The sequence below is a fragment of the Clarias gariepinus genome, chromosome 25 (assembly GCF_024256425.1).
Source record: "Clarias gariepinus isolate MV-2021 ecotype Netherlands chromosome 25, CGAR_prim_01v2, whole genome shotgun sequence".
Taxonomy (NCBI): Eukaryota; Metazoa; Chordata; class Actinopteri; order Siluriformes; family Clariidae; genus Clarias; species Clarias gariepinus.
The window spans coordinates 1,119,797-1,191,885 of NC_071124.1; the positions used below are offsets into that span (position 1 = coordinate 1,119,797).

At 39.2% G+C, this 72,089-nt stretch overlaps 1 protein-coding gene across 1 annotated transcript; it reads right to left on the reverse strand.

The window, feature by feature from the left end:
- Positions 1-21,238: 21,238 nt before the first annotated feature.
- Positions 21,239-34,093, reverse strand: LOC128513415 (macrophage mannose receptor 1-like). The gene is made up of 4 exons (XM_053487168.1): positions 33,731-34,093; positions 28,569-28,910; positions 21,736-22,101; positions 21,239-21,591 (listed from the first exon to the last, which is right to left on the reverse strand). The coding sequence occupies exons 1-4, from the start codon at positions 34,038-34,040 to the stop codon at positions 21,239-21,241; spliced, it is 1,371 nt and encodes a 456-aa protein (XP_053343143.1). The 5' UTR covers positions 34,041-34,093.
- Positions 34,094-72,089: the final 37,996 nt, after the last annotated feature.

Here is a 72,089-nt window from a genome sequence, read left to right on the forward strand (position 1 = left end):
CAGTACAGGAAAATGTAAAATAGGCTGCGATTATACAGTAAAGTATTATTATTATTTAAGTATTTTTAAATGATCTGTGTTTTACAATTGTATGTCATTTAAACATAAAAAAGGTAAAGTTAAAATAAAGGACGGATTTATTATTAATGCATTATTTATTATCGTCAAAAAACTGGATTACATTTTATTAATATACAACAGAATGTTATTTGATTATTAATCAACATTAGCAGAAATTTAATAATGAATTAAAAAGGCTTTTTTTTGGTTAAACTGAACAAAAAAAAAAAACATTGTATATAACAGTATAATGATATTTTGCAAAATCATACAACAAAATCTACCCCAACAAATGTAGAGAAATAATGTAAACTAATTAAAAGTGAATAAAGCACATGAGCAGAGAATGTGTGTTTGTGTATTTTACTCTTTTATCTAAACTGATCTCTTAAAGTTCTTTAAACAGAGAAGCTGAAAGCGTTAATCAGATGTTGTGGATGTTGATGTGAATGTGAATTGATGTGTGAAGCTCTGAGTGTGTGAACAGTTCCTGCACACTTTAGGCTTTTTCCTGCTCTATGACCCCTGACTGACCTCATCACCTAGTGAAGAAGTGCATAATGAAGGGTTCAGGTGAGTTAGTGCTGGAAAACACTAAACTGTGCAGTGCTCTGTTCTTCCACATGGAGAGAAGCGCCTTTTATTTCAGTTTACACACGACTCGAAGTTTATCAGAGTCCATCACATAATCAGGTGCTGCTTCTGCAGTGTGTGTGTCAGCAGGGCAGTGAGACGGCCCAGGTCCTGTCTGTATTTTGGAGAGACGGTTCGGTCCAAGCCCCACCCACAGAGACCCCGGGGGGACACGCCTCCTCCTGAGCTCAGACTCCACCTCTTCCTGTTCAGCTTCAGAATCGATGTTGAGAATTCCAGCCCTGTTCCCTTCATTACAGTAACCCAGCGCTTCCTGCCAGCTCAGAGCCTCAGCACTCACATGGATGGAGCCTGAGAGAGACAGAAAAACCCAAAAGGAGGAGGATGGTTTAGAGTGAGATCAGAGAAAGAGACTCACACCAGCTGTGTTTTAGTCATCATACAGAAGAGCGATGAGACAGATTTACTGTTTATAGAGACGTCACTTACTGGTGTAACACAGAAGGGGGTGAGTATGATCACAAGGATGTGATTCCCAATTCCCTCCATTCAGTACTACACAGTTGTATGGTGAAGCCCAAGGATGATAACTCGCCCAGTTCCTGTAAGCAGAGTTTCCTCCATCAGTCCACTGCCAGTCATCACGCAGCAGGCCGATCCAGAAGGACGTGCTGCTGTTTAACCTTTTAATCTTCACCTCTTCATTTTGCTGCTGATCTCTGATGTTGACCAGGTCAGTGTAGCGCCCCCTGCAGTAACGCTGAGCACCAAACCAGGTCTTATTCTCAAGGATTAGATGATAATTAGGTTTGTCACCTGTAGATAAACTCATAATTTATCAAAAAATTGTAAAAGTACAAATTCATTTTATATTTAAACCTGTGATAGTTACCTTGCTCATAGCACATAAAGTATCTTGACCCGGTGCACTGAAGACTTTCCCATGAACCATCAGGCTTCATAGCAGCACAGCAGCTCGATATCCCACAATTCCATGTCAACTTATTGAATGTTACAGGATCACCATTAGACCATTTCTCACTGAACTGACCGCGATAGAGACCGAGCCATATGTAATCGATACCAGGCGTCATCATCAGGTTATACAGTTTAGTGTTGTCTTCATCAGAGTACAGAGTGGCGAGGTCGGTGTAATTTCCTCTGCAAGCTGCCCGAGCATCAGTCTGAATCCTGCCCGACCAAATGACATGGAAGGTAGTGAGGCTGCAGTGAACTGGAGGAGAAAAGGCTGTGGAAGAGATTTCTTCTGTTAATGTAGCAGGACAGAGATAAAGGAGGAAAATGTGATGTAGTCACTTAGTGTGTATTGAACTGTTAACAGGTGAATCTTCCAGTCTGTATACGTTTGTATCTGTTTCACTCACTCACTCACTCACTTACTCATCGTCTATACCAGTGTATCCTGTATACAGGGGGGTTGCAGGGGTGAAGCCTATCCCAGGAGACTTAGGGCACGAGGCAGGGTACACCCTGGACAGGGTAACAATCCATCACAAGGCACACACACACACACACACTACAGGCAGTTTGGGAAGCCAATTATCCTAATCTACATATCATAGAATTGAACCTGGACGGGACCCTGGCCCTGGAGGTGCAAAGTGACAGTGCTAACCACAAAGCCATCGTGCCGCCGGGTTTCACATTTGATAAAATAAAAAAGTATTTAAATAGATATGTTTTTTTTTTTTCATAACTAGAACCTCTAGTGAAATGTTTATTGAGTCGTGGCTAATTTTAGTGAGTTTAAGACAAATAAAGGAGAGAAACAGACTTGGCAAGATAAAGTATGTGCACCTTTTGGAATTTCATGGTTTTCTGCATTAATTTGTCATAAAATGTGGTCTGATGTTCATCTAAGTCAAGAGTATTGACAAATAAAATGTGGCTAAAATACAAATCTAATCAAATCTGATCTTTCATGTCTTTATTGAGAACAAACCATGAAAACATCAACAAAACCCAAACAAAAAACAGTGCTAGTGGAAAAAACTGTGTGAATCCTTGAGTTAATGACCCCAAAAAAGTCTAATAGGAGTCAGGTGTTAGCAAAACATTTTGTTAAGAAAATGAGTTTGGAAGTGTGGACTAGAGCTACTCTGACTAATTAAAAACCACCCCAATGTTTTGAGTTTGCTCCATACAAGAAGAATAGACTAATGTGAGCCACGCCTCGCCAACAAGAGCTCTCAGAGGATGAAGAATTGTTGATTTACATAAAGCTGGAAAGGGTTACAAAGTGATTTCAAAGACTTTAGAAGTTCTCCAGTCTACAGTTAGACAAACGAAGACACTTTGGAACTGTGACTACTCTACCAAAAAGTGGGCGTCCAGTCACAATGACTCGAAGAGCACAACAAAGACTCATTACTGAGGTAAAGAAACAACCCCGAGTGACCCCATGTACGATAAAAAAAACATTGAACAAGTAGAGTGTCCATGGCAGCACACCACATGGAAGTCACTGTTTACTAAAAAGAACATTGCTGCAAGTCTGAAGTTTATGAAAGAGACACTGACACTCTACAGCGGTGTTGGAAAAGTGTTTTGTGCACTAATTAAACTAAGATTGAACTATTAGGAAAGAAGAAGCAGCACTACATGTGACGTATAACTGGTACGGCGTATCATCATGAAAACATCATCCCAACTGTAAAGTATGGTGGAGGAAACATCATGATCTGCACCTGCTTTGCTGCATCAGGGCGTGGCCAGCTTGCAGTTATAGAGGGAAAGAGGAATTCCCAAGTGTATAAAAACATTCTTCACAATAATGGAAGAAAGTCTGTACATCAGCTGAAAAACTAGTACAGACTCAATGAGCCCCGTCTGGCCGTAGAGACGGGGCGACACAGACAGTCTGGCTGCCCTGAGAGGAGAGACTGTGCCAGCGGTGCTCAATAAGACAGAGCTGAACCTCCTCACTAAATACCTAAACATCACCACATGCACATCACACCTCTCCGACCCCAACACACACACACACACACACACACACACACACACACACACACACACACACACACGGCTGCTTTAAATTCTGCATTCATGTGATTTTAGATTTATGTTCTAATCTTATGTTCTAATAAATATTTTAATAAAGTTTATTAATAAGAAATTAAAGTTTACCTGAGAGCAGGAGGAGCAGGACCGATAGAGTTACCATGGTGTGTTAAGAATGCAACATCAGCTAGAAAGGATAAAAAAAGCAGCTATAAAACAACAAATAATGATGACGATGATGATGATGATGATGATGATGATGAAGCTGCCTTTTGTCCAGAAGAAGACCTTTGTGTGTGAGAGCAGCTGGCTGTGTGGTGTGAAGTGTAAATGATAAAAGCAGTGTGTGAATTTGCCAATAACTAATCAGTGCTATGAGAAAGTGATGAGGTGAACAGATCCAGGTAAAGTGCTGCAGTCTTACCTGATGAGGTGCTCGCTGCTGAATGGAGTCTTAATGTTCACATCAAACCCCTTTAACACACACATGATCACGTGACACTGACATGTAAATAGATTAATAAAATAATCCCTGTACATCTTCACTACAGCAGTGTTTAATCAAAATGTTTTTATAATCAAATACTGAAATCAAAACCTAAATTCAGAATGTATTATTACTTCATTCTTATTATTTAACATTAACATGTTTAACATTTGGGTGAAATAATATCAACATTAAAGGACAATGTGTGTGGCAGGAAGAGATCGTGTTCATTATATGTAAACATCGCTCCAGGGAAAACACAGATACTGACTTAATTTGCATAAGGGACGTCAGTGTGATACAGTGAGATATAAAACATGTTCTCTGTGTGTATCACGTGATTACATTAATAACAGAAAATGCATCTTTTAATGAGTTTAGTGTTCATGACAGTTTTAATATGCAGAAATGTAATACAAGCATTGTTTAAAAAGCAGACGTGGTGAAGTAAGAGGGAAGTGTGTTACTAAGGAATTCGTACCCGGATGTTGCTGTGGACAAAAATAAAGCAGAAAGTAAAAGAAAGAAAGAAACAAACACCTTCCACAGAAGCAGCATTATGCAAATGACAACAAAATCAGCAGAAATGAAACAGTGTTTAATAAGGACAAGGACATTCCTCAAAACATCCAGAGAATAAATTTTATAATAAAAATTAATGTAATAAAGTAATGACATAAATAATTTCTTTAATAATTTAACTTGTCAGGTCACTATAACAGACTTTGTGCTTCATAGTTTTCAGGATTTAAAAAAATAAGTGCTTTAATTTGCAGACACTCATGAATTCTGTTCTTTATCTCATGACTAAATATGGGGGGGGAGGGGGGTTCTGTCAGTGTTATACAGTAAGTGATTACATTACACTGAGATAACAGAGTTTATATTAAACAGAAGCAGTACAGCAGTGATGTGTTCTTACTGTAACAATAATTATTTAAAGAAAAATGTTATTTTCTAGAAAAAGAAGTTTATCTGTAGGAGTCTATCTGTAAACTCCTTTGTAACAACAACAAAAAAAGTTTTGTTAACTCAAATTATTAAGGCAAAGTGATGTAAGAGATGTTCCAATTCTGCACTCGCTGCACCGACCGCAACAGAGAAAAACAGTCCATTGCTTGGGTGGCTGAGGTCCTTCACAAACTTCCTGATCTTGGTCCAGCACCGCTTGTTCTAGATGTGCAGGTCAGGGAGCTCGGTGCGGAAGATGTGCTCAGATGATTTCACCACCCTTTGTAGGGCTCATTTGTCCTGCATGGTGCTGTTCTCGAACCAGGGTGTGATGTTTCCGGTGAGGATGCTCTCTGTGGAGGAGTAAAAGTTCCTAAGCACCTTAGAGGCCAGGCTGAAGTCTCTCAAGCATCTGAGGTAATAGAGACGATGTTGGGCCTTTTTCTTCATGGTGTTAATGTGACAGGACCATGACAGATCCACTGTGGATGGACCATAAAGTCCACTGGTGGATGAGGACTGATGGAATAGGCTCATCCCATCACAAAGTTTGTCTACATAACTTCTGTAAGAGTACTTTAGCAGGAAGAACGAGTGGAGCACTCCACTGAAGACCTAAAGCTCTCTCAACCGGCAACTTATCTAAATCCAGATCCAGCTGCTGTATTTCCTTGGCTCGATTTTCTTCAGAGACTTTTGCTATATAAAGATGACAGGCTCATGACTTGTAAGACATGAGAAATGCAACTGCAAATGGACTTAGCTTTTTCATTTAAAATCTGGCAGTCAGTGTTCATTGCTGAAGGCGAAAAAGTAAACGGTAATGCAAAATATGTAACTGAATTTGAATTATGTCACACTTTATGCGTCTACATATAAGATTTGCAATTCCTTTTGAAAAATGTCTGGGAGATCATATTTCTCCATATGGGCAGTAGATACCTTAAATTTATTACCAAAATGTTCTTACAGTAAACTTTTGGCCAGTGCATAGCCTCTGTCTGCAGCCATATGTTGGCAACTACGGACAAGGTCTTTAGGCTGACCCTTTGTAAACTGCTCGAGGAAATACAAGTGATCCCTATTATTTGTAGTTTTCTGCTCGATGCCATGTTCAAATGCTTTGATGAATTGAATATATTGCAATAGGTCACCATCAAATCCTGGAATCTCCCTTTTTGATAAAGCACGAGGATTTACTTGCTGTTTAACGAAATAAGTTGTCAACTCGTCTTACCTTTTTAAGACTTCAAGAAGGGGATCAACTAAAGGTGAAAATGTATTGAATGATGAATTTCCAAGTTATCATTGCATTTAAACAGAACAAGGGAGATTAGATTGACCAGATGCTTGGGGTATTTATTGATCATTCCATCTATTCCTCTGATTCTGAGTTACATCATTTGTTACAGAGACACCCGCTGCTCCAGCTGCATTCACTGGCATTGACTTCACAGGCACATATTCATCTGCATGAGGATTTAGACATCTTGTCTTTGAACTGGGTTCATCAATTTCGTTGACCACACTTCTTTCACGCTTCTTTGATCTTGAACTTATATTGCGGAAACATTTGTTTTTATTATTAAACCTTTGCAACACAGTTATCTCTGCTGTTGAAGCCGCTATTTGAGCATCTAATTCCAACTGCTCCTTCTTCCGTCTCAATTATTCCTCCCCTTTAATTTCATGTTTAGCCTTTAATGCAGCAGCTTGTGGCATAAGTACAGCCTTCTCTGCCTCTGCTTGAATACATGCAGATGATATGGACGAACTACTACTACTGCTGCGTGAACTGCGTTTACTATGTTTGGAGGCAGGATGAGATGCATTTGAGACACTGTCTTCAGGAGCTACATCACTCTTTACAATGCCCGCTTCAGATATTTTCAGATTTTCTGGCTTATCTGATAACCATTTATTCACACGTTTAATTAACTCATCGTTTGGTATCATCTTTGCTTTAAACCATATTTTATGTTTTTCAACCACCTCAACTTGTAAAATAACCAACAGTGACTCATGAGTGTCTTTAGCTACTGAACACAACCTCTTAAAATCTTCAAAAGCTAAACGTACCTCAGGTTCATATTCTTTACCATCATCATATATTAACCTATTAATTGACTTTATTAGTTTCTGAGCCTTATTTTACTTTGCCTTTCTTAACCTTTGCAAAGTATCAAGTTTTTCTACCAGAGCTTTGGCTGTTAATTTAGCTGCTTTTTTTTCTCATTTTCAACGCTAGGCAAACTTTGTTTTCAAATTCAAATTCACAGTCATACACAGTACGATATGCAGTGAAATGCTTGTATGACCGCCAATGACCTTAAAAAGAAAATAAAAATTATATATAAGGAATAAATAATAATAGAAAGAAATTAAGTACAAAAGAAAATTATTGTAACTAGTAAAATAAACAAACTGTACAAATAAGGGCATAATAAAAATATTACAAAATATAGAAATATAGGAATATGGGGGGGTATATATATAAAATTTTTTAAATGTTTTAAAGTGGCAAAGTGGCAAAGTGTCTTGTGCAATGGCAGATATATATCAACATGTATTGTATAAAGTGACTTATGAAAGTTCAATTCAATTAAATTCAATTCAATTTTATTTGTATAGCGCTTTTAACGATTTACATCATCACAAAGCAGCTTTACACAATCAAAAGAATTAAGTTTGTATGAAATGTGAATCTGTATGAATCAAAATTATATGATTGTCTCTGATGAGCAAGCCTAGGACGACGGCGACAGTGGCAAGGAAAAACTCCCTGAGATGGTAATAGGAAGAAACCTTGAGAGAAACCAAACTCAACAGGGAACCCATCCGCATCTGGGTGAAACAGAAAGCAGGGATTGATGTGCATAATAATATGTGAGACTGGAAGTTCAGTATAAGAGGAGATGTGTAAGATTAAATTCCAGTTTGTTCCTGGAGGCTCAGGTAGACTGTGAGAAATTCCAGTCCTGAACTATTGAGCGACTGAAGTCACAGGTCCTCAGATAACAGCTGTCTGCATCAGTCGAGGACAGAACCACCTTCATGGAAAAGTGGAACCAACCCCAGTCACCACACGCATTCCAGGCAGACCACACGGGGCATCCATGTGATGAGATCTCCAACCAGAAGCAGGACTCCAGGATGAGTTAGAGAGGTCCAGCGGGCAGAGGGGGTCTGGATCACTGGCAGCTCAGGAGCGACATGTATAGCTCGACAGAGAGATAGGTAGAGGAAAAAGGAGAAAGGGAGAGAGAGAGGATAGAGCAGAAAAGGAGAGAGCAAAAGAGATGGAGAAATAACAGTTAGGTATGGTCACAGTTGAACAATGTATAAGGTAAATGTATATTTAGTGCAGATCGCAAGTAGGGACTCCAGCAGGACTAACTATGACATCATAACTGAAAGGGAGAGCCAGAAGGAAACACAGACATGGGGGCTTCCAGAGATGTAAAGCAACCAATCACCTCACCGTCAACAAACCTGAGTGATCAATGAGAGTGAGGAAGACAGCATCCAAACATACCAGTTCACCTAATACTCTACGTCCATGAGTCCCCCAGATCTGCTCCTTTACCTATGGCAAATCTATTTATAAAAATGCTTGATTAAATAAATAGGTTTTTAGCCTGGACTTAAACACTGAGACTGTGTCTGAGTCCCGAACACTATTTGGAAGACTATTCCATAACTTTGGGGCTTTGTAAGAAAAAGCTCTGCCCCCAGCTGTAGTTTTATTAATACGCGGTACTGACAAGCAGCCTGCATCCTTTGACCGAAGTAGGCGTGGCGGATCGTAAGACACTAGCAGTTCGCTCAGGTTCTGCAGTGCGAGACCATTTAATGCTTTATATGTCAAGAGTAGTATTTTAAAATCGATGCAAAATTTCACAGGAAGCCAATGCAATGTGGATAAGATAGGGGTGATGTGCTCATATCTTCTGGTTAGAGTGAGGACTCTCGCTAAAAAGACCACACCGAGGTCTTTTACTGTTGCACTTGATGGAACAGAAAGGCCATTTAAAATCACAGTGTGATCAGAAAGCTTACTTCTAGCTGCTTGTGGTCCTATGACTAGAACTTCTGTCTTATCCGGATTAAGCAGAAGGAAGTTAATTAGCATCCAATTTCTTATGTCCTGCACACATTGCTCAATTTTAGTAAGCTGTTTTTTTCTCATCAGGTTTTGCTGAGACATATAACTGTGTATCGTCAGCATAACAATGAAAACTAATACCATGCTTACGGATTATGTTGCCCAGAGGAAACATGTAAAGGAAAAAAGCAGTGGGCCTAAAACTGAACCCTGCGGAACGTCAAACTCCACTAGAGAACATGCAGAATAATCACCATTTAAGTCTACATACTGATAACGATGGGTCAGACAGGATCTGAGCTAGGAGAGGGCTGTACCCTTAATTCCTACTACATTTTCTAATCTGTGAAGAAGAATAGTGTGATCAATGGTGTCCAAAGCTGCACTGAGGTCGAGTAATACAAGCATAGTTACACAACCCAGATCAGAGGCCAATAGGATGTCATTTACTACTTTATAAATGCTGTCTCTGTGCTGTGATGAGGCCTAAATCCTGACTGATACAGTTCATGTATGCCATTTCTATGTAGATATGAGCATAGCTGCTCCGCTACTATCTTTTCCAGAATCTAAGAGATAAAGGGGAGGTTTGATATTGGCCTGTAACTGGACAGCTGACAGGGGTCGAGGTCAGGTTTCTTAATTATTGGTTTGATAACTGCTAATTTTTTTCCCCTTTTTACACCATTCTTTGTAAACCCTAAAAATGGTTGTGCGTGAAAATCCCAGTAACTGAGCAGATTGTGAAATACTCAGACCGGCCCGTCTGGCACCAACAACCATGCCACGCTCAAAATTGCTTAAATCACCTTACTTTCCAATTCTGACATTCAGTTTGGAGATTGTTCTGACACTGAGTTCAGGAGATTGTCTTGACCAGGACCACACCCCTAAATGCATTGAAGCAACTGCCGTGTGATTGGTTGATTAGATAATTGCATTAATGAGAAATTGAACAGGTGTTCTTAATAATCCTTTAGGTGAGTGTATATCTAGGTCAAAGTAAGGAAAATACTAAAAAAGCAGAGGGGAGTGACAGAAAATACCAATCTCTACCTCTTTTTACAGTTTCCACTTTTTGTGTGTACAGGGTTAGGGTTAGTTAGTAACCCTAACCCTAGTTGTATCTTTTTATTTAGGAAGATATTTCATTTCATATTATTTCCTATTTCATTTTAAACAAGTAAGTGGATATAGTAAGTAAGATATTTCAGACATTATTCCGATACAAAGCAGGAGATACTGAAATTATAATTAGTATCTATGCATGCATTTGTGATTTCGTTTGACTTTCCCATTTCTCACAATTTTAATTTGTTTACACTGCAGATGAGGAGACTGCTTCTCAACCTTAAAAGAGAGCTTGTTTGGGGACTGACCTGAGAGACAGCGAAAGATGGCACAGTGTGGCGTGAAGAACAGGTGGGGACCCGTCTCCCTTTCACCCCAATAGAAGCGTATGCCGCAGATGGAGAGCCAACGGCTAAGGCCAGGAAAAGTATCTCGAGTCGCCTTCAGAGCATCCTGTGTTTCATCACTCTTGACATGCTTCATTCAACATGCACAGCAAACGGAGCATGTTCATTGGTTTATGGACCTCTTTGAACTAATGGCATTTATTGCAATTGTCATCTTGTGGGGGCTTACCAAGGTTCCATCACTACGTGATTGGAATTATGCCACGAAACCGCTTCCAAGACATTATGCGACACCTACACTTTGATGACAGGTCCACCCGCAGTGATCGAGCAAAGACTGATAAGTTCGCTGCAATTTCCAATGTGTTGGGATCATTTCTCACCAACTCTATCACGTCCTACAACCCTGGTCTACATCTCACCATTGATGAACAGCTTTTCCCGTCAAAGACTCGCTGCTGTTTCCTGCAGTATATTGCAACTAAACCTGACAACTTTGGGATCAAGTTTTGGGTGGCTTGCGACCTAAAATCCAAGTACATTTGCAATGTCCTCCCATATCTTAGCAAGGACTTCAATCGTCCCAGTGGGGAGAGACTGTCCGAAAATGTAGTGATGAGGCTGATGGAACCATTCCTAGACAAGGGCAGAAATGTTACCACGGACAATTTCCTCACATCGCTGTAACTTGCGCAAAAACTTCTTAGACGGAAAACCATCCTCGGCACAGTCAACAAGATTCGCCGGGAAATTCCTTAATCTGCTAGAGACACAGATCACAATGAATTCACCACTCTGGTATGTTGCAGGTCTTTTGTGGTTCTATGTTTATGTGTTTCAAATTTTTAGAATCAACACCTCCAAATGTGTCTCATTGTGTAAAAGTTCTATGAAAATAACTATTTTTCTTATTTCTTAGGTGTTTTCAACCACTGCTGCCATGCTGATGGCGTATGCGCCCAAACGGAAGAAGACCGTCTATATTCTTAGCAGCATGCACACCGTGGTTCAGACTGATAATACCAACAAAAGGAAGCCAAACACTGTCAGCCTTTACAACACCACAAAGTGTGGCGTGGATGTGATGGACCAGATGGTGCGGGAGTACACTGTCCGCACAGGAACACAGCGCTGGTCAGTTGCAGTGTTACATAACATGAGCAGCAATGAATGCACATGTGCTGTATCAAGCATGCACCGGGACAGGTAGAAAAGCCAAATGGCTGCTCTCTGGGACTTCTAGTGTTAAAGGACAATGAGCTAGTCCAATAAAATCTCAGGCCACGCCCTGCCTCCCTCCTGGGCAGCCCTCATCTCCCCTAGACAAAATCTGCTATTTAGAGTTCGACCGGAGTTTGAGATGAGTCCGTATATAACAATGGATAAACCAGAAAAGGGAGAAGAGAGCAAGGGGGGTGCAGAAAAGCTGCGGGAGAAAAGATGCAAAAGCCTACAAGTGGAAGCAGCAAAATGTGCGAAAATCATTTTATGTGCGGAATTTTTTTTTTTTACCAAGGTAATTCGCTTCCATGCAGGTTACTGTGGTTTAATTTTTGAAACAAAACAGTGAGCGCATATATCCTTTGATGTTTCAGCATATTGTTTAAATAATCACGGTGGGCCATCATGGCCAAAAATGCCAGGGCCGTTTTTTGGTCCCAGTCCAGCCCCGCCCCTAAACCTTTCAAGTTGGCAGTTATTAAGCCTCTTCTTAAAAAAATCTCATTTAAACCCGAATGAAATAACAAATTACAGACCGATTTTAAACCTTCCGTTTATATCAAAAATATTCGAAAATATCAGCTCAAATATGCACATTCTTGCAGGAAAACAACATCCTCGAAGAATTTCAGTCAGGTTTCAGGCCCCATCATAGTACAGAAACTGCACTAGTTACAATTGCAAGGCTGCATCTCAATACTAGTCTTACTTGATCTTAGTGCTGCATTCGACACTATAGATCATAATATTCTCATAGATCGCCTACAAAATTACATAGGTATTCAGGGACAGGCATTAAAATGGTTTAGATCATACCTGTCTGATCAATACCATTGTGTAGATCTAAATGGAGAACCGTCTGGTGTAATGCCAGTGAAATATGGGGAGTTTCCATTGATATGCTGATGATACCCAGCAAACGCTTTTTATAACCAGCTGAAAGTCTTTCAGTTCTTGTACTGGGGATTTTCTCCCATTCTTTCTTGCAATTTTACTTATTGGTTCAATAATCTGGCATACTCATCCCATAACCTCATTACTTCATTATATCTAAACGCACTCTTATTTATTGCTGCTAATATAATAAACAGCAACTATGCTAATTCTCTCTATCTGTTCTTTATTTTTCTACCCATCCCGAGGCATCTGAAGATTGTGCCAGCTCCAGTAGACAAAGGCCAACCCTGCGAGGATACTGCGGCCTCCAGAGAAGGACCAGCTCCAGCTGGATTTTGCTTCATGATGGTTGGAGCTACACATGGTGCTCCTGTGCTCCCAGTGATCCAGACCCCATCTGCCCTCTGCACCTAATGACTCGTCCTGGTACCAAACTGGACTCCATATGAACTTAGACTTATCTTCTGTTACACAATCTGATCATTCTGATTCACACATATTCACATTGACAATTGTTATACAAATAAAACTGAATTGAATTGAAATCCGTAACAATAAATGAATTCAGAACACCTGGTCATGCTTCGTACAGAACATGGAGACATTTTCCTTTTTAAGATTGTATCTGTTTATTTGATTAATAAATTAATGCTGTGGAAGCAGGGGGTGTGGCCAAGAGCCAGAGAAAGTCGGATTTGTTCGTAAGTCAGACAATGTGAGTCTTATACGCCTTTGACACAAATATACAATATAACACATACCAACCCACTCGACTAAATCTTTGGCCCCTTTCCCCACACTGCCATCATGTGGCCAAAAACCATAACTGCATCTAAACAAATGACTCTCACAGTGAAATAAAAATTTTATTTGTCACATACACACTCATACACAGTACAATATGCAGTGAAGTGTTTATACGACCTCCCGAGACCTTAAAAATAAAAGAATATAGATAATAAATAAATAAAAATAAAAATAAATTCAATAGAAAATACATTTAACTAGGATAAAAATTAAAATATTCTGTACAAATAAGGACATTATGAACAATATAGCAAAATATAGAAAAAAATTGAAATTTAGTGTAAATAAAAAAAAATGAAGTAAAAATGACTGAGGGGTGTGCAAATATACATAAAAAGTGTCTTATTTAAATGTCTTGTGCAATGATCCAGAAATTAAAATGTAAATATTTAAGTGTGTGTGTGCATGAATGTCAGGTCAATTTTGGATGTTAAAATAAGGTATTAGTCCTGCGTGGTGTTGTGGTTGAGAGACCTTATTGCCTGCGGGAAGAAGCTCCTCCTCAGTCTCTCTGTGAATCTCACAGTGAAATGTTGTCTCTGCGCCTATTTTGCTTTGAGGAATTTTGGCACTATTATACTTCCATACTCAGAGAACAGCTGTCTGCATCAGTCGACGACAGGACCGTCTTCGTGGAAAAGTGGAACCAACCCCAGTCACCACACGCATTCCAGGCAGACCACACGGGGGCATCCATGTGATGAGATCTCCAACCAGAAGCAGGACTCCAGGATGAGTTAGACAGCTCCAGCGGGCAGAGGAGGTCTGGATCACTGGCAGCTCAGGAGCGACATGTATAGCTCGACAGAGAGATAGGTAGAGGAAAAAGGAGAGAGAAAGAGAGAGAGAGAGAGAGGAGAGAGCAAAAGAGATGGAGAGATGGCAGTTAGGTATGGTCACAGTCCAACAATGTATAATGTGAATGTATATTTAGTCTTCTTCTTTGTCTTTCGGCTGTTCCCTTTCAGGGGTCGCCACAGCGAATCATCTGCCTCCATCTAACCCTATCCTCTGCATCCTTTTCTCTCACACCAACTAACTTCATGTCCTCTCTCACTGCATCCATAAATCTCCTCTTTGGTCTTTCTCTAGACCTCCTGCCTGGCAGTTCCAACCTCAGCATCCTTCTACCAATATATTCACAATCTCTCCTCTGAACATGTCCAAACCACCTCAATCTGGCCTCTCTGACCTTATCTCCAAAACATCTAACGTGGGTTGTCCCTCTGATAAACTCATTCTTAATCCTATCCATCCTTGTCACTCCCAAGGAGAACCTCAACATCTTCAGCTCTGCTACCTCCAACTCTGCCTCCTGTCTTTTCTTCAGCGCCACTGTCTCTAAGCCGTAAAGCATCGGTGGTCTCACCACTGTCCTGTACACCTTTCCTTTCATTCTCGCTGATACTCTTTTATCGCACAACACACCTGACACTTTTCTCCACCCATTCCAACCTGCCTGTACCCGCCTCTTCACCTCCTTTCCACACTCTCCGTTGCTCTGGACCGTTGACCCCAAGTACTTAAAATCCTGCACCTTCTTTACCTCTGCTCCCTGTAGCCTCACCGATCCTCCTGGGTCCCTCTCATTTACACACATGTATTCCGTCTTGCTGCGGCTAACCTTCATTCCTCTGCTTTCCAAAGCATACCTCCACCTCTCCAAATTTTCCTCCACCTGTTCCCTGCTCTCGCTACAGAGCACAATGTCATCTGCAAACATCATAGTCCATGGGGACTCCTGTCTTACCTTATCTGTCATCCTGTCCATCAACAGAGCAAACAAAAAGGGGCTTAGAGCCGATCCTTGATGCAGACCCACCTCCACCTTAAACTCTTCTGTCACACCTACAGCACATCTTACCACTGTCTTACAGCTCTCATACATGTCCTGCACCACTCTAACATACTTCTCTGCCACTCCAGACTTCCTCATACAATACCACAGCTCCTCTCTTGGCACCCTGTCATACGCTTTCTCTAAATCTAAAAAGACACAATGCAACTCCCTGTTACCTTCTCTGTACTTCTCCGCCAGCATCCTCAAAGCAAATACTGCATCTGATGTACTCTTTCTAGGCATAAAACCATATTGCTGCTCACAAATGCTCACCTCTGCCCTTAACCTAGCTTCCACTACTCTTTCCCACAGCTTCATTGTCTGGCTCATTAGCTTTATACCTCTATAATTGCCACAGCTTTGCACATCTCCCTTGTTCTTAAAAATTGGCACCAATACACTTCTCCTCAATTCCTCTGGAATCCTCTTACTCTCCACGATCTTGTTAAACAAACTTGTCAGAAACTCTACTGCCACCTCTCCTAAGCACTTCCATACCTCCACAGGTATGTCATCAGGACCAACAGCCTTTCCACTCTTCATCCTCTTCAACGCCCTTTTCACCTCACTTCTACCAATATTTGCTACTTCCTGTTCCACAACAGTCACCTCTTCTACTCTTTGTTCTCTTTCGTTTTCCTCATTCATCAACTCCTTAAAGTACTCCTTCCATCTTCCCATCACCCTCCTGGCATCTGTCAGTACATTTCCATCTCTATCTTTAATCACTCTAACCTGCTGCACATCCTTCCCATCTCTATCTCTCTGCCTTGCCAACCTGTACAGATCCCCCTCTCCCTCCTTACTGTCTAGCCTAGCATACAAGTCCTCATATGCTCTTTGTTTGGCCTTTGCCACCTCTACCTTCACCTTACTCTGCATCTCCCTGTACTCCTGTCTACTCTCTTCAGTCCTCTCATTGTCCCACTTCTTCTTAGCTAGCCTCTTTCCCTGTATACACTCCTGGACTTCCTCATTCCACCACCAAGTCTCCTTGTCCACTTTCCCCTTACCTGATGATACACCCAGTACCCTCCTACCTGTCTCCCTGATCACATTGGCTGTAGTTGTCCAGTCAACTGAAAGCACCTCCTGACCACCCATAGCCTGTCTCAACTCCTCCCTAAAGACTTCACAACATTCTTCCTTTCTCAGCTTCCACCACTTTGTCCTCTGCTCTGCCTTTGTCCTCTTTGCCTTCCTCACCACCAGAGTTATTTTACACACCACCATTCTGTGATCTCTTTCAGGTTACAATGACGACACAAGATGTAGTCGACCTGAGTGCTTCTGCCTCCACTCTTATATGTCACCCTATGTTCCTGCCTCTTCTGGAAGTAAGTGTTTACTACTGCCATTTCCATCCTCTTTGCAAAGTCCACCACCATCTGTCCTTCTACATTCCTGTCCTGAAGACCAAACCTGCCCATCACATTTTCATCACCTCTGTTCCCTTTCCCAACATGTCCATTGAAGTCTGCACCAATCACCACTCTTTCACCTCTGGGGATGCTCTGCATCACTTCATCTACCTCACTCCAGAATTTCTCCTTCTCTTTTAACTCACAAATGTATGTATGAATGTATATTTAGAGCAGAGTGCAAATTACAAAGTAGCTCACATGTATTCTACAAAAATAGACACTGAAGTGAGACACACCAGATACTCACTCACTCACTCACTTTATCCTGTATTCAGGGTCACGGGGACCTGGAGACTAACCAAGACCTAGGGCACGAGGAGGGGTACACCCTGGACAGGGTGCCAATCCATTACAGGGCACACACACACACACAATTTCTCATACTATGGGTAATCTGCACGTCTGTGGACTGTGGGAGGAAACAGAAGAACCTGGAGGAAACCCACCAACCACACAGAGACTAGAATCGAACCCGGACCCTGTATGGAAGTATAATAGTGCCAAAATTCCTCAAAGCAAAATAGCAGGTTGAATTACATGAACTGAAAAAAACGTGTTGCAATAAATATGTTTGAATTTTTCTGCATTGCAATTTGATCTGAATTGAAAAAAAAAATCCTTAGAGCATTTACAATGTTTGAAATTTTTGCCACTGCAATTTATTGTGGTTGTATATTTCAAGTGAAAATGTAATTCAAGCATTTAAAATTCAATGCAAAAAGATTCAGGTTACTAAATTGCAGTTCAAAAATATTTTCAAGTGTTAAAAACACAATCTTCATTATTTTTCAATCTTACAAATTCAGGTAACAAAATTCAGGTAACAAAATTCAGGTCTTTACATCCGGGATATCACAGGAAGAGCAGTGGAGAGCCGATTGCTGCTGTCCGTGCCGCAGTGTACTTTAAAGTGTGCTTCCTGCTCCCTGTGCAGTCTACTTCTCACAAACTACTTACTGATCGGAACACAGCCCTCTTAACTAACAGGCCGGGTTGCCAGTTGCACAATAAAGGGTGTATGTGTTAAAATTACTCCTCTGCTGTAAACACTATATTCAAAGCAAAGCCAGCGCTCTTTCATTCACACGCGCGAGCGATGGGTTTCCCGCCCCTGAGCTCGGTGATGTTACAGTCACATTCAGTAACCAGAGGGGATTAATTTCCTCAGCAGCAACAACAACATACATGATGTTTACACTTTGTTAAATTTATATTGCTTATAAATAAAGGTAAACACAAAAACTTTGTAATTAAGAAAAACGTAAAGTGTGGATAGTACGGTTTAATGTCAGTCTGATTAAAATATAATATAAATAAATTATATAAATTATTTTATGCAACGCAATTACAACATTTCAGTTTCAGTTTAATATTAAGTATGAAGTCATAAGTCTTCATGTAGTTATTTGAACAGTTAGTAGTATATACTGTATGTGTGTGTGTCATGTCAAAGCAGTAACTAAATCAGCATACTATCATCTCAAAAACATTGCAAGAATTAGATGTTTTGTCTCAAATCAAGACTTGGAGAAACTAGTCCATGCCTTTATCACCAGCAGGGTGGATTATTGTGATGGTCTCCTCACCGGCCTTCCCAAGAAGACCATTAGACAGCTGCAGCTCATCCAGAACGCTGCTGCCAGGATTCTGACTAGAACCAGAAAATCTGATCACATCACACCAGTCCTCAGGTCCTTACACTGGCTTCCTGTAACATTTAGGATAGATTTTAAAGTACTTTTACTTGTTTATAAATCACTTAATGGCCTAGGACCTAAATACATTACAGATATGCTCACTGAATATAAACCTAACAGACCACTCAGATCGTTAGGATCGAGTCAGTTAAAAATACCAAGGGTTCACACAAAACAAGGGGAATCCGCCTTTAGCCATTATGCTGCCCGCAGTTGGAACCAGCTTCCAGAAGAGATCAGATGTGCTAAAACATTAGTCACATTTAAATCTAGACTCAAAACTCATCTGTTCAGCTGTGCATTTATTCAATGAGCACTGTGCTACGTCCGAACTGACTGTACTATCTTATGTTTATCTAATTTCTTAAACTGTTTTATTTTTATTTGAAATTATGTTTTTATTAGTTTTACTTAGTCTTTTATTTTTATTTTTATTAAATTTTAATTAGTTTAAAGTTTTGTTGCAAACTGCATTTATTTTTATTTTAAATGAAATTTAAAAGTTTTTGTTAAAATGTCTTATTGCTATTATCTTTTATTTCATTTCATGTTTATTTTCTTCTTCTATGTAAAGCACTTTGAATTACCATTGTGTATGAAATGTGCTATACAAATAAACTTGCCTTGCCTTGCCTTGCCTTGTCTGGAATTGTCCCTATCAGTTTATTTGCACAGAGTCAGACTTCTGCAGTTACTCTGGTGTCACGCGCTGAACTCATGCTGTTTCACTGCTTCCTAAATGTGTTTCTGCTGCTGTACTGAATGTTTCCACAGACTGTAACATCACCGAGCTCAGGGGCGGGAAACCCATCGCTCGCGCGTGTGAATGAAAGAGCGCTGGCTTTGCTTTGAATATAGTGTTTACGGCAGAGGGGTCATTTTAACACATACATACTTTATTGTGCAACTGGCAACCCGGCCTGTTAGTTAAGAGGGCTGTGTTCCGATCAGTAAGTAGTTTGTGAGAAGTAGACTACACAGGGAGCAGGAAGCACACTTTAAAGTACACTGCGGCACGGACAGCAGCAATCGGCTCTCCACTGCTCTTCCTGTGATATCCCGGATGTAAAGACCTGCATTTTAGCGACTTGAATTTTATTACCTGAATTTTATTACCTGAATTTGTAAGATTGAAAAATAATGAAGATTGTATTTTTAACACTACATTATTTATTTTTGAACTGCAATTTAGTAACTTGAATATTTTTGCATTGAATTTTAAATGCTTGGATTACATTTTCACTTGAAATATACAACCACAATAAATTGCAGTGGCAAAAATTTCAAACATTGTAAATGCTCTAAGGATTTTTTTCAATTCAGATCAAATTGCAATGCAGAAAAATTCAAACATATTTATTGCAACACGTTTTTTTCAGTTCATGTAATTCAACCTGCTATTTTGCTTTGAGGAATTTTGGCACTATTATACTTCCATATCTGAGGACCTGTGACTTCAGTCGCTCAAAAGTTCAGGACTGGAATTTCTCACAGTCTACCTGAGCCTCCAGGAACAAACTTGACTTTAATTTTACACATCTCCTCTTATACTGAACTTCCAGTCTCACACAGTATGAGTGCAGATCAATCCCTGCTATCCGTTATCACCCAGATGAGGATGGGTTCCCTGTTGAGTCTGGTTCCTCTCGAAGTTTCTTTCGATTACCATCTCAGGAAGTTTTTCCCTCAGCACCGCCACCCTCAGCTTGCTCATCAGGGACAATCATATAATTTTGATTCATACACATTCACATTTCATACAAACTTAATACTTTTGATTGTGTAAAGCTGCTTTGCGACAATGTTAATTGTTAAAAGCGCTATACAAATAAAATTGAATTAAATTGAATTTGTTTGCAGAATCGAACATTAGATATGAACCCCAGTTAGTTCGTTTCTGCAGAAATTTGTAACTTCAATGGAGGGACTATCTGTACAGGAAAATGTAAAATAGGCTGTGATTATACAGTAAAGTATTATTATTTTATTATTTTAAAATGACGTGTTTTACAAGATGTCATATGTTTATGTCATTTAAACATAAAAAAGATCAGGTTAAGTTAAAATAAAAGACAGATTTATTATCATTGCATTATTTATTATCATCAAAACACCAAATGACATTTTATTAATATACAACAAAATGTTATTTGATTATTAATCAGCATTAGCAGAAATGTAATAATGATTTAATAAGCCTTATTTTTGGTTTAACTGAACAAAAAAACAAAACATCATATGACAGTATAATGATATTTTGCAAAATCATACAACAAAATTCACCCCAACAAATGTAGAGAAATAAAGGAAACTAATTAAAAGTGAATAAAGCACATGAGCAGAGAATGTGTGTTTGTGTATTTTACTCTTTTATCTAAACTGATCTCTTAAAGTTCTTTAAACAGAGAAGCTGAAAGCGTTAATCAGATGTTGTGGATGTTGATGTGAATGTGAATTGATGTGTGAAGCTCTGAGTGTGTGAACAGTTCCTGCACACTTTAGGCTTTTTCCTGCTCTATGACCCCTGATTGACCTCATCACCTAGTGAAGAAGTGCATAATGAAGGGTTCAGGTGAGTTAGTGCTGGAAAACACTAAACTGTGCAGTGCTCTGTTCTTCCACATGGAGAGAAGCGCCTTTTATTTCAGGTTATTAATTTATGGTTTAGAGTGAGATCAGAGACAGAAACTTACACACAAGTGATGAGACACTTTTACTTACTGCTGGAGCACAGAGAGAGGTAATAATAATTACTGCATGGCGCTGAGTACCATTTCCCTAAGTGCATTTCTACACAGTCGTATGGTGATGGCCGAGGTTCTCCTCTCCACCAGTCCCAGTTCCTGTAAGCAGAGTTTCCTCCATCAGTCCACTGCCAGTCATCACGCAGCAGGCCGATCCAGAAGGACGTGCTGCTGTTTAACCCTTTAATCTTCACCAGTTCATTTTGCTGCTGATCTCTGATGCTGACCAGGTCAGTGTAGCGCCCCCTGCAGTAACGCTGAGCACCATACCAGGTCTTATTCTCAAGGATCAGATGATAATTAGGAGTCTGTGAAGAAGCATCTGTGGAGGTTAAAAATAAAGACTCTTATTTGCATGTTTTCACTGATAATAAATATTAAACATAATATATTAAAAATATATTTAAAAAAACATTACAATATATGTACATATACATTCAAATATGCATTTTAAGTTAGAAGTTACCTTCTTCATAGCACATGAAGTATCTTGTCCCTGTGCACTGAAGACTTTCCCATGAACCATCAGGCTTCATAGCAGCACAACAGCTCGATGTCCCACAATCCCCTGCCAGATTACTGAATGTTACAGGATCACCATTAGACCATTTCTCACTGAACTGACCGCGATAGAGACCGATCCATCCAGGCCATCTCCCTCCCCCACCAGCCCCTATCGTCAGGTTATACAGTTTAGTGTTGTCTTCATCAGAGTACAGAGTGACGAGGTCGATGTAATTTCCTCTGCAAGCTGTCCGAGCATCAGTCTGAATCTTGTACCCCTGAATGTACTGGAAGGTAGTGAGGATGCTGTTGACTGGACGAGAAAAGGCTGTGGAAGAAAGTTCTCCTGTTAATGTAGCAGGACAGAGATAAAGGAGGGAAATGTGATGTGGATGAACAGCTGTTAGTGGTGTGACTAAAAAAAGTAAAAATACTGAGATGTGAACAGACGGAGCTTTAAACAAATGTTAAACACAGAATGTCTTAATGATGTAAAGACCGACACATAATCACAGGATTGAGTCAGTGATCACAAGTCAGTGATCGTAGGTGTATTGAGAGTGATGACTGTAATCTGTTATGACCTAACCTTTTTGCATGTGGATAATAAAGAGTTAAAACAAAAATCTACCCTGAGCGATTTGCATTGATGGAAGGTTAAACTTTAAAATAAATCTAAAGATCATCATTTATGATTAAAACTACTTCTGTTTTGAGATATTGAAAAAGAAAATAGATCCCTAATTGTTTCATGGCTCTTGTTTGACAAGGTGATGTCATCACTACAGCGGGCCAATCCTGAAATTACTCTCCACTGTGAAATTACAGACTGTTTTTAACAGCGTGCTCATCCTATAGCGCCATCTCCTGGTCATAGTTTACAAGTTCTGAATCTGTCTCTGTTAGACGTCAAATGTGTCAGTCATATTCTTTAAGAAATCACGTCTGTAACACACTCTCAGATATTATTAAGAGCGTAAAGAAGTTAAAAGGTTTTAAAAAGAGGAGGTAATATTGAACCTTTTACTTGATTTTACAGCAATACTTGATGGGAATCTGTACGTTATGGAGCTTAACTGTGTTACACATATGCTACATTTAAGTGCCACTTTCATGCTCTAGGATTGACTGGCATTGGACGGCCTGCAGTCATTTAATCAATCGTAAATGAGACAGAATTAGTGTAACCAATAATAACACAGAGGGCTGGATTTATCATGAAAAGATTATTTTCACATCTTCCTGCTTTTATTAATACTAGAAAGAGCTTTCACTCTTGTTGTCACTTGTACTTTGAAATGCTGAAATATTTTCAATGTAATTTAAAAATGACTTGCCCCGCTGTTCACTCTTAATATTATACTTTAGGTTATTTTTATTGTTTGATCATGGCTTTACTACCGTGGAGAAAAAGACTATCAGAATGTTTCCCAACCAGAAGCCGTGGGTGGATAAAACCCGCTGCGACGCTCTGAGAGCTCGCACCGCTGTCTACAACACGGGACTTGCGTCGGGGGACATGGAATCGTACAAGGCTGCATCATACAACGTCCGGAAGGCGGTAAAAGAGGCGAAGCTGCGCTACGGGAGAAAACTAGAGTCACAACTCCAACAGAGTGACTCTAGGAGCCTGTGGCAGGGACTAAGGACAATAACGGATTCTAAAGCAACAACAACCGGTATGACGAACGCGGACGTGAGCTGAAAACCTTCTATGCTCGCTTCGAGGCTGCAGCTAAAGACGCTAGCGATGCTAATGCTAGCAGCGCTAGCGGCTGCAGACAGGAAGACGCTCCCAGCACCGGAAGTGCGTTCATCATCACCAAGCATGATGTGAGGAGAGTCTTCAGGAAAGTGAACACCAGGAAAGCAGCAGGACCAGACGGCATCTCAGGCCGTATCCTCAGAGCCTGCGCAGACCAGCTAGCACCTGTGTTCACTGAGATATTCAACATCTCTTTATCTCAGTCGGTGATCCCCACATGCTTTAAAGAGTCCATCATTGTTCCCGTTCCGAAGAAACTTCATCCTGCTTCCCTCAACGATTATCGTCTGTAGCCCTCACCTCAGAGGTGATGAAGTGCTTTGAACGCCTGGTCAGAGACTTCATCATTTCTTCACTACCAGACACACTGGACCCACTACAGTTCGCTTACCGTCCAAACCGCTCTACGGATGACGCAATTTCTCATCTCCTTCATACATCTCTCACTCACCTCGACACCCGGAGGGAGAATTATGTGAAAATGCTCTTCATCGACTACAGCTCTGCATTTAATACCATAATTCCCTCCACACCCACCACCAAGCTTGAACACCTGGGACTCAGCTCATCCATGTGTCAGTGGATCTCCAATTTTCTGACTGGCAGACCACAGGCAGTAAGGATGGGCGGACATGTCTCAGCCTCCCTCACTCTCAGCACTGGAGCCCCCCAGGGTTGTGTTCTGAGCCCCCTGCTGTACTCTCTGTACACCTACGACTGCGTGGCCACTACCAACTCCACCACCGTCATCAAGTTTGCTGAAGACACTGTCGTGGTGGGCCTGATCACGAACAACGATAAGTCGGCCTACCTAGAGGAGATTGGAAATCTGGAGAACTGATGCCAGAGGAACAATCTCCTCCTGAACGTCAGCAAGACAAAGGAGCTGATAGTGGACTTTTGTACAAAGCAGGAGAGGAACTACCAGATCCCCATCATCAACAGGAGCCCAGTGGAGAGAGTGGACAGCTTTCGATACCTCGGTGTACACATCACGCAGGACCTATCATGGTCCTGTCACATCAACACCATGGTGAAAAAGGCCCGGCAGCGTCTCTACCACCTAAGACGCTTGAGAGACTTCAGACTGCCCTCTAAGGTGCTTAGGAATTTTTACTCCACCATAGAGAGCATCCTGACGGGAAACATCACAACCTGGTTTGGAAACAGCACCATGCAGGACAGACGAGCTCTACAGAGGGTGGTGCGATCAGCTGAGCGCATCATCCGCACCAAGCTCTCTGACCTGCACTCAATCTACAGCAAGCGGTGCTGGACCAAGGCCAGGAAGATAGTAAAGGACCTCAGCCATCCCAACAATGGACTGTTCTCTCTGTTGCGGTCTGGAAACCGCTTCCGCTCCCTGAAGGCCAACACAGAGATACTAAGGAGGAGCTTTTTCCCGCAGGCGATAAGGTCTCTCAACCACAACACAACACAGGACTTATAACATCTTTTTGCAACATCCAACACTGACTGGGCATCCATGGCCACTCTGGACACATTCATGCACACTTTGCACTACATATTTATATTTTCATTTATATTTTCATATTTTATATTTTCATCTATGGACCACTGCACGAATTACTTTAAATAAGACACTTACAAAGTCACTTTTTATGCATATTTGCACACCAGAGCCATTTCAAACTTCTATACTTCTAAATTTCTGTTTTGACAAATTTCTATTTCTATATTTCTATATCTGTTATATTGATATTTTGTTCTCATTTCACTAGTTAATCTTATTTTCTAACATATTTATTTTACTATATTTTTTTGTACAGCATATTTTACTAGTTAAATTTTGTTCTTAACGTATTTCTTTTATTCATATTTATTATCTTATGTATAAGCTTTAATTTTTTTAAGGTCACTGGCAGTCGTTTAAGCATTTCACTGCATATCGTACTGTGTATGACTGTGTATGTGACAAATAAAACTTGAATTTGAATTTTGAAAGCATTTACTGGATAAGGAGTGGATAAGGTCAATCTCATCTATTTATACTTATATGGATGACAATAACAACAACCACAACCTTAACCCTAACCCCAAACCTAAATCCTGACCCTAAACCCTGAGCATAAGCCCTAAATCCTAACTCTAAACCATAATATTAAAGCCTAATTTATGCTTCTGCATTAAGTCTACACCATAGGTCTCATGTAAGTACTGTGTATCCATGTACACTGTTATTGGTCAACCTGGTATAGCACATTTCCAGCTTCTTTTTCTATGATTTTTTTTTTTAATTAGTTGAAGTTAAATAAACATGGAATAAATCGATTTCTTCAGTGAAAATTTTTTACACTTTATTGTATTACAAATATATTCCAATCTTCCAGTGTGTCTGCTTTTGGGTCCTATCAGCCTGCCTGACCTCCTCTGCCTCGCATGACAGCGAGAGGTTACAGCATCACCCGGCAATATCATAAAGCAACACTTGCACAAACTGCAGCAGCGTTATAACCCTGCAACTATTCCAGCCAACCAGGGTCGTGCACAGACATTTTGAGGGGCAGGGGCTCAAGTGAAATAAAGAGCACTTCTCATAATTACGTTTTTTTTTTCTTTTTTTAAACAAAAAAGTTTACTTATTTCTACTCAGTTTTATTGATCAATGTACCAGATGCAGTTACTCAGATTTACTACATTTTTAGAGTGTATCTATCCTCCATCTGTTTGCATCTGTAGATTTCTTCTAAATTCACCAATTTATGCTATGATATATGCTAATTAGTAACTTTATTAAGCTTATTTAGTAAGCTTATTACTAACTTATTTTATTACATGATGGCTTGGTTGAATTCCAATGTAGAATGCGGTCTGTTATTTCTTGATAAAAGCCTGCTGTGCGGAGTAGAACAGAACATGAAGAACAGAGCATTGCTATGGACTCACAGGATTCTAACCGTAGAGACGGAGTGTATTATTTTTTTAGCGGAAGCAATACAATCGGGCTTAAATCAATAAACTCCCTTTTAATATTTTGTGTCAAAATAATTATTTATTTGGTAGGTAGCGATGTAATAAGCGGGAATATATATAGCGATTATCCCTTACACATTAGCTAGTCTAGTAGCTCATGAGGCATGCATGCTAGCAAAACACAGGTTAACTATATATTTGTCTTTGGCTAATCAGCAGTAAATTCGAGCCTTATTCGAGGCACTGGTAGTTTAATCTTTTGTTCATCACCAGCTCCACTCAGCTCAGCACAAGCCAAGAAAAACACTGCTGGGAGGGGCTGCTGCTGCCTGCAGGTGTGTGTGTATATGATCTGCGCCGATGTGCACCGCTGCGCAGGGGTGTGTGTGTGTGGGGGGGGTGTTTGCTTCAGAACTCCTGACCTGATATTTAGATATACTGTTCTTCAATATGAATGAATTCTTCATTCATATTTATTATAAATATATTTGTTTGACAGGGAAGCTGTGCGCAAACAGGAATATATATTATTAAAAAAAAAAAAAAAAGCACCCCAGAAAAAAAGGGCACTTTCTCTCCAGGAATAAAAAGGGCAGGTGCTCAAGTCCCCTTTGATCTCTACGTGTGCACGTGCCTGCAGCCAACGAAAGACTAGAGTTGGGGCAACACCAGCCAATCAGAAACTAGGATGGGCACATATGGACTGTCCGTTTTCTGATTGGCTCCCCAGTCCTTTGCTTCTACAGTTGAACCTTGGATTACAAGCATAATTCGTTGAGGAAGCGGGCTCGTATTCCAAAACACTCATAAACCAAATTAAATTTTCCCATAAGAAATAATGGAAACTCAAATGATTTGTTCCACAGCCCAAAAAAATAAATACATAAAAATAATTAAAACAAAATATAAAGTAAAAATAAAACAAATTAACCTGCACTTTTCCTTTAAATAAATCCTGACAGATAATTGTTTCCGTTTGTGCGTGCAGGCACTGTGTGTATGCGTGTGTGTGTGTGTATGTGTGTGAATCTAAAGTAAGCTCCTCTCTCCCCCTTCTCGTCTTACACAGTTACCCTTCTTCCACTCTTTTTACACACACGCGCGCACACAACGCAAACACTGTTTTATCAGACAAATAAACAAGAAATCTCTGTAATGACACTTGATTGAGCGACACACTAACGGAATCACTGCTGTAAAGTAAAAATAAAACAAATTAACCTGCACTTTACCTTTGAAAAGAATCGCGACAGAACAGTGTTTCTGTGTAGAGCAGAGAGAAAGAGTGTGTGTGTGTGTGTTTGTCTGTGGGTGTGAGTGTGTCTGTGTGTAAAAAGTACATGCGTGATACATGATCCTCGGTACTCGTAAACCAAGACTTGCTCGTTATCCCAAGTCAAAATTTATTAAAAATCTTTGCTCGTCTTACTACATGTAGAATAAAATATTGTAAATCTTTTGTTTTAATAGCATGTTTACTTGGATCACTTGGCCTACATACACATGCAAAAGTCTCTGATCCAATAATATGCAGGAAAACTAATATATTTAAGATCAGATTTCAGATTTTTACACAATGTGACAATTTAAACAATTAATTTTGCCTTGCTGTCCTTGTTTATGTGAGTGAGGCGGCACTTTCTGTTTTAGAAACATAAGAGTGTCTCAGTCAGAGGACTGGTTGGTTGATGAAGCAGGGATCACTGGTGGTGGATTATATCTTTACACAATGCACACTGGGTGTAAAACTTTCACTACATCAAGGTGTGAAAAGCTTAATGACTGACTTTCAAACATGTGAAAGGCCCAAAGTGCTGGAAACCCTGAGAGTGATGTTTTAAGTTAAAATTAAACATTATTTAGGGGCTTTTTGGATTAGTACCTACGTGTCTATTTAAAAACAGCTAGAAGGGAAACTTAAAAGTATATTCTGAAAATTTTGCTTCCTGCCAGCTCAGAGCCTCAGCACTCACATGGATGGAGCCTGAGAGAGACAGAAAAACCCAAAAGGAGGAAGATGGTTTAGAGTGAGATCAGAGACAGAGACTCACACTTCTAGTCATCATACAGAAGAGTAATAAGACAGGATTACTTACTGCTGTAGCACAGAGGGTAGTGAGAATCACTGCATGGCACTGAGTACCAATTCAATGTCCTTTGCCACATTACAACACAGTCATAGGGTGATGACTGAGGATGACCACTCGCCCAGTTCCTGTAAGCAGAGTTTCCTCCATCAGTCCACTGCCAGTCATCACGCAGCAGGCCGGTCCAGAAGGACGTGCTGCTGTTTAACCCTTTAATCTTCACCTCTTCATTTTGCTGCTGATCTCTGATGCTGACCAGGTCAGTGTAGCGCCCCCTGCAGTAACGCTGAGCTTCATACCAGGTCTTACTCTCAAGGATTAGATGATAATTAGGAGTTTGTGAAGAAGCATCTGTGGAAGTAAAAAAAATGTAAAAAACTGAACTTTTAATTGTATGTTTGCAATGACGACACATTTAAAACATAATATATTTAGGGAAAATGTCTCGGGTTACTTTGCTGTAACCCTGTTCCCTGAAAAGGCGGGAACGAGATGCTGCGTGAAAATGCTATGGGAACATCTTTTCGTGTTGCCGGTTGTGAAGCATGTGTGTATCAAACACGCCAAATTTTGGCTTATATAACCTCTGTCAGGTGACGTCATCTGATGAGACGCACCTGCAGGTTATAAATAGGAGTAAACTGGAAACATTCCTCAGATCGATTTTGTCTGGCGATCTCTCTGGTTGAATGAGCCCTAATTCCTAAAGCCGAAGTGAGCCCACTAAATAGCACACTTAAAATAATAGTGAAACACCCAAATGGACTATGTGATCACTGCAATGTTGAAGAAACAATAACTCATGTATTTCTTGTTTGTAGGAAGTATGAGCAAGAAAGAGAAACAATGATAAAGGAAATGGGCCAGGGGTAGCTCAGTGGATAAGGCATTGGACTATGGTTTGGAAGATCCCAGGTTTAAACCCCACAACCACCAAGTTGCCACTGTTGGGCCCTTGAGCGCGGCCCTTAACCCTCAACTGCTCAGATGTGTAATAAGATAAAAATGTAAGTCGCTCTGGATAAGAACGTCTGCCAAATGCCTAAATGAAATAAGAAAAAACATAAATCAGGAGGTGGACTTTAAGGTTTTAATAAAATGGGCGAGTGAAGTAAATAGTAAAATCTTCAATTTTATTAAAGAAACGGGTCTGATAAATAGAATGTGAGACTCTGTTCCACACTCCGGAGCAGAAGGTGGCGGTAATGCACCTATTAAATTTGTCAGCCGCCGATAAAAACCAACAAGAAGAAGAAGAAGAAGATCGTTCCCTTGGGTCTCTGGCTACTAGTCTGTTTAGCAACTGGTATGTTTAGCTAACGCCTAGTTTAGCATCTAGTAGGCCTAGCCAAGTCTGTCTTGTGTGTTTAGTCCCTTGCATGTATAGTCCCATGTGTTTCATCCTCAAGTCTGTTTAGTGTGTCTTGTCTCGTCTGGTTTGTAACCCTTGTCTGTATTGTATATTACTTTGTGTAATTACTAGTCTGTGTGTTGAGTATTTTATCTTCTGTTCATAGCACCCCCCAAAAGAAAGCCAACATCCTTTTGCTCATGTTTTGTTATCATTAAAAAGACTTTATTTAACATCATCCCCTCTGCGTCTATGCCTTGCCATTATCAAGCCCACAGTCCGACATCTAACAAACGTCACAACGTAATAAAAACATAAAAAAATTGTTTAACAATAATTATTATTAATTAAATAATTCTACAGCCAATCAAATTTTATCTGATATTTTCAGTTAATTATATTTATTTTTAACCATTACAACTGCTGCATGTCCATATTTTTAACTACAAAACATAGGACAGTACAGACAATAGTGTTTTGAAACTTCATATTTTTATGACTTTACACACTTGGACTGTTGTTGGGATTCTGTAGCTCCTCTGGGTGACAATTATTTGCTAACCTATTAGCTTAATGGGTTTGGTGAAGGTTTAACTATACAATAAAATAGATCACATATAATTGTTACACTTAAGAATGAGATGGTGCTCGTCCTTGGGCAACACATTTATTTCTGTTAAATAGTTATATTTAAACTATGTAACTGCTAGCTTAAAAAAATAATAAGGGCAATAGTTTACTCTCTTTTTAGCTGTACATAACCTTACAGGGCTGCATAATAAAACATATTCACCACAAAGAGGCTGTAAAACTGGGTGATTATCATGGGATGCCTTGATGTGTCTTTTCAGGTTTGTGGTATTTTTCCCAGCGATTGTGTTCCCCCACTGATATTATGACACATCAGCTTTTTTTCTCTTTGGTTGAATATGAAGAAAATTAGCCCATATCAAATATCGTCTCTTCGTAATACTATGATGATGAAAAGTTAAAGATGCCTGAGTTTGTAACGTCCCATCACTGCACGCGCAAACTAGTCCCGCATGCCGTGGCCTGGCAAATACTGCTGCTCACGTCATAATACCCCTATCTCACCCACGCAGAGTCAGCACAATTTCATGCGGTGGCCGTAAGTATGTAGGGTTTATTGCAATTCACCGCAAGTTTGGCCGTAGTGACTACATTTCCAATCTTTCTGCACAAAAAGGAGATTAAGGAGTTTAAAAAAATTTGACAGGAAACCTGAAGTCCATCTTTTTTCCACCTGCGCTCGGCCCTCCTACAATCTCACTTTCTGAGAGTGAGAGTGAATGCATTTAACCAGGGTTGAGGACTAAGCTTAAGTTTTTTGCGCTTAAGTGGAGTGACTATATTTAAAGCATAACAACAGGCAGAGTTTAACTTTTCAACCAATAATTCAGTATCCATACAAGATGACAGACAGGCATTCAAATTTGAAATAAACTTGAAGACTCACAGAATTCAACAGTAGTATTAGCATGAAAAACACGAAAGTAATGTACAGACTGAGAAAGAATAGGCCGGACATATAAAATAGCAGGCTAATGATTAGAAATGCCAGCATCAGATATTTCTGAGATATGCACAGAGAAACCATGAGTCAAGACTAGATCCAGCGTATGGCCTCCATTATGTGTAGGACTTAAGACAGACTGTACAAAATTGAGTAAATCCATAAGGCTAATAAAGTGTTTAACCAGAGATTTAGAAGGACAACAAACATGAATGGTAAAGTCCCCTAACACCAATATTCTGTCACAACGAGACACCTGAGTAGACAGAAACTCCAAAAACTCATGAATAAATGTCGAACAGACTTTAGGTGGTCTGTAAACTAACACACAAAGCAAAGGTCCATTTAGATCCATTTTTAGAAGTTGCACCTCAAAACTGAGAAAGGCATCAACAGGCAGAAGTCTACATTTGAATGAGTTTCTAAAAACAGTGGCCACGCCACCACCATGTCCACTTGGTCTGGGAGTGCTGTAGAATGAACAGTCAGAGGGGGACAGCTCACCAAAAGATGACATGTCACCATTTTTTTACCCTCATTTTCAGTCATAAACAAAAAGTCCCAGGTATGAGAAATAAAAAAATCTAATTAGATTAAAAATAAATACTCAAAGAAGTTAAGCAAATATAATAATAATAATAATAATAATAATAATAATAGTTAATGGAGAGAGTACAGTCAAATATGAATTATTATTGATAGAAAAGTATAAAGCTTTTGCGTGTGACTGATGTCTTTACACAGCTGTAAATAAATGTTAATTTCAACTAGATTACACAAATATCATTTATCAAATATCAAATATAATTGTCATTTGTTTTTAAATGTCTTAATTCATGACACTGTCTTTTTCATCTAATTTTGTTTTAATCTTCTCTTACTACTTTATGTTATCTTTGTTATCGATGTTATCTTGTTTTTATGGTTTAATTTATTCTTGTTTTATGAGGAAGGCGTCATTGGGTGATCAGAAAAGCGCCTATATAAATAAAATGCATTATTATTATTATTATTATTCACTTGGAGAGAACAAAGTGGAGCATTAGAGGAATGGGACATACTGTAACTGGCCAGCCTGCAGTCTCTCACATACCTGTCCCATTCCTCTAATGTCTAAAGGTCAGAGTTTATCTGTTAACAGGGCGATACTGTATGTTGTCATTTTTATATTGCTAACACCTCAGTTGCTTAGCAATAGTTTAATTACGCTTTATGTCGGTAGAGATGATATGGTTTCATTATCATAATTTAAGGCTTAGTATAGGGCTCACCATTGAAACCTTATCATGTCGATATCACTTTATTGCCTTGTGTCAAAATGCTCTGTAGAGTCATTTTCATGTTCTGATAAATTAATTTAAATTGTTAAATGTGGGGTCGCTATGCTTGAAAAAGTGGGGACCGCAACAAGCAATTTTTAATCGGGGGGACATTGAGAGAGGTCGGAGGTAAATTCAGTTCAGTGAAATGGGATAAGATAAAAGCCTGAAAGAGGGAGGGTGTTCAGGGGGGAATGTTAGCGCATATCACCAGGCTTTCAGTTTGGATATTTTACACGCCCTCACCTCGGGCTGCTGCAGATATGTATGTTCTAAAGATCCGTGTTTTATCTCATAGTGGCACTTCACAGCATATGCAACAAACTGGTTTTACTTTGTCATAGTCTACTTTCCTTTTTTTTAAGTAAGCCATGCTGTGTTGCGCTTTTGTTTTAATTTATTGCGGATTTTGACATTTCTGTGTGTTCCGCATACTCTATGTACACAGTAAACTATTGTGTTGATTGGCCCTGTTGAGTATAGCCACGCCCACCTCAAGGGCAAAAGGAACTAAATTAGGAAAAAAGAGCTAGATGTTGTGACACAGTCTGGCACAAAACTGCTTATAACTTCTCTTCTACACAAGACTTAGGTTTTACTTATGGTGCAGGTTTAACTTCAGGCAGATACCTAAAGATTGCCAAAGTTTCATTAAATGACAGAAAGACTGACAGAAGATTTTCTGACACTAGTTTTTAATCCTCCAATGTATGAAACATAAAAATATCATTGAAAGAGTGAATTCTGACCAACGTACAGACAAAACTTTTATTTTATTTACATAGATGCATGACTGTGTCCATTTACTATACATAACAGTATATGGACACAGTCATGCATCTATATGGCTTGCGGGGGGATTTCTACAGTATGTGTTCACCCTGTTGGGGAAGGTTGTTTGGGCTAGTGGCTTCGGCCATGTTTGTGTGTGTTAAGTGTGTGTGACCTGTTGAAAGTGAGAACTTACCTTGCTCATAGCACATGAAATATTTTGTCATGTTGCACTGAAGACTTTCCCATGAACCATCAGGCTTCATAGCAGCACAGCAGCTCGATGTCCCACAATCCCCTGCCAGATTACTGAATGTTACAGGATCACCATTAGACCATTTCTCACTGAACTGACCACGATAGAGACCGATCAACCCATAATTGATCCGACCCATAGGGGTTGTACTCATCGCGTAATCCAGTTCAGTGTTGTCTTTATCAGAGTACACAGTGACGAGGTCGATGTAATTTTCTCTGCAAGCTGCTCGAGCATCAGTCTGATTCATGTCCTTCCAAATGATATGGAAGGTAGTGAGGCTGCAGTGAACTGGAGGAGAAAAGGCTGTGGAAGAGATTTCTTTTGTTAATGTGGCAGGACATTGTCTATCTGCATTGTGTAACTCGCTCTAATAAGTTTTGAAACATTTGTCTGAATATAAACTTCTGAATTCTGAGCAACTTAAAATGTCACATGATTTTATTGTAAATAGACAGAACTTAGTGCTGGTGTAAATGGGTTCCAAAGATTTTTAGAGACACGTTATGATCTGATCACTTAAACCACTTTTGGAGGTGCACAGGGATGGATATGACTCCATAACATCTGTAATGTGAATGCAAAAGCATTACGGTGCATTTTAGACAGAATGCAGAAGTTAGCTTAATTTAAGGTATGATTTATCGAACAAAAACATGGACACAAATTTAATGCATTTGAAGTTCTCTACAGTAAGTCAGCTCAGTCGATTCCACTTATTATAATTTACAGACCTCCAGGGCCGTACTCTAAGTTTCTCTGTAAATTTGCAGATTTCCTCTCAAACCTAGTCATTTCTGTAGACAAGGCGTAATTGCTGGAGATTTTAATATTCATTTTGAGAATCCAGAAGACCCTGTACGTTAAGCATTTATATCCATACTGGACTCAGTAGGAGTAAATCAGTGTGTAGTAGGACCCACTCATAAAGCAGGTCACACTTTAGATTTAATAATATTCTTCGGATTAAGCATAAGAAATTTATTCACATTTTAATTGTCTGAAGTTATATCAGATCTTGTCTCAATTAAAGTGTGTCATAGTGATAATGTACGTACAACACCACGCTACTGTATTAAACGTACATTCACATCAACTACCACACAGAGTTTTATCAATAATCTCCCAGAGTTAAAAACTTTGATTGGATCACCGTCTGACCCCATAGAACTCGATATTTAGAGTCGCGTTCCGTTATACCTTAGATAATGTAGCTCCAGTTAAAAGAAAAATTATTACAGATCAGATAAGAAACTCGCTCCCTGGTATAACGATCACATGCGCTCTTTAAAACAGACCGCTCGAAAATTAGAATGTAAATGGTGTCAAACTAAATTGTTAGTATTTCAAATAGCATGGAAGGAGAGCATCCTGAACTATAGAAAAGCTCTTAGTGTAGCTAGATCAACATATCTCTCCACTCTTATAGAAAATAACAAAAATAATCCTAGATTCTTATTTAATGCTGTAGCCAAATTAACCAGAAATAAGACCACTGCAGAAATCTCCACAACAACATCATGCAATAGTGAGGACTTCATGAACTTTTTTAATAATAAAATTGTAAATATTAGGCATAAAATTGAGGTTTTGAAACCGAACAATGTAATTGATGCAGATGTTAATCTAGCCATGTCAGATCAGAACCTAGAATACTTTACTCCCCTTGAAGAGAATGAACTAATTTCACTCATCTTTTCTGCAAATTCATCAACCTGTATATTAGATCCTGTACCGACACATTTTCTTAAACAGATAGTACCAGCAATAACAGAACCCCTGTTGAGAATAATTAATTCTTCACTCAGCATTGGGTATGTTCCAAAATCTTTTAAATTAGCAGTTATTAAACCAATAATTAAGAAACCTGACCTCGACCCCTGTCAGCTGTCCAGTTACAGACCAATATCAAACCTCCCCTTTATCTCTAAGATTCTGGAAAAGATAGTAGCATAGAAATGGCATACATGAACTGTATCAGTCAGGATTTAGGCCTCATCACAGCACAGAGACAGCGCTCGTTAAAGTAGTAAATGACCTCCTATTGGCCTCTGATCAGGGTTGCGTCACTATGCTTGTGTCACTCGACCTCAGTGCAGCTTTTGACACTATTGATTCACGGAACGTCAGCCAGTTAAACCGCATAGGTAAGATAGAGCTATAATAAATGAACACCGTATCGAAGCAAATTGTGACAAAAATGTAATGTTCACGAAAATAAAGACAGATGTTTTATTAGTTTAGGCAGGGTACACCCTGGACAGGGTGCCAATCCATTGCAGGGCACACACACTCACACACTTATTCACACACTACGGGAAATTTGGGAAGGCCATTTAGCCTAACCTGCATATCTTTGGACTGTGGGAGGAAACTGGAGTACCTGGAGGAAACCCACCAAGCACGGAAAGAACGTGCTCAATGCACAAAGAGACGGGAATCGAGCCTGAGATGCGGAGTCGACCCCGGACCCTGGAGGTGCAAGGTGACAGTGCTACACCACTGTGCCGCCCGAAAGGGTAATCCATGAAAATTTATTTATTATTTATTTATTCATTATTTCTATTGACAAAATTAACACTCGTACTGGCAAAGCTCGGAATCAAGTTACAAAAAAACAACATAAATAAATAGATTAAATATAAATACATAAAGAATTAAAGCAAAAAGCATACTACTACTACTACTACTAATAATAATAATAGCAATAATAATTAACGGAGAGAGAACAGTCAAAATAGAATAAGGAAAATTAGAAAATAGGAGAGAAGAAAAAAATAACTTATCCCGAATATACAGTGGGATTCTTGACGCATGTATGATTGTAATTCTCTCTCACATTTCCATTTTCTCACATATCATACACATTTCCCTAATATTCTTTTGATTCTGTAAAGCTGCTTTACGACAATACTGTTGTTAAAAGCTCTATACAAATTTAATTAAATTTAATTAAACTAGCTTTTGAGTGTCTTATGAAACACTAAATTATTAAACTTAAATATTGCTTTATTGCTTATTTTAAGGTATGATTTATACTCCGTGGTGCAGAATTGACAAACACCCCGCCTCTCCAATTAAAGCCATATATTTTAGGTTACTAACAATCAAGACTCTTTGTGACACCGGCCACTTTATCTTATCTTTCATACATTTTTTTGGCATTAACTGATGTTTTCCCATACAGACTATTATGTACACATTAATTTTAGGTAAAATTGAGCCACACACGTCATATTCATAAATTTTTTATAACTTTTACAACTGCATGGGAGGTTTATTTAATATTATGTGGCAATTACTGACAGTAGATATTTTTGAGGTTTAATAGCTTACATAAATATAATAACAGCTTAAAATGTTTTATGAATTTTATAACCCAAGCAAAGTTACCTAGAATTTACTAATTGTGGCATTATTTTATTTCCATACACATGCAGCATTTTCCATATCCAGTTCAATTTAATTTTCAATTTAAGTTTATTTGTATAGCACTTTTAATATTGGTCATTTTCTCAGAGTAGCTTTACAAAATTAAAAGAAAATTATGGAAGTGTGTATGAAATGAAAGAAAATGTGTGTGAATCAAATTGATCAGATCGTCCCTGATAAACAAGCCGAGGTCGACGGTGCTGAGAGAAAAACTCCCTGAGATGGTAATAGAAAGAAACCTTGAGAGGAACCAGACTCAACAGGGAACCCATCCTCATCTGGGTGATAACGGATAGCAGGGATTGATCTGCACTCATACTGTGTTAGGGGGCTTGAAGTTCAGTATAACAGGAGATGTGAAGAAGTTAATATGAAGTCCAGTTCATTATTGGAGGCTTAGGTAGACTGTAGGAAACTCCAGTCCTGAACTATCGAGCGACTGCAGTCACAAGTCCTCAGAGAACAGCTGTCTTTATCAGCTGATGACAGGACTGTCTTCATTTGAAAAACTGGTAAAGTGGAAACGTTCCCAGTCACCACACGCATTACTAGCAGACCACATGCTAAAAGTTGGAGCAGGTCCTCTCTGGATGCCTCAGGATCCTCATATGTTTGCTCCCTGTCTACTGAAGCTGGCACAAACTCCAGATGCCTCGGGATGGGTAGAAAAAGGAACAGGTGGAAAAAAATTAGCTGCCATTCATGATATTAGCATCAGTAGAGGATAATAGGGATTTAGATGTACTGGAGTAAAAAATATGAGATAAAGTATGTATATGCCAAGCTAAAGAGAGATATGTCCTTAAACCACTTTTAAACTGGTACTGTAGACTGTGTCTGAGCCCCAAACATTATCAGGAAGGCTGTTCCAAAGCTTTCCAAAACACTCTAACCACTTTTGTAAATTTTGATATTTTAGGAACTACTAGAAATCAAGAGTGTTGTGATCTTAAGGAGCATGGTGGATTGTAATGTTCCAGAAGACTGGCCAGATACATGGGAGGTTAACCATTTAGGGCTTTGTAAGGTAAGTAATGCTAGTTTGTAATTAATTCTAAACTGAACAGGTAGCCAGTGCAGAGATGATAATATTGGGGTTATATATATATATATATATATATATATATATACACCAACACCTCATGATTTGTCTCTGGATGGACACCTGTCTAACTTCCACTCCTTTGTTCTTCAGCATCTCACCAGGACATTTACAATGGTTTATGTTCTTTGTAGTAACAGATGTCGATGGCACAGGCGGTTAATCAAATAAACAGAGACCTTTCTGACAGACAATGCGTGGGTGTTTGACTAAGTCTCTCCTGGCACCAGAAAAGCTAATCGAAGCACAGCGGACAGAGTGAGCAACAAGAGTGGGCTTAGGAAGATAAGTTAAGCATTACTTTTGCTATTTTACTTCCATCCATGGTCAGAAAAGTCTGGAACCTGTGTTGTTCTTTGAGAAAGTACAGTTACATAGTAAATTGGCGTATATTTGGGATATATTTTGGGAGAAGAGAAACTTTATCTGTGTTAATTACTTTTGGTCTCATGTTGTGTTTAACATTACTTGCATTAATTTATTGATTAGAATTAGTGCAACTGTAGCGATTGTGGGCCTCCGAGTGGCGAAGTGGTAAAGTGATCGCCCTATCACACACCTCTGTGCCAGGGCCCTGAGAGAGCTCGGCCAATCAGCTCTCTCTATCCGGGGATCGATCTCCGGGTGATGCTGTAACCTCTCGCAGCCGGAGGTCTAGAGAGAGCTGATTGGCCCAGCTTTCTCAGGGCCCTGGCACAGAGGTGTGTGGTTAGAAAATAAATAAATAAATAGATTATAATAACCATATTCCTTAGAGTGTTCTTTGGCACAGGGAGCGGCATGCAGCTGCAGTTATACATGTATGATGTGCATGATTTTGTATTGATTCTCTCCTTGATGTGGAGGCGTGCAAGCTCGGCCTGGCGCACCGGAGGCTCATTTTTCTGAAAGTCTTCTCAGAAACAAGGCAGAAAGTGTATTGTTTTGCTAAATCCCTTATTAATTAACTACAGTATATTTGTATTTGATAAATGGGTGAATAATCTCCAAGGTATAGAGACACATGAATTTAAAATAAAATTCATACCCGTAATTAATGTAATTTAAAAAAAGCTTGAAGTGTCACTGAAAAAACAATGATAGTCTCTGTTTCTCCACAACATCATCACATCTACAACACCTAATTATGCATATGCAATTATCCTTTTGTTACATGTGGAGAAAAGAGATGGAATATTTCAACCCCAACTCTATCTGACATCCACAGCATTGTTTCTGCTCTTCCTAAACCATCTGACTTTTACTTATTTTGTGACCAACTTAAAAGTACAACACACAATTTACAGTTGACTGGTCCTAAATTCAGGTGCATCTTAAAACACATTTTAGGATCAGAGGTGAGGATTTCACGTTACAGGAAGTTGTGCCCTCTCTTCATTACAAGCATGATATTCCTATAAATGTTGAGGTTGATGCTAATAAAGAAACATACTTATTATTCATGGGCAGATTACAAACATGTTGATAACATTCCCTGAACTTTAAGCTTTTCTTATAAAGAAATATCAATCCTCATGTGATCTCTTATAGATGGCATCTATCAGACAAGAACCAGGTAAATTAGCAACTGCCTTTGTAAATAGGTTTAAAATTCTCTTTGGCCATAATTTTCCTCCACATTTCACACTGCTGTTTCAAACAACCTTTGTTAATAATATGAACACTGATTCTGCTCAAACTCTTAAAATTTCTCTAGCAGTAACCGAACATGAACCTGATATACAACTCCTGGGATGGATGGTGCACAATCTGGATGCTGCAGGTGCCTTTATCATACCAGAGCGAAACTCTAATTAAACTCTGTCACACACACTCGCTCCGTGACCGGCACTAGGACCCAGAAGTAGTACGGTCGCAAAAACAGGAAGCATAAAAGGAAACAAGATGGCGCTTCACATCGCTCAGTCATTGAGTTCGCCCATGTCAGTTAAGATTATCCGTCTGCCATTTCGTGAGTACTCACTTTCTTGGGTTTACTTTCTGATTCGAATGTGTGTGTTTATAGGACGCGGGTTAAATTTGTGTTTTTCCCTTTCTCACCTTCTGTTTGAGTCCTTAGACTAAATCGCGTGGTTATCCTGCCTACTCGCTTGCTTCAGCGTTTGAGTTCACCATCCACGCTACAAAGGGCTACCCGCTAAGTGTGATAAATCTTCTGATCATCCTGGTTAGTATCATGACAAACTCTTCCCCTGTGTTTTTGATTATGGTACACAACAATCTGTCAATCCTATAATAGACCAGGACACTTGGGAACGGTAAAAAGACAATATGCAAATGTTGTAAGACAGAAGGATATAGGGCATATGACTGTACACAAAAAAGGAAAAATAGAGAAAATGGTTATGTCTCTTCTACTTTACAAGCTCACCAAATGAATCAGACCATCCCATCAGGTATTATGGGCCTAACCAGGACAACACCTGATAAAAAATAAAGGGAATTTTGCCATAGGGCTGCCCACAAAGCAGGAACCCTACACTCAAACTTGTGGTACATCTAGACAATAAAACTTCTTCCAGTGTAATCATTTGGCTTCAGCCATATCAAGCCCTGGAAGTCCACTAACATGCAATTAATATATTTTTATATAGATGTGGCCAACCTGCTCCGTGATGGAATCATAGAAGAGTTTACTGATTCATGGTCCAGCCTCATCATTGTAGTCCCCAAACCCAATTGAATGAACCATCTCAGCCACAACCACATCATGTCTCAAGCCCTATTTAGAATCTCTAAATCACATCTTCTCCATCATTTTACTGCTGATAACTCTGTGATGACTGTTTTATTTTATGCAGCATCATTTATTCTTGTATTTCTTTTTCTTCTTTTTAATATTATAAATTATTATTTTAAAATTATAATATTTTTTACATTATGTGCTGGAGAAGACTTTAGGTATTTGTGTGACTCTCAGTTCCATAGGGAAACAATCTCATCAAATTTGATGCATTCTCACTACCTCAAGTGAGTAGCCATGAGCTTCTGGGGTGAACGCACTTGAATTAAATGCTGGATCAGTCTAAGAAATATTAGCAGTTGGCTCTTACTCTGGAAGCAAAAGAAAAGATGGTTTTAAGAGCTAGCACGCATAGAGCATCAGGCACATTCAAGTGTCTAATGGACAATGTTCTTTGACCAAGATGGTGGTATTGAATTGTTCGGGGTCTGCTAAAACTTCAAGAAAAAAGTAGTATGGACCTATGCAAGGCCTACTTCAAGAGAAACATGTACATCCTTTTCTTAGGCTAGCTGGTTATTATCAATGATTTGTTCTTAATTTCTCTATGGCAGCACCTGTCTCTAAACTCAGAGGAAGGGCAATCCAGAGTCAGAAGCAGTACAGTGGTTAGAAGCAGCTGAGATGGCATTTCACATCTCATGTCATACTGTATGCAAGCAGGAAACTTAATCCACCTAATCAGCCTATTGAGCGAGAGGCTCTTGCGATCTACTGGGTCATCAAGAAGTTGAAGTCCTATGTGATGTACTGTGATGGCTTACAGCCAGCATGCTCCCATTCTCCCATTCACCGTTCCCTCACTCTCCTCCTGACTAAAAGCCGCCATTTTGACTGAGAAAAAATAACTTTAAAGGTGGAGTTGAATCTTCTGTTGGTTACCTCACATACAAAACTATATATTGAAATACCGACTACTGTCCCTAGTAATTCTTAACTATAAATTTAATGCATTAACCAGTTGAAAAGAAAGTAATTTTTTATTTTTTGCGAATTCTCGTTATCCTTACCCATTAGCAGTCATCTAATGTTTTAGCTACAGGGCTCGTGCACATGGATGTCTTAATGTTTTGAATCATCATATTGGAGATTTTTTATTATTATTATTCATAAATCAAGATTCTGAAAAACTAAACATTTTTTTGTATTTTACAATGAACTTTACATTTACTGCATCATCTAATGTATAAAGAAGGAAAAAATGGTTTATATTAATGACCTCAATCTATCACACAAACTCTATTGTTATTGTATCTAGTTTTTATCGTTCTTTGTTTTAATCATTAATTTGTGTATTGAATCCTTAACAGTAATCAGTAAACAAATAGTGTCTTTTTAGATGTAAAAGTGAGAGCAGACAGTGAGAGAGAGAGAGAGGGCAGACACAGAGAGAGAGAGAGAGCAGACAGTAAAAAGAGACGACAGAAGGCTACAGTGAGCTAATACATCTCAATACTATTAATACTTAATGATGCTCAATACTTTAGAATGTTAGTACTTTTGTACTTTTCCTCAGTAGAATTGTAAATAAGAACTTCTACTTTTATACTCAGGTACAGGATCTGTGTACTTTATCCCCCCTGATTGTAATGATGCATTAACCTTATGTGATGATGTGATTATTACATCATTAGACAGGTTACACCTGGACACTCGAGGTTATTGGTAACAGACATTAATGTAATTAAATAGAAGATAATCAAACTAGTTAGTTTATAAAACTTATTGTGTAACATCAAACATTTCAGTAAACAGTGTAGTTTATATTTTCATCAGTGTATCTGTTCATCAACATACTTTACATATAATTTCATGTCAACTATTTTGCTGTTATAAACGTTTAAACAAACTAGCACGATCTTTTATAGTTTTTCATGCTAGCATCATTATTTTAATGTCTGCAATCGCCAGTTTCATTTAAGAAATTGTAGTTTTTTTGTTTGTTTGAACAAGACGACTTTATAAAGTATTAATATATATATATAGCAACTGGATACAAACCTTAGTATTAATTGGTATCTTAATGAAATCATTTTAATTTGTACATTTTTGTGTATGTAAAATTAACATTCCAAATAATGTTTATGGTCATTTATTTCTAAATTATATAATTTAATTCTCAATTAGGTTGTTTTCAGTCACCTAATTCTTAAATGATTTCCTTAAAATTTCTGTTTGTGCATAATTATTGGATGCAAAATAAACAATAATTTATAGTACCTGGCTCAAAAAGTCTCAAAGTTACAAACTATCAGTTTATTGGACACCTTTAGCTTTAATTATAGTGTTTATTTTGTGCAGGATTGTTTCCTTATGAAACTGAGAGTCACACAAATACCTAAAGTCTTCTCCACACATAATGTAAAAACTATTACAATTTTAAATAATAATAAAAATAATAAGAAGAAATACTAGAATAAATGATGCTGCATAAGATAAAACAGTCATCACAGAGTATCAGCAGTAACATGATGGAGAAGATGTGATTAGACTGCACGGTGATATGTAGGATAAGTGTTTCTAAATAGGTCTTAAGACATGATGTACCTGTGGCGTGTGTGTGTGTGTGTTATGGATATTTTCTCTAAGAGAATTTCAGAGACAGGGAGCGGTGCTGCTGAAGGTTCTAGAGCCGGCGGTGGTCAGGTGGGTAAAGAGGGGATAAAGAACTCTTCAGGTCAATGATTCAGTGTTTTAATGCTGCGTGTCCTTTACACTGCTTTAATCAGAGACCGGTTTCTCGATAACGCACACTCTTAGCACGCTAAAAAGACTCTTAAGATATATCTTACGTAAAGTGATAACTTTTCTAAGTGTATTTCTCGAACTGTCCCTTAGGAGTCTTCTTAAGTCGCTGCCTCTTACGTCCGATGTTACAAGGCGCTGTACAGTGAAGGTCCTGAATTAGCTGACATCGGTTGCTCAGGAATCGATTTTTCACTCCTTTTGCATGACAGCGTTAAGAAAGACGGCAATTTCTATGCAAATTAAACATTGCGCTAAATTTTTTTAATAATGTTTTGACATGGGTTAACTTATCAATAGCATGGGATAATAGACAAATATATAAATTAAATCACCAAACTGTCGCTTATATTTTCATGTAACCTGTGGCGGTGAAACGAACCGAGTACACAGTACAATCATAGTTGATTGACAAACAGCTGACAACACTCTTCACCAGCTTTAGAAACAATGCGAAGTATGTCAGTGGTTGGGGTTTTATAGCGCACTATGGAATGAATACGATGAGATGACAGAGTGGAGGTTAATACCACTATCTTACCTAGTGGCTGTAAGTGCAGTTCATCATGATTTAGCGCGAGTTTTGGTGTCATGATAATGTTTCCATTTTACCACGCAAAAAAAAAAATAACCGGGAAAGGATGCGGGGCTTGAAACTCCCATGTTTATTGTCTCATTTATCTAAATCTAATTTCATCATAAAATAAATCGTGTCAAAAGAAAAGTCCATCCAGTCATAAATGATGGCTAATGATCAATGAAACATTTTAAACAAAAGCAGCGAGCAGCTGGACATCAGGACGTGGAGTGTAAGTACGACGCGTTGGCCTGGCAAGTACAGGTCTGAGCAGGTCAAGAAGATCCATAATCTGTTGCCTTGGAAGACGAAACTTTTTTTTTAAATATCCACCTTAGGCAAAATATGAAAAGGGCTAAAATTTTCCCTAAAGGAAAGATGTACATGAACCACACGGCTCCGTGGACGGCGCAGTCTTCAGTTTAGCACAACAACACGCTGTATCGCTGCCAAATTATTTGCCACCTGTTCAATATTAAAAGTGATCGCCAATTTTAATACATTAGTCACATTATGAAATAGGCTAATTAGAAGTCACTGTATTAGTTCTGATATTAAATAAAATAAAAATCATAAACAGGCCTACAGTATATTACATCATTAATACGACTTTGATAACGTGCCATAATGTGCTTCCATACGCCGCTGATTTATGAAGACTGCTGCTCAGTGGCGCCGACTAGCGTCTGGAGCTGAAACTACGCAAAGAATGAGTTAAGGTTGGTCCGGACCAACCTTACGAACATGTGACTTACCTAAGAGATACTTAGCGTAAGAACATTTTGGGAAATGCGCCATAACGTTAAGAGAGAGGTTAAGGTACAACTTAAGAACTACTTAGCGATAAGAAGCTTTCGAGAAACCGGGCCCTGATCTGATCGTGTACATGTTCATCATTTAATCAGATTCAGGTCCTGTACACACATCACACACTTGTACTTACACCCGAGTGTAATGGATATAAACATAAAAAATGCCAGTTTTATCTCGGACCTCACTCCCAGCATGCACTGCTTTACCTCCGGTACTAACACACTAAATTAATAACTTAGATATCCTGAGTTAATCATCAAAAAGCAATTCAGTTAAAACATAAATGTTCTGAATCAAATTACGTGTAAATAACATTTCTGCAGCCTTCTGGAGTTTAAATTACCCCTGGCCTCTTGTGGGCTGGGGGTAGCTCAGTGCTTAAGGCATTGGACTACGGTTCGGAAGATCCCAGGTTCAAACCCCACAACCACCAAGTTGCCACTGTTGGGCCCTTAAACCTCAACTGCTCAGATGTGTAATGAGATAAAAAAAAATAAAAAATAAATGTAAGTCGCTCTGGATAAGAGCGTCTGCCAAATGCCTAAATGTAAATAAAAATAAAAATAACATTGTACAACTTGTTAAAGAGTCCAAAATTCACTGCTACATTTTTAAAAAATCAATTACAATAATTCAGGTGGATAAAATTTTAATGTTTAAAAAGGCACAGGCAGTTAAACTTAAAACTGATTAATAAAGACTTTTCCTTTACCTGAGAGCAGGAGAAGCAGGACTGAGACGGTTACCATGGTGATGACCTGTGTCAAAATCTGCTAAAAAACAACAACAACAATAATAATAATGATGATGATGATGATGATGATGAAGCTGCCTTTTGTCCAGAAGAAGATCTTTGTGTGTGAGAGCAGCTGGCTGTGTGGTGTGAAGTGTAAATGATAAAAGCAGTGTGTGAATTTGCCAATAACTAATCAGTGCTATGAGAAAGTGATGAGGTGAACAGATCCAGGTAAAGTGCTGCAGTCTTACCTGATGAGGTGCTCGCTGCTGAATGGAGTCTTAATGTTCACATCAAACCCCTTTATTTATATACTGACTAAGCTTGCATAAGGGACGTCAGTGTGATACAGTAAGATATAAAACATGTTCTCTGTGTGTATCACGTAATTACATTAATAACAGAAAATGCATCTTTTAATGAGTTCAGTGTTCATGACAATTTTGTATATTTAATTTTCTGCAGTTTTAATATGCAGAAATTTAATACAAGCATTGTTTAAAAAGCAGACGTGGTGAAGTAAGAGGGAAGTGTGTTACTGAGGAATTCGTACCCGGATGTTGCTGTGGACAAACATTAAACATGAAAGAAAGAAAGAAACAAACACCTTCCACAGAAGCAGCATTATGCAAATGAGAGCAAAATCAACACAAATGAAGCATTGTTTAATAAGGACAAGGACATTCCTCAAAACATCCAGAGAATAAATTTTAGAGGCACATTATAATAAAACTTCATGTAATAAAGTAATGACATGAATAATTTCGTTAATAATTTAATAAATATAAATAACCTTGTCAAGTCACTATAACAGACTTTGTGCTTCATGGTTTTCAGGATAAAAAATAAGTGCTTTAATTTGCAGAATAAATTCTGTTCTAAATTCTGACTAAACATATGGGCGGGGGGGTGCTATCAGTGTTATACGGTCAGTGACTATATTACACTGAGATAAGTGAGTTTATATTAAACAGAAGCAGTACAGCAGGGATGTGTTCTTACTGTAATAATGATTATTTAAAGGAAAACAGTTTTTTTTTCTAAAAAAATAAGTTTTTTATCTGTAAACTCCTTTGTAACAAAAAAAATATAAAAGTTTTGTAAACTCAAATTATTAAGGCAAAGTGATGTTAGAGATGTTTTAGCTTGTATGGTGCTGCTGATCACTGTGACACCCAGTTGTATACGAGAGTGCGTCAAAAATTATCCGCACTCGGGTTAAATTAAAACTTCTGTTTCCATTTAAGGCTCCTGTCTCCCCAGTCACTGTTCATTACTAAAAGCATCTCGGGTTACTTTGCTGTAACCCTGTTCCCTGAAAAGGCGGGAACGAGATGCTGCGTGAAAACGCTATGGGAATATCTTTTCATGTTGCCGGTTGTAAAGCATGTGTGTACCAAACACGCCAAATTTTGGCTTATATAACCTCGGTCAGGTGACGTCATCTGATTAGATGCACCTGCAGGTTATAAATAGGAGTGAGCCAGCAACATTCCTCAGATTGATTGTCTGAACGGACGTCCGGTCACGTGGGCAGTGCGGCATTGGGACGCATCATCTCGTTCCAGCCTTTTAAGGGAACAGGGTTACAGCAAAGTAACCCGAGACGTTCCCTTTCAAAGGCTACACTCGATGCTGCCTGAAAACGCTATGGGAACAAGAGTACCAACGTCGCCGCACTGTGAGTGTCTGGACCCCGCATTGTGTAGCGTGTGCGCACAAGGCTGAAAGGTCTCAGAACTATGTCTGGGAAGATGACTCGAGGACTCGTGAGCCCGGAGTGACAGGAACATCCAGACTATAAAATCTAATAAATGTGTGCGGAGAGGACCAGCCCGCCGCGTCACACACTTGTTGCAGGGGAATACCTCTTGCTAGTGCAATAGATGAAGCAATCCCCCTGGTTGAATGAGCCCTGATTCCTAGAGGCGAAGTGAGCAATAGCATCTCTCACCCAATGTGACATGGTCTGCGTAGTAGCGGCTGCCCCCCGGTTGCGGCCTCCATAGCAAATAAAGAGCTGCTTTGATCTACGCCACTGGCAGGTGCGGTGGACGTAAATCCGAAGAGCACGTACTGGACATAATAGGTGAAGTTTCTTCTGCTCCGAAGCTGTAAAAGGCGGAGGACAGAAGGCTTCAAGAACAACAGGGTGCATGTTTGAAAATGGAACTTTCGGAAGATAGTTCGGGTGAGGATGCATAATGGCCTTGACTAGCCCAGGGGCAAAGTCCAGGCAGGATGGGGAGACTGACAAGGCGCGCAAATCCCCAATCCTCTTAAGAGAGGTAATGGCCAAAAGAAAAACCATCTTAAGAGTCAGAAGCCTGTCAGGCGCTGACTCTAGCGGTTCGAAAGGAGTGTCAATTAGATCTTCGAGCACGATAGATAAATCCCATGAAGGGGTCGTGGCTCTAGTGGGTGGCCTCAACCGTTTAGCTCCACAAATAAAATGGGCAACTAAAGGGTGTTTTCCCACAGTAATCCCCTTGATTGGGCTGAGATAGCGGCCACGTACGTCCTATGGGTGCTAGGGCACAATCCCGAGGACAACTTATCTTACAGGAACTTCAGCACTGAAACAATTTGGCAGTGGACTGGGTCTACCTGCTTCGTCATGCACCAACTTTCGAAAACATTCCATTTGAGGGCATAAGCTTTCCTAGTGGAGGGAGCTCTAGCGGCTAGAATAGTGTTAATAACGCTTGCTGGAAGACCAGCTTGACTTAGTTGGTCCCGTTCAGGGGCCAAACATGAAGGTTCCAAAGCTCCGGTCGGGGATGAAATATTGTCCCCTGCGCCTGAGACAGAAGATCCCTCCTCACTGGAATCATCCAAGGTGAGCCATCGAGGAGAGATATTAGATCTGAGAACCATACTCTGGCCGGCCAACGGGGCCCTATCAGTAAGAGGCAGTCCAGTCCGCCCTGGCGATTTATGTAGGAGACTACCGATGTATTGTCCACCCGCACTAGAACATGGTAGCCTCTCAGCTGCTGGAGGAATTGCTGTAGGGCCAAAAATAGAGCCATCATTTCAAGGCAATTGATGTGCCATGCGAGAAGATGACCTCTCCAGCGCCCTTGAGCTGGACGGCCATCCAAGACCGCACCCCAGCCGGTAAGGGAAGCGTCTGTCGTTAGCATTTTGCGATGACAAGACGGACCTAGAGTGGGACCCAAGGTAAGAAACTGGGGTCTGAACCACATGGAAAGGGTACGACGTCCTTTGAGCGTAACCCTTATTCGCCTTCGGAGATTGGCCCTTGTATGAAATCCCCTGGCTCTTAGCCACAACTGAAAAGCTCTCATGTGCAGAAGGCCCAAAGATATCACCGTGGATGCAGCTGCCATGAGGCCTAAACATTTTTAAAAGTGATAAATAGTCACTTCCTGTTCTAGTCTGATTTCCTTCAGGGCGCTGAGGATGGATTCGACACGAGCGGGAGACAATTGTGCCCGCATAGTGATCGAATCCCATCTGACACCCAAGTATGTTGTCCTCTGAGCCGGAACAAGAACGCTTTTGGTAGCGTTGAGTCTCAAACCCAGCGAATGGAGATGAGCTAGGACGACATCGCGATGTCGGAGCGCTAGCTGCTGAGACTGGGCCAGGATTAGCCAGTCGTCTATGTAATTGAGAATACGGATGCCCTGGAGTCGCAAGGGAGCCAGGTTGTTAGTGGTTCGGCATCCTGGAATATAGCAGGATAAAACCGAGGCACTAACATTTCTCTGGAGGTCAGTGAGGTCCGAAACACCAGAGGCGGTGGAAACTGAACACCGACCCCCTGGGGGTGTCCGGGGGGGCATGCTCTTATAAGAAAGAGCGTTGAGTGCCCTTCCCCCACAGTCGTGGGCACGTAGGCTTTCAGGACTTAGTCTTTGAAAAGAAGACAGTGCGGCGATCTGATCTTTTGGAGGCAGCCTGTGAGGGGCGACGAGCCGTACCCCAGTCCTTACGGGGGGGTGCCCGGCTGCTGACGCTCTCTTTTTGTGCCTCTCGCCTGGTGAGATTCAGATCTGGTCGAGGCTGGGCTCGACTCTTGAGCACGGCGTGGGAGAAATTTCCCAAAAGCCTGTTCATACAGTTTAGTTTCTCGGAACCTAGTGGCGACGGAATTCACAGCGTCGCCAAATAGGCCTGAAGGTGGCATCAGGGGCATCAAGGAGGAATCTTCAATCCTTGTCCTTGATGCCTTTCAGGTTTAACCACAGGTGCCTTTCAGCGGTCACCAAGGAGGCCATGGAACGGCCGATTACACTGGCTGTCTGTTTAGTCGCACGCAGGGATAAATCAGTAGCCCGGCGTAATTCATTGAATGCGTCATGATTCAGTATGCTGCTTGTGCTCAAATCGTTCAGCAGATCAGCCTGATACGCCTGCAAAAAAGTTGTTCGACTGTACGCGTTATAACTTCGAGCAAATCCTCATATTCTCTCATCTTTTGAGGAGCGTTCTGAGAAAGCAACTTCCATTTCCACAGAAGCAGGAGAACGAGTCTCTTCAAAACACCCGCGAGAAGCACCGGAGTGCGCTTGTAAAGTGAAAGGAGAGACATCGGGATCGGGGGAGAGGGCAAGCGAAAGGAGGGACTCCGTCTCTAGCGCCTCGGCCAGATCTGCTTGTGATCCCCATGAGTGCAGCGCGGCTCGTGGTTCCCTAAAGAACGCAAGACGCATGCGAAGCAGCTTCATGGGGAGAAGATCACAGTGCTCACACTCTCCATTAAGCCCTTCGAAAGCGTGCTTTTCACCCAAACATTCGAAGCAGAATGTGTGCATATAGCCCTCCGAAAGGAAATTTTCACAAGGAGGGGGACATCTAGTTGTAAACTCCGCCATACTATCTGGTGAGTTTTATGAGATTGAATTCTGCTTATTTTGTATTTTTGTTATGCTTGCTGACACACACGCGCACAATGCGGTGAAGAAAAAGATCTGAGGAATGTTGCCGGCTCACTCCTATTTATAACCTGCAGGTGCATCTAATCAGATGACGTCACCTGACCGAGGTTATATAACAATGGATGTCATGGATATAACAAAGTGATGAGAGGTGAGAAATGTCATAATCTGTACAGCGGTTCCGGTGGTATACAAACTATGATGGATCCAGTGTGTTGGGTAGTGATGAAATGATGAAGTCCCTTTGTCGGGACAGAAACAATGGTGGACCCTTTGAAGCATGTGGGGATAACCGACTGGGATGTGGAGAGGCTGAATGTAATTCTGTGAACACAGGTGCCAGCTGGTCTGCGCAGGCTCTGAGGACTAGACCTGGAATGCCGTCTGGTCCTGCTTCTTTCCTGGTGTTTACTCTCCTGGAGGCTCTCCTTACATCATGCTCAGAGATGATGAATGTGTTTCTGGTGTTGGCACTGTTTTCCTCTCTGCAGCCATTAGCACTGCTAGCATTGTTAGCATAGTTAGCTTTGCTAGCGCTATTAGCATTGTTGGCCACTTTCCGAACCTTGGATGATGCAGCCTTGTACAAGTCCGATGCAAGTTATAGGCAGCAGTGCGAGATCTCAAGGCATTACTGATGGTCTTATCCACCCATGGCTTTTGATTGGGAAATGTTCTTATGGTCGTTTTTTGCCTGGTATCATCTGCTAGTTTCCTTGTGTATCCTACAACTGCTTCTGTAAACATGTTAATGTTTGCGTCGAAAAATGTCCTAGTCTGCATCATCAAGGGCATCCTTTATCGCGGCCACAGATCCCTGTACATCTTCACTATAGCAGTATTCAAAATATTTTTATAATCCAATACTAATATCAAAACCTAAATTCAGAATGTATTATTACTTTATTCTTATTATTTAACATTAACATGTTTAACATTTGGGTGAAATAATATCAACATTAATTGACAATGTGTGTGGCAGGAAGAGATCGTGTTTATTATAATTAATCATGTCTCCAGGGAAACACAGATACTGACTAAGCTTGCATAAGGGACGTCAGTGTGATACAGTAAGATATAAAACATGTTCTCTGTGTGTATCACGTAATTACATTAATAACAGAAAATGCATCTTTTAATGAGTTCAGTGTTTATGACAATTTTGTATATTTAATTTTCTGCAGTTTTAATATGCAGAAATTTAATACAAGCATTGTTTAAAAAGCAGACGTGGTGAAGTAAGAGGGAAGTGTGTTACTGAGGAATTCGTACCCGGATGTTGCTGTGGACAAAAATTAAACCTGAAAGAAAGAAACAAACAAACACCTTCCACAGAAGCAGCATTATGCAAATGAGAGCAAAATCAACACTGAAATGAAGCATTGTTTAATAAGGACAAGGACATTCCTCAAAACATCCAGAGAATAAATTTTAGAGGCACATTATAATAAAACTTCATGTAATAAAGTAATGACATGAATAATTTCGTTAATAATTTAATTATAAATAACCTTGTCAGGTCACTATAACAGACTTTTTGCTTCATGGTTTTCAGGATAAAAAATAAGTGCTTTAATTTGCAGAATAAATTCTGTTCTAAATTCTGACTAAACATATGGAGGGGGGGTGCTGTCAGTGTTATACGGTCAGTGATTATATTACACTGAGATAAGTGAGTTTATATTAAACAAAAGCAGTACAGCAGGGATGTGTTCTTACTGTAATAATGATTATTTAAAGAAAAAAAGTTTTTTTTCTAGAAAAATAATTTTTTTTATCTGTAAACTCCTTTGTAACAAAAAAAAAAAAAGTTTTGTAAACTCAAATTATTAAGGCAAAGTGATGTGAGAGATTTTTTAGCTTGTATGGTGCTGATGATCGCTGTGACACTCAGTTGTATACGAGAGTGAGTCAAAAATTATCCGCACTTGGGTTTTATTAAAACTTCTTTTTCCATTTAAGGCTTCTGTCTCCCCAGTCACTGTTCATTACTAAAAGCAGTGCGAACAACAATGGATGTCCCACTAGACAGGAAGGAAGGTGCCGTGAGTGCAATTCCACACTCGCTTTTCTGACCGCAAAAGAGAGAAGAGTCAATTGCCGGGGTGGCTGAGGTCCTTCACGAACTTCCTAGCCTTGGTCCAGCACCGCTTGTTTTAGATCGTGGATCGTGGAACCGGGCTCTTGTTAATGACAGGGGTCTGGTAGTTTCTTTATTGCTTTGTACTAAAACCCACTATCAGCTCCTACTGTATATCTTGCTGATGTTTAGGAGGAGGTTGTTCCTCTGGCACCAGTTATACAGATTCTAGTCTACTTCAGGTAGGCCATCGTTGTCAGAGATCAGGCCCACCACGAGAGTGTCGTCAGCAAACTTGATGATGGTGGTGGAGTTGGTAGTGGCCACGCAGTCATAGGTGTACAATGAGTACAGAAGGGGGCTCAGAACACGACCCTGGTGGGCTCCAGTGCTGAGGGTGAGGAAGGCTGAGACATGTCTGCCCATCTTTACTGCCTGTGGTCTGCCAGTTAGGAAGTTGGAGATCCACTGACACAAAGAAGAGTTCCAGATGCTTCACCTTGGAGGTGAGTATGGAGGAAATTATAGTGTTAAATGTTGAACTAGTCAACAATGAACATTTTAACATAATTCCTTTTCCTAGTGTCTAGGTGAACTGCTTTTGTAAACATGTTAATGTCTGTGCTGGAAAATGTCCCAGTCTGAATCATCGAGGGCATCCTGTAGGGCGGCCACAGATTAGTCCATCCAGCGTGCGACCTCCCTCTGAGCTGGAACTTTCTGCTTGCGCCTTTGTTCATATTTTGGCATAAGGAAGATAGCGGCGTCTTTTCGGATTTCTCAAACGGTGGATGAGATTGTGCGTTTTAGTCGTCTTTGGTTGTAGTGTAGTAATGGTCCAGTGTCTTTTCTCCATTGGTGGGTGAAAAAAGATGAGCACTGTGCACTTGACAGCACTGTTAAAATCCCCCACCACAATAAGCGCAGCGTCCCGGTGTTGTGTCTGGTGCTGTGTGAGTGCCTTATGCAGCTCGCGTAAAGTAGTGTCCATGTCCTCTTGTGGTGGAATATAAACAATGCTGATTATGAGAAACATAAACGCCAGAGGTTGGTAAAAAAGGATGACATTTGATGGTCAGGAGTTCCAGGTTGGGTGTGCAGGAGCGCGTGAGAGGAAAAACTCTCGTTCTGTTGCACCAGCTGTTGTTCACCATTAAATACATTCTGTCTCACCTTGACTTCACCAATTTGTTTGTTCTGTCCATGCGGTGAACCGAGAAGAACTTTGCCAGCTGGTTGGTGTGGTCTGACACCATCGAGCAGGATGCTAGGCAGAGGAATGCGGTGTGCACGAGCTCTCAGCTTGTTTCCCCCGGAGCCATCTCTTCAAAAAAAAAAATAGAACTAAAAATAAAAATATGCTGTATATAAAAATAGAAATATACTGTACAAATTGAAATATACTGTACTGTACAAGAACATTTAAGAAATTGAGAAATTTTGATATTTTGCAAGAAAGATGGTGTGCAAATATGCATAGAACAAAGTGTCTTTGTGCAAAGGTTATTAAAGTGTCTTTGTGCAATGGTCCAGGATGTAAACGTAAACATGTAGTGTAGATGTGAAGGTAGGTGTGCAAAGTTATTAAAGTGTCTTTGTGCAATGGTCCAGGATGTAAACGTAAACATGTAGTGTAGATATGAAGGTAGGTGTGCGTGGAATTGTCCATAGTGTCCATGGATGTAAAAAGATTGATTGATTGATCGATTGTGAAGAGATTGTGTTAGGCATGCATAGTGGTGTGGTTGAGAGACCTTATCGCCTGCGGGAAGAAGCTCCTCCTCAGTCTCTCTGTGTTGGCCTTCAGGGAGCGGAATCGCTTCCCAGACCGCAACAGAGTAAACAGTCCATTGTTGGGGTGGCTGAGGTCCTTCACAATCTGCCTTGGTCCAGCACCGCTTGGTGTAGATCAAGTGCAGGTCAGGGAGCTCGGTGCGGATGATCCGCTCAGCTAATCGCACCACCCTCTGTAGAGCTCGTCTGTCCTGTATGGTGCTGTTCCCGAACCAGGTCGTGATGTTTCATGTCAGGATGCTCTCTATGGTGCAGGAGTAAAAAATTCCTGAGCACCTTGGAGGGCAGTCTGAAGTCTCTCAAGCGTCTGAGGTGGTACAGACGCTGCCGGGCCTTTTTTACCACGGTGTTGATGTGACAGGACCATGCCAGGTCCTGCGTGATGTGAACACCGAGGTATCTGAAGCTGTCCACTCTCTCTACTGGGCTCCTGTTGATGACGCGGGTCTCTTAGTTCCTCACCTGCTTTGTACTGAAGTCCACTATCAGCTCCTTTGTCTTACTGACGTTCAGGAGAAGATTGTTCCTCTGGCACCAGTTCTCCAGATTTCCAACCTCCTCTAGGTAGGCCGTCTCATTGTGTTCGTGATCAGGCCCACCACAACAGTGTCGTCAGCAAACTTGATGATGGTGGTGGAGTTGGTAGTGGCCACGCAGTCATAGTTGTACAGAGAGTACAGCAGGGGGCTCAGAACACAACCCTGGGGGGCTCCAGTGCTGAGAGTGAGGGAGGCTGAGACATGTCCGCCCATCCTTACTGCCTGTGGTCTGCCAGTTAGAAAATTGGAGATCCACTGACACATTGATGAGCTGAGTCCCAGGTGCTCCAGCTTGGTGGTAAGTGTGGAGGGAATTACGGTATTAAATGCAGAGCTGTAGTCGATGAAGAGCATTTTCACATAATTCCCCCTCCGAGTGTCCAGGTGAGTGAGAGATGTATGGAGGAGATTGCATAGTCCGTGGAACGGTTTGGACGGTAAGCGAACTGTAGTGGGTCCAGAGTGTCTGGTAGTGAAGAAATGATGAAGTCTCTGACCAGGTGTTCAAAGCACTTCATCACTACTGAGGTGAGGGCTACAGGGCGATAATCATTGAGGGAAGCAGGATGAGGTTTCTTCGGGACAGGAACAATGATGGACTCCTCGAAGCATGTGGGGATCACCAACTGAGATAAAGAGAGTTTAAATATCTCAGTGAACACAGGTGCTAGCTGGTCTGCGCAGGCTCTGAGAATACGATCTGAAATGCCGTCTGGTCCTGCTGCTTTCCTGGTGTTCACTCTCTTGAAGGCTCTCCTCACGTAATGCTCGGTAATGATGAACGCGTTTCCGGTGCTGGCAGTGTCTTCCTGTCTGCAGCTGTTAGCGCCGCTAGCATTAGCATCGCTAGCGTCTTTAGCTGCAGCCTCGAAGCGAGCATAGAAAGTGTTCAGCTCGTCTGCCAGAGTCACGTCCGTGTTCATCATACCAGTTGTTGGTGCTTTATAATCAGTAATTGTCCTTAGTCCCTGCCACAGGCTCCTAGAGTCACTCTGTTGGAGCTGTGACTCTAGTTTTCTCCCGTAGCGCTGCTTCGCCTCTTTCACCGCCTTCCGGACGCTGTATGACGCAGCCTTGTATGGTTCCATGTCCCTCGACGCGAGTCCCGTGTTGTAGGCAGCAGTGCGAGATCTCAGAGCGTCGCGTCCACCCACGGCTTCTGGTTGGAAAACGTTCTGATAGTCTTTATCACCACAGTATCATCCGCTAGTTTCCCAATGTGTCCTGTAACGCGGCCACCGATTGGTCCGTCCAGCGCGCAACCTCCCTCTAAACCGGAAATTCCTGTTTCAGCCTTTGTTTGTATTTTGGCATGATGGAAGATGGCGGCGTGGCCGGATTTACCAAACGGAGGGCGAGATTGTGCCTTGTAGCCGTCCTTGACCGTTGTGTAACAATGATCTAGTGTCCTTTCGCCCCTGGTGGGGCAGGTGATGTGCTGATAAAAGTTTGGCGCTGCGCGTTTGAGGTTGGCACTATTAAAGGCCTCCGCCAGAATAAGCGCAGCATCCTGGTGTTGTGTCTGGTGCTGTGTGAGTGCCTCATGCAGCTCGCATAAGGCAGTGTCGGTGTCCGCTTGTGGTGGAATATAAATGGCGCTGATTATGACCAATGTGAACTCCCGAGGTAAATAAAAAGGACGACACATGATGGACAGTAGTTTCAGATTTGGTGTGCAGGAGCATGTGAGAGGAACAACGCTTGCGCTGTTGCACCAGCTGCTGTTCACCATTAAACACACACCGCCTCCCCTTGACTTCCCCGAGTCCCGCGTCCTGTCCATCAGTGAACCGAAAAGAACTCGGCCGGCTGGATGGTGTGGTCCGGCACCGCTGGGTTCAGCCATGTCTCGGTGAAGCAGAGGAGATTGCAGTCCCGTATGTCTCTCTGGAACTTTATCCTGGCCCTGGGGTCATCGAGCTTGTTTTCCAGTGACTGGATGTTGGCGAGCAGGATGCTAGGCAGAGGTGTGCGGTGTGCACGAGCTCCCAGCCTGTTCCTGACACCGGCTCGTTTCCCTCGGGGCCACCGCTTCGCGTTGCGTCCTTTGTTGTTCCTCAGGATCTCACTCGGCCAGCTTGGATCCGGAGTTAAAAACGTCGAATTGTGAGTACATTGTATACCAATAGAAACAAGAGTGTCTCTATCATAACTAATGTACTCCATGGTGGTAATTTGACTGGTTTTAAAACGCTGTAAACTAACTTAAAGAACAAAAACAAAGAAAAGGTGGTCGGAGCAGTAGTGACAGCAGCTGACCTCACCGGCGCCATCTTGATATGTAAAGTGTAAAGTGTACAGTGTGTGCTCTGTCCATTCATAGCAGTCCTTACCAATCTTTGGTATTTCTATAATTTCTCTGATTTTAATTCTGCCTGCAATAGTCCAGGTTGTTTTTAGATCAACTGACCAAAGCCCCACCCACAGAGACCCTGGTCAGACATGCCTACTCCTGAGCTCAAACTCCACCTCTTTCTGTTCAGCCTCAGAGTCAATGTTCAAATTCCAGCCCTGTTCCCTTCATTACAGTAATACAGCACTTCCTGCCAGCTCAGAGACAGAAAAACCCAAAAGGAGGAGGATGGTTTAGAGCTTGTGGGCACGCCCCACTAGTGGGGAATAAAGACATGACAGATGGGGCGCAATGAACGGAAGAAAATTAGTGGAAAATAATAAGAAAGTGCCTATTCCAATTAATGTTTTTTTTTTTATTTACATTGAAAATTATACACTTAAAACAAAACCACCACACACAAAGTAATGGGTCATTAATACAAATAAATTAAAATAACATCAGTTAGGGGCCTGTGACAGAAAGTGAAACCATAGTTCAACAATAACGTTAAACGCTGGCATGTTAATTGCAGAGGAACAATATAAGGAAACTTTTACAAAGCGGGTCAGTAGGGTATGTAATGAGCAATGGATAAATTTGTTACTTGAACCACAAAAAAAAGCAGACAATTCAGCATCCCACAAATCTCCTTCAACTACAAGATGCTATCCTATCAATATGGGCCAACATTTTTAAAGAATGCTTTCAGCACCTTGTTGAATCAATGCCACTTAGAATTAAGGCAGTTCTGAAGGCGAAAGGGGGACAAACACTGTATTAGTATGGTGTTCCTAATAATCCTTTAGGTGAGTGTATATGACCTGTTTGGGTTTGTATTTAGTATTGTAAATAAAATAGTAAATATTATTTTCTACTCAGTCAAATTACCTAAAATAATCCCAGTGTATCTATTAACAATTACAGAATGATTTGCCTGATTACACGCTTTAAATTCTGTTATGATTTTTATTTCCCAGCAGGGTGTGTTTTGTTTCTGCTCCCCCTGCAGGTAACCTGAGGTAAGGTCCACTCGCCCCCTCCCTCCCAAACGCGTACTCCTGAGTGAGAGAGCTTCAGTCAGTCCTCTGCCTCACTCACACACTAGAGTCAGGGCAATAACCAGGTTAATTACCCCACACGGGGACATGAAAACATGGGAAATACAAAACGGGAAAAAATAGTACCTAACAACCTTTCGTCAAACTCAATCTTGACAGTTTTATTGCCCCTTTTATGACCTTTTATGACCTTTGAGTTGACCTTTGGATGACCTTTAGGATTTTTTATGACCTGGAGTTTCCGATAAAAAAAGGGGGGGGGGTATGGGGGGGGTAACGATGCTTATGCGCTAGACATCGTTTTATTCACTTATTTAATTTATTTATTTCATAGATTTATTTCATTTATATACGTATTTATTTATATACGTATTTATTTATTTATTATAAGAATTTGTTCAGGGTGTTTTTTATATGAAAAAATATGCTTGGTGCGGGGACTCGATTTCAAGGTGCTTGTGTTTAACTATTAAGACAGGGTGAATTTATTTATTACCAAAGGGTGAACAATGAAACATTTTATTAACTTTGGTAAAAAAAACTTGATGAGTTTTGAATGACTGAGGACTGTTGAAGTTGTTAGTTTTTAAGTTACTTAAAGAGAAGAAGAATAAACGTTACCAGAGGGCGAGAGCCCCGAGTCGTTGAAGAAGAAGGAAAAAGTTGGTCTCGATGATACGCCTAAAACGTTGTTGCGAACATGCCCGCGAGTCTAAGAAAAGAGTAAAGAAGACAAGCGCGAGGTCTGCGCGTAAACGTTTTTGCAGCGTGAGCTTGTCCGATGTTAAGAGCGTGTAGAGCATGAACAGCGAGTTCGCGTCTGGTACGGCCAGAGTTTGGTGAAAGGGGAATCAAACGGGTTTCCTCTCGAGCGCTGTGATTGGCCGGATCTGCGCGTGACGGAACCCCGCCTCCGCCTCTTCTGCTTAGTCGCGAAAGGTGTTTATTTTTCAGTGCTCATCTAACTCTGTTGTTCTGAACACAGTTTTTAGGTAGGACTGTGCCTATTATGTCTTTTAAAAAGTTCTCTAACACTAGAGCTGAGGTGACCGTGTGTGTAGTGATTAGTAATAATAGAAGGAACAAAAGTTGATCCGTGAATTATCAGTGCACTTTGTGCCATGATCATTTTGTCAGGAATGGTATGATGATGAACTGATCCAACAGATCGGGTAAAAGTCTAGCCGGTTTTACATATGCTTATATATATACGAGGACCATGTGTTAAAAACCTGGTACTATAGTTTTCTTAAAAAGAACAAATCTGCGTTCTGTTTGTCATAGCAGGGGTTGTAATGGCATAGAGGTGTTAGTTAACATCCATTATCAGATTAGGATGTAATAAAAGTTTAGCCAGATATTTTTTTTTCATGGGGAGATGGGGCTAATGTTTAATAGCATTGTTTAGAAAATGTTTATGTCCATGCATGTGTAGCAGATTTTATATTTAAATTTAATTTCACTCAGAATCTGTCTTTTTATATTAATTCTTTAATATTTTGATATTTTACACTCTGGAAATGATTGTTTTATTGCTTATTTATTTTAATCTTATTGGTTTGCACTTGTGGTAAAATATTCGGATATGCTTTGTGACTGCTAAAAATGGGACACGGCCCCTTTAAGAGTTACCGCTTTTCCGGTTCCGGCTGCTCACCTTTAGTTCGCGCGCGGTAAGCGTGGCTGGAGAGAGGTGAGTTCTGATGGAGCTCTAGCGAAAAAAAAAAAAAAAAAGTTTAATTATAGTTGGTTTATTGCGAGTAAAATGTATTTTTGTGATAAATATGCAATTTAACTGTAAGGAAGCCAGAATAGAGATTGTTTAATGCATGTTTTCTTTGGAAGTGACAGTGTATGTATGTTTGAATTCCATGGCTAAAATGATCTATTTTGACTCGCAGGTCATTTATAAGCAAACATGAAGTTTTTTTCTATTCATTTGGTTTTTAATTTATTTAGAATAATAATAAAAATATATGTTCTTTTGGAATATTTGTTGTCCGGTCTCCTTCAATTCACAACACAACGCAGAGACAAACCGGTCACACATGGGGTTGTAATAATATCTAGGTAGAGAAACATTCACACAGGATTAGGAATCCCCCTTACAGTTTTAATTTGATGTTTCACTAGACCCTAACATATAAGTTGAGTTAGCTCTCAATGCTCTCAAAATAGCCGGTAATGGGAGTTACACAAAGTATTTTCTTCAAAAAATCTTAACAAAAACTGATCTGAAGTAAACAGATCAGTAAATGTTCTTGGCTTGTTCTTGAGGGTTTATTTTTTTTGTTTGTTTTCTTCCTCCTCACACTAAACCTTCACGCTCGAAAGTTCGGTTAGCTGCCATTGCTAGGTGTAAATATAATGTCATTTTAGAAACTTTTCAGAAAACTCTTAGAAAAACATCTGAGGTAAAAGTTGTCTTTCCTCTTCTTTTTCTTCCAGGTTTTGTCTTCCATTACAGTATTTCTTAACCCAAGTTAAAAGTAATTAGACTGGATTTTTAGCTACACAAATAATTGTTTGTAAAAAAAAATCTAACATACTGTATCCGAGTTAGAAGTTAATACTGTTGAATGTTTACACTTGTTTCATCGGTCATTAAACTTACACATATGACATTTCTTTTAGGTTTTATTAGTAAATGTTGTGAGCAATACTTTTATTTTAGAAACTCTAAAAAAAAAAAAAAATAAATCTAACAAAATGTAAAAGTAGAAGTTCTTGATTGTTTAGACATGGTTCCTTTGTCACTAAACCTTCACGCAAGATCTGTTAAGCATCAAGGCTATGTGTCTAAGTATAATGTTGTTTTAGAAACTTTTCAGAAAACTCTTCTAACACATCTTAGGAAATAGTTTTTGTTCTCGAAGGTTTTGTCTTTGATTACAATATTTCTTCACCCATGAAAGTTATTACACCGGAATTAGCTGCACATTATTTTTCATAAAAATCCAACAACGTATTTGAGTTAGAAGTTGATACTGTTAAATGATTAGACTTGATTCCTCCGTGATTAAACTTACATGCATAATTTCTTTTTTAGTAATTGTTGTGAGTAATCATTTTATTTCAGAAACTTAAAAAAAAAAAAAAATCTAACAAAATTTAAAAGTAGAGGTTCTTAATTGTGACTTGTTTCATCTGTCACTAAACCTAAATGTATGAAAGATCTGTTTAATCGTCAAGGCTAAGTGTAAGTACAATGTCGTTTTAGAAACTTTTCAGAAAACTTACACATCACGGGCATTAGTTTTTGTTCTTGACGGTTTTGTCTTTGATTACAATATTTCTTCACCTAAGTTATATGTTATTTCACTGGAATTTTAGTTATGCAAATGATTTCTTCATTCATAAAAATCAAACAACGTATCTGAGAAAAAAAAACTGATGTCCTTCGTAATTTTGTCTTGTTTTCTAGTAGGTGTGTCTGTGTACCTGTGTTTGTGGGGATGCAACAAGAGGGTAAATAAAAAAAAAAAATAAAATAAATAAAAAAAAATGCACAATGAGTTCTTAAACTTCTGTTACAAACCTAAGTTAAAGTCAACGTTCTTTATGGTTTTGCCCTGTGCCGCTAGGCCTTTACTTTTGAAAGTTCGGGTAACTAAATGTAAATATTAAATCTTTATATGCACTGTAATTTTTGAACATTAAACATTTTAAAAGTAAAAATTTAGCAATATACTTTATTTGAGGTAATTGTTGTTTTTTTCCCCCATGTTTCCTCTGCCACTAATGCCTGAAAGTTCTGTCAGGGGTCATAGAGGTAATAGTTAATAGAAGATAAGCCTTTAGAAGCATTTACAACGTTTGAGTGTCCTTGTGCCTGATGTAGTAAAAGCTTGGACAGACAACTGTCAGGTCAAAAGAAGATGCTAAACTTCTGTTAGAAACTTTTCTCAAAAATCTAAGGTAAAAGTCAGCAATCTTTAGGGATTTGTCTTGTTTCCCTGCATCACTATGCCTTCACCTGTGAAAGTTCTGTTAGCTAAATGTGAATATTAAACTTTATATGCAATGCATATTTTGACTTCAAAGTCTTTTTTTCATAAACTTTTAGCAGCATACTGTATTTGAGGGAAATGTTTACGATGTCTGTCGCTAAACCTTCATGTATGAAGATCTGTTAAGCGTCATGGCTATGTGTTGTTTTTTTTTTTTTTTTATAATGTTTTAGAAACTTTTCAGAAAACTCTTCTAACACATCCCGGGCAACAGTTGTTTTTGATGTTTTTCTTCTATTACAATATTTCTTTACCTATGAAAGTTAGTGCACCGGAATTTTAGCTATACAAATGATATATAAAATGATATATAAAATCAAACAACATATCTAAGGGTAAAAAAAAAAACGATATCCTTAATAATTTTGTCTTTTTTTCTAGTAGGTGTGTCTGCGTACCTATGTTTATGGGGATGTAACAAGAGGGTAGATTAAAAATAATAATAAATGCACAATGAGCTGTTGAACTTTTCCTAAAATCTAAGTCAACGTTCTTTATGGTTTTGCCTTGTTTTCCCTGTCACTATGCCTTCACTCGCGAAAGTCCGGGTAGCTTAATATGAATATTAAAGTTTATATGAATTGCAGTTGTGACTACACAGTCTTTTTCTTTTCATAAACGTTTACCAGCATACTTTATCTGAGGGAATTGGTTGTGTTGTCTATCCCTAAACCTTCATGTATGAAAGATCTGTTAAGCGTCAAGGCTAAATGTAAGTATAAGGTAGCTTTAGAAACTTTTCAGAAAACTCTTCTAACACATCCTAGGCAACAGTTATTGTTCTTGTTGTTTTTTTTCTTCTATTACCAATATTTCTTTACCTAAGTTAAAAGTAATTAGACCGGAATTTTAGCTACACAAATAATTTTTTTGTAAAAATCTAACATACTGTATCCGAGTTAGAAGTTGATACGGTTGAATGATTACACCTGATTCCTCTGTCATTAAACTTACATGTATGAAATTTCTTTTAGTTTCTTGTAGTAATTGTTGTGAGTAATAATTTTATTTCAGAAACTTAAAAAAAAACATCTAACAAAATTGTAAAAACAGAAGTTCTTGATTGTTTAGACTTGGTTCCTCAGTCACTAAACCTTCACGCTTGAAGGAGCTGTTAAGCATCAAGGCTATGTTTAAGTATAATGGGGTTTTAGAAACTTTTCAGAAAACTCTTCTAACAAATCCCGGGTATTAGTTGATGTTCTTGGCGGTTTTGTCTTTTATTACAATATTTTGTCACCTATAAATGTTGAAAGTTATAGCACCGGAATTTTAGCTAGGCAAATGATTTCTTCATTCATAAAAATCAAACAACGTATCAGAAAAAAAAAGGGTTTGTCTTGTTTTCTTGTATATGTGTCTGCGTACGTGTGTATGTGTGTTTGTGAGTACGTAAGAAGAGGGTGGATAAAAAAAAAAAAATGCACAATGAGTTGTTAAACTTCTGTTACAAACCTAAGTTAAAGTCAACGTTCTTCATGGTTTTGTCCTGCGCCGTTATTCCTTTACTTTAGACAATTTTGACTACATAGTCTTTTTTTTTTTTTTTTTTTTTATAAACATTTAGCAACATACTTAATTTGAGGGAATTGTTGATGTTTTTCATGTCTCCTCTGTCACTAATGCCTGAAAGTTCGGTCAGGGGTCATAGGGTGATAGTTAATAGAAGATAAGGGTTTAGGAGCATTTACGACGGGCGAGTGTCCTTGTGCCTGATGATGTAGTAAAAGCTTGGCCAGACAACTTTCAGTTCAAAGAAGATGCTAAACTTCTGTTAGAAACTTTTCTCAAAAACCTAAAGGTAAAAGTCAAAATTCTTTTTACGGTCTTGTCTTGTTTTCCCTGCATCACTATGCCTTCACCTGTGAAAGTTAAGGTAGCTAAATGTGATAATAAAGTTTATTTGCTTTGTAATATTGACTACACGGTCTTTTTCTATTTTAAAAACTTTAAGCAACATACTGTATTTGAGGGACTTGTTACGGTGTCTGTCACTAAGCCTTCATGTATGAAAGATCTGTTAAGCGTCACGGCTATGTGTAAGTACGATGTCATTTTAGAAACTTTTTCAGAAAAACTAACACATCTGAGGCAACATTTGTTGTTCTTCAGTGTTTTGTCTCCCATTACAATATAATATAGTATATTATGTTTTGACCTGTAGGGCCCATTCACTCCATCTGACAGTAAAACATAATATACTATATGGGCCCTACAGAACAACAAATGTTGCCTCAGATGTGTTAGTTTTTCTGAAAAAGTTTCTAAAATGACATCGTACTTACACATAGCCGTGACGCTTAACAGATGCAGTGATGCAGGGAAAACAAGACAAGACCGTAAAAAGAATTTTGACTTTTACCTTTAGGTTTTTGAGAAAAGTTTCTAACAGAAGTTTAGCATCTCCTTTGAACTGAAAGTTGTCTGGCCAAGCTTTTACTACATCATCAGGCACAAGGACACTCGCCCGTCGTAAATGCTCCTAAACCCTTATCTTCTATTAACTATCACCCTATGACCCCTGACCGAACTTTCAGGCATTAGTGACAGAGGAGACATGAAAAACATCAACAATTCCCTCAAATTAAGTATGTTGCTAAATGTTTATTAAAAAAAAAAAAAAAAAAAAAGACTATGTAGTCAAAATTGTCTAAAGTAAAGGAATAACGGCGCAGGACAAAACCATGAAGAACGTTGACTTTAACTTAGGTTTGTAACAGAAGTTTAACAACTCATTGTGCATTTTTTTTTTTTTATCCACCCTCTTCTTACGTCCTCACAAACACACATACACACGTACGCAGACACATATACAAGAAAACAAGACAAACCCTTTTTTTTCTGATACGTTGTTTGATTTTTATGAATGAAGAAATCATTTGCCTAGCTAAAATTCCGGTGCTATAACTTTCAACATTTATAGGTGACAAAATATTGTAATAAAAGACAAAACCGCCAAGAACATCAACTAATACCCGGGATTTGTTAGAAGAGTTTTCTGAAAAGTTTCTAAAACCCCATTATACTTAAACATAGCCTTGATGCTTAACAGCTCCTTCAAGCGTGAAGGTTTAGTGACTGAGGAACCAAGTCTAAACAATCAAGAACTTCTGTTTTTACAATTTTGTTAGATGTTTTTTTTTAAGTTTCTGAAATAAAATTATTACTCACAACAATTACTACAAGAAACTAAAAGAAATTTCATACATGTAAGTTTAATGACAGAGGAATCAGGTGTAATCATTCAACAGTATCAACTTCTAACTCGGATACAGTATGTTAGATTTTTACAAAAAAATTATTTGTGTAGCTAAAATTCCGGTCTAATTACTTTTAACTTAGGTAAAGAAATATTGGTAATAGAAGAAAAAAAACAACAAGAACAATAACTGTTGCCTAGGATGTGTTAGAAGAGTTTTCTGAAAAGTTTCTAAAGCTACCTTATACTTACATTTAGCCTTGACGCTTAACAGATCTTTCATACATGAAGGTTTAGGGATAGACAACACAACCAATTCCCTCAGATAAAGTATGCTGGTAAACGTTTATGAAAAGAAAAAGTCTGTGTAGTCACAACTGCAATTCATATAAACTTTAATATTCATATTAAGCTTCCCGGACTTTCGCGAGTGAAGGCATAGTGACAGGGAAAACAAGGCAAAACCATAAAGAACGTTGACTTAGATTTTAGGAAAAGTTCAACAGCTCATTGTGCATTTATTATTATTTTTAATCTACCCTCTTGTTACATCCCCATAAACATAGGTACGCAGACACACCTACTAGAAAAAAAGACAAAATTATTAAGGATATCGTTTTTTTTTTTTACCCTTAGATATGTTGTTTGATTTTATATATCATTTTATATATCATTTGTATAGCTAAAATTCCGGTGCACTAACTTTCATAGGTAAAGAAATATTGTAATGGAAGAAAAACATCAAAAACAACTGTTGCCCGGGATGTGTTAGAGGAGTTTTCTGAAAAGTTTCTAAAACATTATAAAAAAAAAAAAAAAAAAACACATAGCCATGACGCTTAACAGATCTTCATACATGAAGGTTTAGCGACAGACATCGTAAACATTTCCCTCAAATACAGTATGCTGCTAAAAGTTTATGAAAAAAGACTTTGAAGTCAAAATATGCATTGCATATAAAGTTTAATTTTCACATTTAGCTACCAGAACTTTCACAGGTGAAGGCATAGTGATGCAGGGAAACAAGACAAATCCCTAAAGATTGCTGACTTTTACCTTAGATTTTTGAGAAAAGTTTCTAACAGAAGTTTAGCATCTTCTTTTGACCTGACAGTTGTCTGTCCAAGCTTTTACTACATCAGGCACAAGGACACTCAAACGTTGTAAATGCTTCTAAAGGCTTATCTTCTATTAACTATTACCTCTATGACCCCTGACAGAACTTTCAGGCATTAGTGGCAGAGGAAACATGGGGGAAAAAAACAACAATTACCTCAAATAAAGTATATTGCTAAATTTTTACTTTTAAAATGTTTAATGTTCAAAAATTACAGTGCATATAAAGATTTAATATTTACATTTAGTTACCCGAACTTTCAAAAGTAAAGGCCTAGCGGCACAGGGCAAAACCATAAAGAACGTTGACTTTAACTTAGGTTTGTAACAGAAGTTTAAGAACTCATTGTGCATTTTTATTTATTTATTTTTTTTTTTTTTATTTACCCTCTTGTTGCATCCCCACAAACACAGGTACACAGACACACCTACTAGAAAACAAGACAAAATTACGAAGGACATCAGTTTTTTTTTCTCAGATACGTTGTTTGATTTTTATGAATGAAGAAATCATTTGCATAACTAAAATTCCAGTGAAATAACATATAACTTAGGTGAAGAAATATTGTAATCAAAGACAAAACCGTCAAGAACAAAAACTAATGCCCGTGATGTGTAAGTTTTCTGAAAAGTTTCTAAAACGACATTGTACTTACACTTAGCCTTGACGATTAAACAGATCTTTCATACATTTAGGTTTAGTGACAGATGAAACAAGTCACAATTAAGAACCTCTACTTTTAAATTTTGTTAGATTTTTTTTTTTTTTTAAGTTTCTGAAATAAAATGATTACTCACAACAATTACTAAAAAAGAAATTATGCATGTAAGTTTAATCACAGAGGAATCAAGTCTAATCATTTAACAGTATCAACTTCTAACTCAAATACGTTGTTGGATTTTTATGAAAAATAATGTGCAGCTAATTCCGGTGTAATAACTTTCATGGGTGAAGAAATATTGTAATCAAAGACAAAACCTTCGAGAACAAAAACTATTTCCTAAGATGTGTTAGAAGAGTTTTCTGAAAAGTTTCTAAAACAACATTATACTTAGACACATAGCCTTGATGCTTAACAGATCTTGCGTGAAGGTTTAGTGACAAAGGAACCATGTCTAAACAATCAAGAACTTCTACTTTTACATTTTGTTAGATTTATTTATTTTTTTTTAGAGTTTCTAAAATAAAAGTATTGCTCACAACATTTACTAATAAAACCTAAAAGAAATGTCATATGTGTAAGTTTAATGACCGATGAAACAAGTGTAAACATTCAACAGTATTAACTTCTAACTCGGATACAGTATGTTAGATTTTTTTTTACAAACAATTATTTGTGTAGCTAAAAATCCAGTCTAATTACTTTTAACTTGGGTTAAGAAATACTGTAATGGAAGACAAAACCTGGAAGAAAAAGAAGAGGAAAAACAACTTTTACCTCAGATGTTTTTCTAAGAGTTTTCTGAAAAGTTTCTAAAATGACATTATATTTACACCTAGCAATGGCAGCTAACCGAACTTTCGAGCGTGAAGGTTTAGTGTGAGGAGGAAGAAAACAAACAAAAAAAAATAAACCCTCAAGAACAAGCCAAGAACATTTACTGATCTGTTTACTTCAGATCAGTTTTTGTTAAGATTTTTTGAAGAAAATACTTTGTGTAACTCCCATTACCGGCTATTTTGAGAGCATTGAGAGCTAACTCAACTTATATGTTAGGGTCTAGTGAAACATCAAATTAAAACTGTAAGGGGGATTCCTAATCCTGTGTGAATGTTTCTCTACCTAGATATTATTACAACCCCATGTGTGACCGGTTTGTCTCTGCGTTGTGTTGTGAATTGAAGGAGACCGGACAACAAATATTCCAAAAGAACATATATTTTTATTATTATTCTAAATAAATTAAAAACCAAATGAATAGAAAAAAACTTCATGTTTGCTTATAAATGACCTGCGAGTCAAAATAGATCATTTTAGCCATGGAATTCAAACATACATACACTGTCACTTCCAAAGAAAACATGCATTAAACAATCTCTATTCTGGCTTCCTTACAGTTAAATTGCATATTTATCACAAAAATACATTTTACTCGCAATAAACCAACTATAATTAAACTTTTTTTTTTTTTTTTTCGCTAGAGCTCCATCAGAACTCACCTCTCTCCAGCCACGCTTACCGCGCGCGAACTAAAGGGGAGCAGCCGGAACCGGAAAAGCGGTAACTCTTAAAGGGGCCGTGTCCCATTTTTAGCAGTCACAAAGCATATCCGAATATTTTACCACAAGTGCAAACCAATAAGATTAAAATAAATAAGCAATAAAACAATCATTTCCAGAGTGTAAAATATCAAAATATTAAAGAATTAATATAAAAAGACAGATTCTGAGTGAAATTAAATTTAAATATAAAATCTGCTACACATGCATGGACATAAACATTTTCTAAACAATGCTATTAAACATTAGCCCCATCTCCCCATGAAAAAAAATATCTGGCTAAACTTTTATTACATCCTAATCTGATAATGGATGATAACTAACACCTCTATGCCATTACAACCCCTGCTATGACAAACAGAACGCAGATTTGTTCTTTTTAAGAAAACTATAGTACCAGGTTTTTAACACATGGTCCTCGTATATATATAAGCATATGTAAAACCGGCTAGACTTTTACCCGATCTGTTGGATCAGTTCATCATCATACCATTCCTGACAAAATGATCATGGCACAAAGTGCACTGATAATTCACGGATCAACTTTTGTTCCTTCTATTATTACTAATCACTACACACACGGTCACCTCAGCTCTAGTGTTAGAGAACTTTTTAAAAGACATAATAGGCACAGTCCTACCTAAAAACTGTGTTCAGAACAACAGAGTTAGATGAGCACTGAAAAATAAACACCTTTCGCGACTAAGCAGAAGAGGCGGAGGCGGGGTTCCGTCACGCGCAGATCCGGCCAATCACAGCGCTCGAGAGGAAACCCGTTTGATTCCCCTTTCACCAAACTCTGGCCGTACCAGACGCGAACTCGCTGTTCATGCTCTACACGCTCTTAACATCGGACAAGCTCACGCTGCAAAAACGTTTACGCGCAGACCTCGCGCTTGTCTTCTTTACTCTTTTCTTAGACTCGCGGGCATGTTCGCAACAACGTTTTAGGCGTATCATCGAGACCAACTTTTTCCTTCTTCTTCAACGACTCGGGGCTCTCGCCCTCTGGTAACGTTTATTCTTCTTCTCTTTAAGTAACTTAAAAACTAACAACTTCAACAGTCCTCAGTCATTCAAAACTCATCAAGTTTTTTTTACCAAAGTTAATAAAATGTTTCATTGTTCACCCTTTGGTAATAAATAAATTCACCCTGTCTTAATAGTTAAACACAAGCACCTTGAAATCGAGTCCCCGCACCAAGCATATTTTTTCATATAAAAAACACCCTGAACAAATTCTTATAATAAATAAATAAATACGTATATAAATAAATACGTATATAAATGAAATAAATCTATGAAATAAATAAATTAAATAAGTGAATAAAACGATGTCTAGCGCATAAGCATCGTTACCCCCCGCCATACCCCCCCCCCCCCCCCCCTTTTTTTATCGGAAACTCCAGGTCATAAAAAATCCTAAAGGTCATCCAAAGGTCAACTCAAAGGTCATAAAAGGTCATAAAAGGGGCAATAAAACTGTCAAGATTGAGTTTGACGAAAGGTTGTTAGGTACTATTTTTTTTAACGGGTGACAGAAAACCGATCACATGACATTCTAAACTTTATTCACTCTGACTCTGTGTGTGTGTGTGTGTGTGTGTATGTATGTGTGTGTGTGTGTGTGTGTGTGTGTGTATGTATGTGTGTGTGTGTGTGTGTGTGTGTGTGTGTGTGTGAGAGAGAGAGAGAGAGAGAGAGAATTATCAAATGACACTTCCATTTTAAATTTCTAATTATAACATAACATATTATATTATAATAAACCTTATTAATAAAAAAATAATGTTTACCTGAGAGCTGGAGGAGCAGGACTGACACGGTTACCATGGTGATGCCCTGTATGTTCAACATTCAACATCAGCTAATAATAATAATGATAATGATGATGATGATGATGAAGCTGCCTTTTGTCCAGAAGAAGATCTTTGTGTGTGAGAGCAGCTGGCTGTGTGGTGTGAAGTGTAAATGATAAAAGCAGTGTGTGAATTTGCCAATAACTAATCAGTGCTATGAGAAAGTGATGAGGTGAACAGATCCAGGTAAAGTGCTGCAGTCTTACCTGATGAGGTGCTCGCTGCTGAATGGAGTCTTAATGTTCACATCAAACCCCTTTAACACACACATGATCACGTGACACTGACATGTAAATAGACTAATAAAATATTCCCTGTACATCTTCACTACAGCAGTGTTTAATTAAAATGTTTTTATAATCAAATACTGAAATCAAAACCTGAATTCAGAATGTATTATTACTTTATTCTTATTATTTAACATTAAAATGTTTAATATTTGCGTAAAATAATATCAACTTTAAAGGACAATGTGTGTGGCAGGAAGAGATCATGTTCATCATATGTAAACATCGCTCCAGGGAAAACACAGATACTGACTAAATTTGCATGAGGGCCGTCAGTGTGATACACACAAAGAACATGTTTACTGTAAATCTTACTGTATCACATGTGAAATACATATTTTAATGAGTTTAGTGCTCATGACAATTTTGTATAGTTCAATTTTTTTAATTGCAGTTTTAATATTCATCACGTGTTCAGGGTGAAAAGGAGCTGAGGAGATAAACTTATTTTTTTTACAAAGGCTTACGTGTGAATTGCGGACCAATAACTTTAACACAAGTAGCAGCATGTAACGCTTTTATTTAGTTCAGCTACTAAACTAAAATTTCCCCAGATCCAGCTGTTTAATATGTCTCCCACTTAACAGACCAAAAGATGAGTTTTCTGAGCCAGATTAAAGTCCAGTTCCAGCTGCTTTGGGACAAGAGAGACCTGAACTGAACTGGATTTAATGCAGTTGTGTTTTTAGCGCTCTCTTATCTCCATCTTTAGAACCATTCTGTTACTCTGTCCTTGAGCGATTGAG

Excerpts from the sequence above, each read along its gene's own strand:
- LOC128513415 (XM_053487168.1), bottom strand. The coding sequence starts at position 34,040 with ATGAATCAGACTGATGCTCGAGCAGCTTGCAGAGAAAATTACATCGAC. Across the intron at positions 28,911-33,730 it reads TTTCATGTGCTATGAGCAAG|ATGCTTCTTCACAAACTCCT; the intron begins GTAAGTTCTCAC and ends TTACTTCCACAG. Across the intron at positions 22,102-28,568 it reads CTACCCTCTGTGCTACAGCA|CCTTTTCTCGTCCAGTCAAC; the intron begins GTAAGTAATCCT and ends TTTCTTCCACAG.